Source organism: Nothobranchius furzeri, chromosome 2 (genome assembly GCF_043380555.1).
Source record: "Nothobranchius furzeri strain GRZ-AD chromosome 2, NfurGRZ-RIMD1, whole genome shotgun sequence".
Classification (NCBI taxonomy): domain Eukaryota; kingdom Metazoa; phylum Chordata; class Actinopteri; order Cyprinodontiformes; family Nothobranchiidae; genus Nothobranchius; species Nothobranchius furzeri.
Window position 1 is genome coordinate 90,458,776 of NC_091742.1, and position 62,459 is coordinate 90,521,234.

At 44.3% G+C, this 62,459-nt stretch overlaps 3 protein-coding genes and 1 long non-coding RNA gene across 5 annotated transcripts; 3 read left to right on the top strand and 1 right to left on the bottom strand.

The window, feature by feature from the left end:
- Positions 1-16,485: 16,485 nt before the first annotated feature.
- LOC139066206 (uncharacterized) lies at positions 16,486-17,781 on the bottom strand. The gene is made up of 5 exons (XR_011519153.1): positions 17,513-17,781; positions 17,191-17,421; positions 16,995-17,113; positions 16,850-16,919; positions 16,486-16,762 (listed from the first exon to the last, which is right to left on the bottom strand). It is a non-coding gene; the product is annotated as an uncharacterized lncRNA (long non-coding RNA).
- A 1,572-nt stretch (positions 17,782-19,353) lies between these two features.
- On the top strand, positions 19,354-31,606 carry LOC107373619 (zinc finger protein 260). 2 transcript variants are annotated; one of them, XM_054735035.2, is made up of 4 exons: positions 19,354-19,613; positions 19,710-19,872; positions 20,004-20,106; positions 29,561-31,606. In XM_054735035.2, the coding sequence occupies exons 3-4, from the start codon at positions 20,097-20,099 to the stop codon at positions 31,375-31,377; spliced, it is 1,827 nt and encodes a 608-aa protein (XP_054591010.2). In that variant the 5' UTR covers positions 19,354-19,613; positions 19,710-19,872; positions 20,004-20,096; the 3' UTR covers positions 31,378-31,606. The 2 variants fall into 2 exon arrangements, with proteins under 2 accessions (XP_054591010.2, XP_070404331.1); XM_070548230.1 differs by having other exon boundaries at positions 19,354-19,872.
- A 2,079-nt stretch (positions 31,607-33,685) lies between these two features.
- LOC107373622 (zinc finger protein OZF) lies at positions 33,686-38,698 on the top strand. Its single transcript, XM_070548288.1, has 3 exons — positions 33,686-34,388; positions 34,520-34,622; positions 36,977-38,698. The coding sequence occupies exons 2-3, from the start codon at positions 34,613-34,615 to the stop codon at positions 38,344-38,346; spliced, it is 1,380 nt and encodes a 459-aa protein (XP_070404389.1). The 5' UTR covers positions 33,686-34,388; positions 34,520-34,612; the 3' UTR covers positions 38,347-38,698.
- Positions 38,699-40,996: 2,298 nt separating this feature from the next.
- Positions 40,997-55,927, top strand: LOC129154817 (gastrula zinc finger protein XlCGF57.1). The gene is made up of 3 exons (XM_054735037.2): positions 40,997-41,272; positions 41,414-41,516; positions 53,324-55,927. The coding sequence occupies exons 2-3, from the start codon at positions 41,507-41,509 to the stop codon at positions 54,844-54,846; spliced, it is 1,533 nt and encodes a 510-aa protein (XP_054591012.2). The 5' UTR covers positions 40,997-41,272; positions 41,414-41,506; the 3' UTR covers positions 54,847-55,927.
- Positions 55,928-62,459: the final 6,532 nt, after the last annotated feature.

The following is a 62,459-nucleotide window of genomic DNA, read 5'->3' on the forward strand; positions in this document are numbered from 1 at the left end:
AGGATCATGCAACAACACAAAAGATTAATCACGAGTTAATATCCTTAGTTTATCAGCCTGGCCATGGCCGAACATTTAAAGATACCAAACAATGATTAATAAGCAGTTTATTCTTTCAAAATGACCCGAAGGACGAATTTGGAACGAAAGAGGAAAACACGAAGCTACTTTTTTTAAGCAATAGCGCGGTTTTATTGCTTATTCTGGACTATAGAGGAAACGGGAGAAGAAAAGAATGAGAGAAAAATGAGTTTTCTGATCACCAAAAGAGCGAGGCGTCCCTCCCCCTTTTGATTTGACGGTTCTCCGTGTTTCTCCGCAGTTTTCAGCGTCATCCGCCGGTTTGATGCTTTCTCCGTTGTTTGGCTCCACGAGTGTTTCTCCACGGCTGGACACAAAGAAAACGAAGTTCCTTTTGGGCTGAGTTTGACAACTTACAGCGTTTCTGAGAGCTGGATGGAGTTGTTGTTTCCCTCCGCGGGTTCTGTGTCCTCAAACATCAGCTGGAGGGGAGCAGAAACGAGCAGATCAGCGGTCCCGTGGGCTCAACTTGGCTCTTAGAGCTTCCGCGTGCTCAAAGAAGTCGGAGCGTTCGACAAGCGTGTCCTCACCGCCAGGTATCCTGGGCAAAAGAACGAGGTTTCTTTGTCTCATTCATGATTTATAGTCTTTGAAGTCGCGGGAAAGCTCCAAGCTCCCGCCTCCCGCACATGCGCAGAACGTGTTTCTGGTATTAGGCGGTGACATCATCCCAATGCTTCCGTGTGCAAAGCATCATGGGAAATGAAGTTTCTTGGCGCTGATGTGATTATTTGCTTTTCAGAGCAATTTAAGCACAGTCATTTTGGAGAAAATCACTGCATAGTAATTTCCTCATGAGGTCAGACCCTCAACATTCCCCCTTTTGGTTTCGGGGATCGCGCCCAAAGCTCGATCGTCGGAAGCACAGATGGGTTTGTTCCTCATGAACGTAGGTCGACTTGATTGTCGGAAGCACAGGTGGGTTTGTCCCTTAGGACGTTGGTCTCATTTGACGCCTTTGTCTTTGGTCTTTGTCTTGGATCCTGGCGCCTTTGGTCTTTGTCTTGGATCCTGGTCAGGCACAAAACAAAAGAGGATAGGAAACGGGATAGTCCCCAACGCGCATAACGAGAAGAAGCCACTCACGCAGGTGGTACGCAATGATGATGTCGTCCATGCGAGAGGTAGTAGTGTAGAAGGAGGAAGGTCGGTGGGCGGTTAACTCCACGAGGGGACACAAAGGCATCTCACCGCCGGCCATACAGTTCAGTTTATGGAGCACGCGGTGATGTACGAGGTCCATAGTTCGCAAACGCGCATTGACCTATGTGGTCCCAAGATTCCCCCCTTTTTGGTCCAAAGGGTGGATCAGGACAGTCTTTGGGCTAAAACAAGGACCATAAAACTAAGAGGTACTACAATGTGCTGGTGTGTCAGACAGAGTCATTGACAGACTGAGCTGGGCCGGCACATAACCACTAGTCAATATGTGACCAAGTAAGAAACAAAAATACAGAAAACCCCAAAAAAAACATGTAACATATAACATCCAAGAAAATTCATAGCAACCTTGAGGTCTCATAAAATACATTCTTAGGTCATACATTCAGTGTGTAGCTTATAAAGAATGTGACATAATGCAACACTCAGATAAAAATGTGAGGTAGACTAAATTGAGAACTACTCTTAGGTTTACAGAATAACAAAGAAAATGTTGCTCACCCCCTTTAGACAGGTGTGGTACATTCACGCTTGGAGTCTCCCAGAACGCGGTCACGAGGCACACCGTAGGTGAGCAAGTGCATCTTATCTTGGAGTTTCTTAACACGCCTGTAGGCGGAATAAGCTATCACGGCCGTGATGAGCCATTCCCTCCCCAGGGCGACCAATGTGCAGATTAAAGTCGTATAATTTGTCAATGTAGCGTCTTGGGCGTCAAAGTAAGTTCACGCGGGTTTTGTGTGAACTTAACAAATTTGGTTCCTTCAATCAGTAATTGTTGGTCAATTTCTAAATCGAAGGCAAAGTTATAACCCAGGAAAGCGTCCATGATCTCAAACTCTGAGTCATGCTGTTCGAGGTTGAGGTGATGGAGTGTCAGGTTTCTAGTTCAAAGTGGAAATGCCTACCGTCCTTTCAAATACCAATGTTCAGCATCGACCTAAACCTATAGATGTGAGGTGTCACAATTATGGGAACGTTTAACAGGAAACCGAGTTCTAATTTTTTTTTTTCCAACGTGAATGGGCATTGCACTACTTAGGCTGTACGCTAGGTGGATTTGTGAAAGGTGCACAGTAGAGGGGTAGCAGCTGTCAAGCTAACTTTGAGCAGGTCCAGTGGTACCAAGTACGGGGAAATACGACTTTCAACCAAGCTGTCCAGCGTGGAACTTACTTCCCTGAGCAGGTCCTACATCAAATCTCTCACCACTCGTGTGTACACAATATCCTGAGGTATGGTTTCAGACAAAGTCTTGATTGCACGTAGAGATTCATTAATCAGAGCCTAGAATAGGTACCAGAGCACCCTGTAAGGTTTTAGTAGGTACATCCTGTTAGCGGTCTAGGAAGGAGTTTCTCTTGGTTAGTGAAAGTGACGGCGGGGGGGGGGCCTGGTTCTTTGTCGGTTAGTACATGTTAGTGGGTTAAACGTGCACTTCCCCCCCTTTTTCATTTCCATGCATAGAACTATGTAGCGACTACGTCTACCTCCTGCGGGGAGTCTGGTCTCTGTACCCGCGGGGATGGTTTGACGTAGGGTTTGATTTGGTTTGCATGCACCCATTTGTAGACAGGCTCCTGTCTCGCTTTGGTGATGCGTAACCTGTATGCAACTGGAGAGAGTTTTGCCACGATCTCAAATGGTCCTGACCAGCAGGGCAGGAACTTCTTAGCTTTGCGTGCCGGTTGGGCGAACCGAAAGTAGAATACTTTGTCACCCACCTCGTATTCGCGGCTGGTTGTCTTTTGGTCGTAGTAGGCCTTAGCGCCTTCTACGTTGGTCTCCAGTTTCTTCTGAGCGTGCGCGAACGTAGCTCTGAGGTGTGTTTTCAAGTCTGCCACATACTGATGAGCGGTATAAGCAGTGGCAACACTGACATCCTCTGGGTGATACAGGAGGTGCAGTGGTAGAGTCATCAGTCTGCCGGTCATCATCTCAAAGGGCGTAACCCCCGTGGATCGCTGTGGAGTGGACCGTATGGCCATCAGGACCAGAGGGAGCTTGACGTCCCAGTCCTTCCCAGTGGAGCAGACGTACTTTTTGAGCATAGAGACGACCGTGCGGTTCATCCGTTCGACCTGTCCGGATGACTGTGGGTGATAGGGGAGGTGGAATCTCACTTCCACTCCCAGAAGTTCAAACAGGGACGTCATTACACTGGATGTGAAATGAGTTCCCCGGTCAGAGTCAATGCAGAGTGGAAGTCCCCATCGACTGAAAACGTGGTTAATCAGCAGTACAGCGGTTGTGACGGCTGTATCGTTTGGCGCTGGAAGGCATTCCACCCACTTTGTGAAACTGCAAGTTACAGTTAGCATATATTTGTTTCCTCTTGCCGATTTGGGAACCGGTCCAACCCAGTCGATCTGCAGGTGGGACCAAGGGAAGGTTATTCCCCTGCGTTGCAGTGGTGCTCTAGCAAGCGGCTGGGAGGGTTGAAACTGGGCACAGATGAGGCAGCCTTGGACATAGCTCTGTACATCCTTGGACATCGATGGCCAATATGCTACTTCTGTCAGTGACGCGAGGGTAGCTTTTGTTCCGCGGTGACCTCCAACCGGAGTGTCGTGGGCGTAGGCAAGCATCACTCCTCTGTGGTCGAGTGGAACAACCCAGCGCGGCGGGCTGTGATCGTCACGTATGTAAACTAACAAATCGTTTTGTAGTTTCAGATGCGCGAGTTGACGATGCAGGGTTACCAAATCTCGGCTTGCGCCAGTAGGTGGTGACGGTTGTTTAGACATCGGGCCCTTTTGGAGAAGCTCGCGGATGAGCTTCAGGTCAGGATCTTGTTCCTGCATGGTGACTAGGTCCGCGTCATGTGGTTGTCTGCCTAGAAACACGGGTACCTCAACGGTCCGAGGTTCGTCTGCCTGTTTAGCATGGCGACGAGTAATCGCGCAGACCTCGTGAACGGCCTTGGGTGGAAGCCACTCGTCTTTGAATTCCCAGCAGGTTCCCTGGTCAGCACCGAGCTTAGCAAGGCGGTCAGCTTCGTCATTACCATCTTTCTCTGGACCTAGGGTCCTGGAGTGACCTTTGACCTTTTTCCAGTAGACCATTATGCCTTTCTCAGTGGTGAGCAGATCACACGCTAGGAATAACTCCGAGTGTTTCACGTCTCTGTTCCTGGCGTTTTTCATGTGGTTCTCCTTCCACATGGGGAAGTGAGAGATGAAGCTGTGTCTAGCGTAGTTTGAATCAGAGCAAAGGACGATTTGAGTGATGTCCAAGGCTGCAGCCTGCTGGAGGGTTATCAACACTGCAGCAATTTCGGCGTACTGACTAGACTTTTGGCCCAACCGGTAGTGATTTGGTTGCTTAGTGTCACAGTCCACCCAAACGACTCCAACCCCAGCACGGAGCTGGCCTTCGTGAAGGTAGGAGCATCCATCAGTGTAAACTTTCGGAAGCCCTTGGCAAACATTCTCATCAAAGTAGCGATGATTGGATGCGGTTGGGTAGACTGCGGCAGGTGTGTCCAGGGGGCCCATGACGGAGTCAGAGTCACAGTGCTGGCAGCCTGCTAGCCCTTGTCCTAGCGCTAGCTTGGTGTTCTGACCATACTTGACCTCAATGTTGTATCCTTGGAGCACCATCATCCACGTCGCAATGCGGCTGTTTGACACTCTTCCTTCGCGCAGTCGCTGGCTGTTTAGGAAGGTGACAGGCTGATGACACGTTTCAATGATCACTTTCTGTCCACCGATGTAACTACGAAAGTGTTCGACGGCCCAGACTGTAGAGAGGAGAGCTCTCTCGCAGTCTGAGAATTGGAGTTCCACCTTGCTCAGAGGCTTGCTGGCGTATGCCACAACTCTCATGTCCTGATCGTGTTTCTGCTTCAAAGCAGCGCTCAGGCAGTGAGAGGAGAAAGTAGCCTCTATGTAGAACTCTTTATCCTTGTCTGGGTAAGCCAGACAGGGTGCGGACGCCAACTTCTGTTTTAGGAACTGGAAGGAGAGTTCTTGGGGTCTGTCCCACATGAAAGGTGTGTCGTTCCGAAGCAGCTCAGTGAGGGGCCTCGCTGTTTCAGCGTACTCCTCAATGAACTGTCTGGAGTAGTTGCAGACTCCGAGGAAGCTCCTGAGTTCAGTCAGATTAGCTGGGGCTTTGATGTCCTGAATGGCTCTAATGCGTCCCGCTTGGGGCTCGACTCCATTAGGGCCAACCAGCAGTCCAACATACTCCACTTTGGTTCGACACCACTGTCCCTTGAGAATCGCCAATTTAGCTCCGGCGTCAGCGAGCTGTCGCAGCACGTGACGGAGTTCGGCCAGGTGCTCCTCGAAGGTTCGACTCCTCATCAAGATGTCATCGACATATATGAGGTTCCCTCTGGAAGCAGCATCTGACATGGCTTTGTGGAGGAAGATGTTGAACTCGGCAGGTGAGTTAGAGTAGCCAAAGGGGCAGCGGTTCCAAGTATATTGGCGATTTCCAAAGGAGAAAGCCAGTTTATACTGGTCCGCCGGCTCAACCTTCATGGTCCAGAAGCCGTTGGCTACGTCAACCGTAGAGAAGAAACGAGCATCTCTGACTCTGGCTAGCTCCTGATCTAAATGGATCATAGGCCACCTGGAGAGAGGTACTTGTTTGTTCAGTGCGCGATAGTCTATGGTGAGACGCCATTTCCCAGTCGGTTTCAGAACCGGCCAGATGGGAGAGTTGTAAGTGGAGTTACACTCTCTGATGATGTTTTTCTCCTTCAGCTGATCGAGGATCTCCTGGATCGACTCATAAGCAGCGAGGGGAATCTTGTACTGACGTACAAAAGTAGGAGGGGCATTCGGGTTCGTTGGAATGCGAACCGTATGCAGGTTTGTGAGTCCACAGTCCAGGGAGTCCCTGGATAAGACGGACTGAAACTCATAGAACAGGCTTCTAAGCTCTGCTCTCTGCTCCTCTGACTCCAGCGCATCCGCTTTGTCAAGCTGCTGGCTGACTTCGGCCTCGAAGCCGTCATAAGGTTCAGAGGAGGAGGGTCTCTGATGTTCCGGGCTTTCAACCGGTGACTCAGAGGGTTGAGTATTTATTGCAAAAACCGTTAGACACTGACCGCAGTCAGTATCTAAGGTTGCACTGCAAATAGGTTCCTCAGGAAGGGCTTCATGCCGCTTGATGGTAATCATTTGTGAAGGGAAAGTACTGAATGTGTCTACACCAACCTGTCTGTCGTTCAAGAACAACGGAAGTTGTCCGATCACGGGGACTGAAAGTTCAAAGTCATGGAATGAGCTATCTATCAGCATGCCCAAGGGCTTTCCTGCCGGCATGTGGATAGGACTCCGGGTCGGATTTTCGACCAACAAGTAGGCAGAACGATTGTTCAGCTCCAAGAGTGGCGTGCCACAGACGGCTAAGTTGAGCTCCAAGAAGTGTGGTGATGGCTGGAAGAAGGCCTGTGTGCCTGGCAGCTTCTGATGCTTCATCAGAGTCAGACGAACAGGCACTCCTTTGACCAGTGGGGGCAGAACCGTGCTGGCCTCAACCACTGCACGGCAGGCCTGTGGAATGGTCTGACCGGACAGCAAGTGTTCAGGGCCTTCTGAGCGAGGCTCAGAGGATGGTGTGGCTCGGGCCCAAAGGACTTGATTGCAAGTGTCCAGCTGGGCACCGAGTCGAACCAGCAGATCTGCTCCAATGAGTGCAGGTGGATCAAGCTGTGGTATGATGCTGAATGTATGTGTGAGCTGTCTTGCTCCAAGTTGGATAGTCAGAGAGCAGACCTCTGGCGCTTTCAGGAGCCTCTGCGGCCAAGTAGGTGACAAGAGCCGATGGCTACGTGTCACACTGACCAGAAGGGGGTCCTTCTGACGCAGGTGTTCAAACGTCTGCTGGCTGATGGCTGACTTTTCAGACCAAAGAGCAAGGCGAGCATCTGAGATGTGGGTGCAGTTGATGGTAAGACCACCAACTATGTGTGGTGCATATGGCTGCAGGCTGACGTTCTTCAGCGAGCAGAGAAAAGATGAATGTGTGCGGAACGGAGTTCCAGGAGCGGTTTCATGCCTTTGCAGGCGGTCATCGTCTGTGGGAGCCGTAGGGAGGGGCATGACCTTGGAACAAGGGTTTTGCTGCTCACTTATGCTGACTTCAAGAATGGAGGATGGTCGGCTGCTATCCGGGTTCCAGGGCTTAGGTGTTTCCACCTGGGCCCACAGTTGACCCTTCTGGCAGTCGATGAGGGGAGCTAGACGTTCAAGCAGGTCCTGACCAATGAGAAGTGGTTCAGTGTCTAGCTGGCAGACATAAAACGGGTGAACCAGAGTCATGTCTTGGAAGGTGATATCCAGCCACGCCCGGTGAGTGATACACTCCCGGGTCTGGGTGTAGCTGGTGATTTTCAGGTCACAGGGTTCTACCTGGACTGGTTTCCCGAGCGACCGCATGGTGTCAGACACGCGATGGAACAGTGTGGAGCACATCAGGGTGATTTCTGAGCCGGTATCCAGCAGAGCATCAACCTGTATGCATCCACCTACGTTGGTGCTACAGTACAAACGGCGAGCATGATCATGGTTTGTTAAGTCACCAAGGAACTTCAGAAATTTAGTATCAGGTTTCTCTGGGGGGTAGATTTCAGGAGACTCCTGTGATCTATCAGTAGTGTTCCCCCAGCTGACCAGGTAGGTCCTGGCCACGCTGGGAGGTTGAGCCACGCCTAGTCATGCGGACGTTGGCTCTGGGTCTGGCTTCTTAGAAGCAGACTTTGGTGCAGGGGTCTCATCTGCAGATCTCAGCTGTTCCTTCTGTTTAGCTAGGAACTGCTGAAACATCTCCTGGAGGTCGGCTTTGGTCAAGTACTCACCTGCGGACTTGTGTTCGGGACCTACCTGTGAGCGGCGCTCCTTAAACCTTCCATTGTTCCGACCTGCTTGCCGTTGGTTTTGGTTGGGCCACTTTCTGTCTGATTGTCCAGACCTAGGCGGCCAATCAGCACCCCCCTTCCCCTGTTGAGGAGATTGGGACTGCTCTCGCGGTTTAACAGGTCTAGGTTTAGCAGATTTTGGCTTAGTGGGTGGAGCTTCTGTGCCTTCAAGCTCCAAACGCGGCTCGGCGTCGGGAGCTAGGTGCATGACGCGGTGATGTGCGTCAGGCTTTTGGGGCTTTCCGCCGGCTTCCCAAGCCTGTTGAGCGTATCTCCTAATCTCCTGAGTTGTCAGTTTTTTCATCCGACAATACATTGAGACTTCGGAGCGAACACACTCGTGCAGGTTGTGAATGAACAGGGATCTGAAGGCAGGGTCTTCCTCGAGCCCAGGGCCGTTTCGACCTTGGAAATAAGCACTTTTGAGTCGGCGATAATACTCTCTGGGGGGTTCGTTCCTCCCGTGTTTGATGGAGAAGGCCCCCATTGTAGCTGACGCAGAGTCTGCATACGTGGCGTATTCATCTCTCAACGCTCGGCAGAGCGAGGAGTACCGATCACGAATGTCAGGTGGTAGAGTTTCCATGAAACCGTGCACCATTCTAGATGTGGTTTTCCAAATTAGCTTGAGCTTTTCCCTTGAAGAGGGTGCTGGAAGATCAAGCAGACAACGTTCTATCTCCCTGAGATAATCGTCGACATTGGATTCATTGGTGTTAGGATCAAAGCGTTCTATGTCTTTAGCTAGCGATTCAAGTTGACGTACACGGAGCCCTGACTCACGGTACGGCGCGTCATCCTCTGACTCTGACCCACGGTCTGTCTCAGAGGGCGCTGGATATCGCTGGTGTGCTCTGGGCTCCCAATGTTGACTCCTGGGGCCCAAATCGGGGTCCGGCATGTTGTGGCGGGCTGCTGGCACGTCACGTGGGTGTCTTGGGAGGTCCTCCTCCCGGAGCACGTCTGCGAAGTGCAGCCTGCGTCTTTCAACTGGGGCTTCTGCGTAATACGCTCTGTCCGGGTACGGACTGGCGTATGATGCTTTGTCCTGCAGCTGGTTATCGGCATGCCGAATACCGGAGTAGCTAGGATGGGTAGATGGTTGAGGTGCAGCTTGGGCTTGTGCATAACCCCAGCCGGCACCTTGCACCCTTCGTGGACTGGGGGAGCGGTCTAAATAGAGGTGCCGCTCAGCTGGTCGACTTCTCACAGATTGAGAAGGCCGTGAAGATGAGGGTGGTGGTCCAACCTGGGGTTCGAGGGCGAACTGCCCTCGGCCCCTAGATGGTCCTGAATGCCCTATAGTGTGTGTAGGGAACGGGGCCGAAGGTTGGGACAGATAAGCTTCATCTCTCCCCTGCGGCGTGCGTCCGTCCAGATAGTCCCACACCACATACTGTTGATTATCGTATGGAGCCGTATCAGGAGGTAGCCTACCTTTACGGCGGGACGGCGGTCCCTCGCTACCTTGGGTGGAGGAAACCAATTGGTCTTTGGCGATCGTCCTGGGCGGACCCTGGTTGGCTTTGCCGGCTTGCTTTCGTACCGGTGTGGGAGAGCACTCTGGCTCAGCCTCAGAGTCACGGTGTTCCCCCCCTTCCCACTGTCTGTTGTCATCAGCAGAAGGGGGCGGGGTCTTCTCCCCATCTTCCCCAGAATCGGTGTTGTCTTCCTCCTCGTCATCCTTCTGCCTTCCATTTTGCTGCCTTTCAGCTAGCATGCTCTGGAGCTTCATGATCTTCTGACCACGTTGGAGTCCTCTCTGATAGAGGATCAGGGCTAACTTAGCTAAGTGAACCTGGATTGGTTTTGTACCATCCGGGTTTTCTATTTGATCAATTACAGCTTCTAGCTCGACGCTACGCTGTTCTTCAGTGAAATCCCTAGAAGGGTAGTCGGGTTCTCGAGCAACCGCGACCAGTTTGGACAATATTTGTCCAGAAAGTAGGCCAGGTTCATAGTCGTGGGCCGCAGCGCCACCTGGTTGCTGGGAGTTGGTCAGTTCACTACTCTGTCCCTCCATTTTAACAACCGAACCAAAAATAGCCTAGTAGAGCTTCTGCAGATAGCTCAAGGCTGCACCTTTGGCAGCAACTGCTAGCTTTGTAGCAGAAAAACACTAAATTAACCTTTGTGCGCACAGGTTTTAGCGTTTTAAGATTGCACGGAATGCCGTGACTGACGCTTAAAATACTATTCCTTTCAGTATTTTAGCAAAAGCTGGTGCGTTGCCGTAGCAACGTCTTACAACACTTGCAGTGTTAAATATGCTAGTTATTCCTTCAGAATATTAGCAAACAGGGTGTTATCAGTCTTTGAGTGAAGGTTTCAGTTAGTTATAATAGCCACAGTGAGTTAAAGTCGCTAAATTAGCAGTTAATTTTAGCCTAAAAGGGTTAGTCAGAATTACTTACACGCTGCACCTTTAATGAGGAACTGAATTTTAACCTAAAGGGTTAGCCAGAATTAATTACACGTTGCACCTTTAAGGAAAAGCTGAATTTTAACCTAAAAGGTTAGCCAGAATTAATTACACGTTGCACCTTTAAGGAAAAACTGAATTTTAACGTAAAAGGTCAACCAGAATTAATTTACACGTTGCACCTTTAAAGAAGCACTGAGTTACTGGTGAGAGTTTGATGCAGCTTCCTGCTCAGCGAAATCAGCACCACTCTGTTGCTGGTTCAAGGCTGAACAACGGATTATTTTTAATTCAAGCTCTTTGGATTTATTTGTTTGTTTGTGCCGGATAGAAATCTCTGTGTATCCAAGCCTCACGCGGGCTGCACCAATAAAATGTTGGGGTTATTAGGAGCAAACAATTAGTAAGCTTCAACTTACTTTTGGATTCTTCAATAAATTCTGTAAATATGGGAATATTTACTGATTTATTAATTAATTAAGATATTCTTAGATATACGGGGCACCATTCCCCTTCAACCGGGGAAAAATTGAATCCAAAACTCTTATCAGTCTTTCTTGAAGTTCGTAGAATCCTTGGAGCAGAGACTTCTCTTCGACACAACAAAGCTACTGGAGACGAAAATCTGAATTTTATAACGTTTAATTAACAATTTGTCAAATGAATAAACAGTGTCATAAATGAATAATAACCATGTGATATAATAAAAGGATGTATATTCAAAATAATGTTCAAGGTGTTTTGTGTGTATGTAGGATGTATGAATGGGGTCCTTTGTTCTCACAAAGGAGTAGTGTGTGTGCGTGTGTATGGATTCAAAATGGAGTCTTGAATACAAGATGGCTGACTCCTTTGTCTGGCTAAAGTGTGGGTGGCAACTTGCACTTTAACTTCCAAAGCACTTAGAATCAGTAGTAACTTAACCTTAAATCACTCAAAACATTTCAAAGGATCATGCAACAACACAAAAGATTAATCACGAGTTAATATCCTTAGTTTATCAGCCTGGCCATGGCCGAACATTTAAAGATACCAAACAATGATTAATAAGCAGTTTATTCTTTCAAAATGACCCGAAGGACGAATTTGGAACGAAAGAGGAAAACACGAAGCTACTTTTTTTAAGCAATAGCGCGGTTTTATTGCTTATTCTGGACTATAGAGGAAACGGGAGAAGAAAAGAATGAGAGAAAAATGAGTTTTCTGATCACCAAAAGAGCGAGGCGTCCCTCCCCCTTTTGATTTGACGGTTCTCCGTGTTTCTCCGCAGTTTTCAGCGTCATCCGCCGGTTTGATGCTTTCTCCGTTGTTTGGCTCCACGAGTGTTTCTCCACGGCTGGACACAAAGAAAACGAAGTTCCTTTTGGGCTGAGTTTGACAACTTACAGCGTTTCTGAGAGCTGGATGGAGTTGTTGTTTCCCTCCGCGGGTTCTGTGTCCTCAAACATCAGCTGGAGGGGAGCAGAAACGAGCAGATCAGCGGTCCCGTGGGCTCAACTTGGCTCTTAGAGCTTCCGCGTGCTCAAAGAAGTCGGAGCGTTCGACAAGCGTGTCCTCACCGCCAGGTATCCTGGGCAAAAGAACGAGGTTTCTTTGTCTCATTCATGATTTATAGTCTTTGAAGTCGCGGGAAAGCTCCAAGCTCCCGCCTCCCGCACATGCGCAGAACGTGTTTCTGGTATTAGGCGGTGACATCATCCCAATGCTTCCGTGTGCAAAGCATCATGGGAAATGAAGTTTCTTGGCGCTGATGTGATTATTTGCTTTTCAGAGCAATTTAAGCACAGTCATTTTGGAGAAAATCACTGCATAGTAATTTCCTCATGAGGTCAGACCCTCAACATATGTAAAGATTGTCTGCGTAAACCTGAACAGGCCCAACCCGGTCTTACTGTGAGACCGGGTTGACGGGTCACGCTTGTGCGTAATCATAGGCGCTTTCTGAGCTGAAGAGATTCTGGGATTCTCCTCAGACAGGCTCCTGGATGTGTCGCCACATTGGATACAGGAACAAGCACTATTCAGCCAAAGTTTCATAATCAGGAAACATTTTCTAAGTGACAAGTCTCTCTGAGAGACAGGGTTTGGAAAACACTCGCTTCAGTGGGAGGAATCTTCCCGCATGCGCTCTGGTTCTGCAACGCGCTCCAAGCCAATCTCCACAACTTCAGCTCGCTGTGCACATATGCGCTGACAGCGAGCTGCGCTGAGCAGCTCAGATGTTCAGATGGGAATCTTTTCTTGGGTGATTTAGCTACATCTGCGATGTGTGTAACGAATAAAATGTCAGTTCGTCTGCATGCGTCGGGGTAATTCTTTCTATTCTTTCTCCGTCAAAATAAACCGTCAAATACGGGAACTATCCGGTCAACACAAGCCCTGCTTTTGACTGTTTTGTTTTCTTGTGAAAATTGTTGGAAAGAGATTTAATTTAACTTGATTACCACCAGAGCCAGTGCGCCGTCATCTCCGTGACGGTAAACGAGGGAAAAACAAATTGATCGGATCCTGCACGTTTTTTAACACATTGGTCAGGATTGACGCACTTTGTTTTCATTTAGTTGGTTAAAAAAAGTCGGGCTCTGGCTTGGGGCGGGCCAGAGAATCATGAAAACCTTTTCGGACCGGGTCGGGCTGGGGCTCCACCCCCCTCAGGCCAGGCCGGACACGGGCTCATATTTTAGGCCCGTGCAGGGCTCTAGAAGAGGTGCTAACACATGAAGCATTATTGGACACCGCTTCAGATACTACTATCATGTCCTTCTCGCTTTTCAAAACCTTTCGTGGGGAAGCCCACCGAGCAGGGAGGGACTTAAAGCTCCAGCCGTGTTCCCTGGGAGTGAGACCGTACTCTTCCCAGGACACCGTTTTGTCATCGGTGTCTCTGATCCAATTGTCGCTGGGTCCCATGACAATGGTTCATCCCATTTATATCTCTAACTTGGAGTCCATCCCTTTTCTGGTAGGAAAGGAGCTATTGAACCGATTTGAGCCTTTAATGGACTTTAAGCACCTGACGTTATGGGCACAGGTACACCAACCTCTGCCACTCCCTTCACACCAGAAACCTGAGGGTCATAAGGGGGTGATAAATACCTTAGGGCAGGGGCGGGGAACCCTGGTCCATCGAGGGCTGCTGTCCAGCATATTTTAGTTTCAATCCTGTTTCAATACACCTGATTTCAATCAACGGGTGATTAACAGGCTTCTGCAGAGCTTGATGAGCTGCTGAACAGGTGAATCAACCACTGAATCAGAACTGTTGGAGCAAAGATGTGCAGGATACCAGCCCTCGAGGACCAGGGTTCCCCGTGCCTGCCTTAGGGGTTGAAACCACCAACCCATCAGATGCACCAATACAGACTGGCGACCCCACCCTTGAACTTGCTGAGGCCATTGAGCCCCCCTCAACCCTGCTCACTCAACGTGAAAGCTACCTTTGCAGCTTGGAACCTTCAACGCCTGAACAATGTTATCGACCCCATATAAAGAATGGGGTAATCATTCAGGAAACTCAGATGAGTAATGTAGTGATGTCACTTTGGACGGACAGATCTGCCATCAGCAAAAAGCTGTATGATACCCTGATCCTGATCGAGAACCAACATTCTGGTCATACAAAAGACTTTTCGATTCCGGGTTGATCCCGTCACACCCCAGATTCTACCTGCCAGTGGTGCTTGTGCTCTTGAACTCCAATGGAACCATCGGACCCTGAAGCACTAATTTCTCATTGTCCCAGGACTTCCACATCCGGTCTATATTGGGGGGGACATTCTGCTCCGCCTAGGCGTTCAGGTAGACATGATTAACAAAGTTTTATGGTCCTTGACCTCACCAGCTACACAATCTCCCTTCCCTAACGCTGACCAACTTAGGTCAGGACAGATTATCCCGGATGCTGCACAAATTGCAGTTAGTCAGCATACTACTGTGCAAGCTTATGTCAATCAATCAATCAAAGCTTTATTTATAAAGCGCCTTCCGCAACCCTATCGGGAAGCCCAAGGCGCTGAACATGGTACAAGAGAAAGTTATGTGAATAACTTTCTGGTGGTCACCTACATTATGGCTGGATAGTGTACACCACATTCACATGTCTTTTTCCAGCCATCTCCCGTGCTCTTTGACCTGGGGTTCACTGTAGAAGCCACTTCGCTTTTGAGCCTGGACTCAAGGTCCGTGGTCGTCCCAGTCTGCAATCACACTGCTGAGGACATCCTGTTACCAAGATCCACACCAATTGGATGGCTTATTAGCACAGAGTTTCACGACTTTGAACTAACCATTCTGGTACTCGGCTGCATTTCAGCGGCTCTTGTGTCACCCACAGGCAACTCCTCGGTTGCATACACAAAACCAACAGGGGCCATCATGTTGACAACAACCCCTGCTCTTAGTCGGAATAATATAGGTCGTGGTGACCTCACCCAGAAGGATCAAATGATTGTGCAGGCCTTGGATGTTGTGTCAGAAGACTTCACGACAGAGACCTCACAGAGGAAACTCGACCTATCTTCCGAAGCGTGCCCCTCGGTAGCGGCTCAGATCGAAGAAACCCTTAAACTAGCCAATGCTCTTACCTCCGGCGAAGAAAGAGACCGACTTTGCCAGATCCTTGTGAAGTACCAAGAATACGTTGCTACTGATTCCCTTGATTGTGGGCTAATCACGATGTACACAGTGCGTATCCCCATGCCAGAGAATGCACCCCCTACCTTTGTATGGCAGTACAAGATCCCTTTGGCCTCTTACGAACCAGTACAGCAAATCGTAGACAATCTCCTAGAAAAGGGAATCATCAGAACTTGCAACAGCACCTATTCAGCGCCGCTGTGGCCGGTATTGAAACCCAATGGTATGTGGAGGCTCACCATTGATTATCGTCAACTGAACAAACAGGTGCCTTTATCTCGCTTGCCAATGGCTCAGCTTGAACAGGAGCTGGCTAAGGTGAAAGGGCAAGTCAAGCGTGTCTCAGAATCCTTCTCCACCCACGTATCGATTTTAAAAACTGCAACATTAGTAGGCGGCCTGGCAGACCGAGAGGGCGGAGCCGCGGCAGTGACAAAGATGGATGGGTAACGAGACGATGCTGGCTTTTTTTCACTCTGAGCAGTCATTAGAAGTGGAGGACGTTTCTCCTCCTCCTTACCCAGACACTCGAGAAGAAAGGGACCAAGACTATTTGGATGAGACAAGCGGACCTGAGCCTTATTGTTTTGAGCTTGTGAGCTGCCTGAAACTACCGGAACCGACCCAACAGAACCAGCCCTGAATGGTACGTAGCCTTTAGCCATAGCATTACATTAGCTGCAGGGTTTGGCTCCACAGCCCTAGAGAGCATGTTTAACCAACATTCAGCATGTTTAAGAGATTTATCTGCTTCAACACACCTGGTTTTAATCAGCAACAAATAGCTGAGCTGCTTAACAGCTAATCTAACCTATTAAAGCAGGAAAACCACTGAAACGTGCTGGATAGCAGCTCTCCAGGAGCCCTGGGCTCAAGTTACAGTCTGCTGCAGAGAAAGTTATAAAAATACCCCATGAGAAAATTATTCTGTAATGTGTTCATTTATGTTACACAATCCCAAACAGCCCACTAAAACTGCCCTGATTTCATTATTTATTTACTGATACAGCTGCTCTCTTGGTCGTAGGTGATCCTCTGGTGTCTGCAGCTGGTCTCCTCTGGTGGTGTGGTCAGGATCAGGAGCTTCCAGAAGAATGTGCCTTTCAATGACTCTTTCCCCCTTATTTGTTATATTAATTAAATAAATCTCAATTTATATATTTCCTGTTTTTGTTCATGTCCATAAATACTAAAACATGCTTGAAATTAAAACGAGCTTTTAACAGTGAGGTGCTAGTTTAATTCATCACAATAGAGCTAGTTAAACATGTAACAATGTGATAATTCAATTAATGTAATTTACAAATATCCATTAAAATATAAAAACTGGAATCAAAATGAGACATTTGGCAGCACAAAAAACTTGTCAAACACAATATTTATTGTAATAATTGTAGGCAGACAGGAGACAGAGCTGATGGAGGTTCTCAGTCATCGAAGGATGGCTGAAGGCTTTTCAGGAACAGGAGATGTGGTGTTGTCTCTTCTCTCTCTCTATTCTGCCAGATGAGCTGATAGGTTACAGGTGTGTGAGGACATCCTCATGCTGTCATACCCAGATGACAGGAGTTATCAGGTGATCCGCCAGGCTAATGATGAGATGCAGAAAGAAAACAAATCCAGGACAGTGTACTATAATAACAACAATAACAATAATAATATGTGGTGTTGCTCACCTTATGTGCTCTTATAGAGTATTAACGTGTGCCTGCCTCATGATGTAGTGTCCATATTTTGCCGAGTGTCCTACAATAATGCAGGTTATTAGTTAATTTACTTTTAATAGCAAAAACCAAAATATTTAATTTACATGTTGTTTACCAGGTGAATCAGCTCACACGTCACCAAGTGTCACAGGGCCAGAATAAGTAGTCTCCTTCATGATCTCATGATGTAACCTAGCTCCAAGCTCGCAGCAGCAAAACACGTGTAGCAATAAGCTATGAAAAGAAAACATAGTTCATGTTAAAACTCAAAGGCTGTAATAAAGATTGCATGATGATGAAAAACAGCTCACCTTTACTACACAGTCTGACAGCAGATTACTTGGGTTCACTTAGCCTGAAAAAAAATTATATATAACATCACAGTGTTGTGGGAGGTAGCTTCCAGAGATGATGACAAACATGTGGAGAACGGAGCGAGGATGGAGCTACAGGTCTTTCTGTTAGATCAGGAGGCCCCGAGGTAAAATGGGATGTTGGTGTGAGTCTGGGAAGATTCTCCTCTGCAGTGATGACCTGCCAGGCTGAGATTATTTAGAATGTTTTTACCTGGATCAGTTCATAGCGCTTGTCCTGTCATTCAGATGGAAGCTGCTCAGAAGCTCCCCGCCACACCTGGGTCTGTTCAGGAGTGTAGAAGCTGCTCTGGGTGGAATTCCCATCATGGTCCCAGTGTCAGACACACAGCTGCTGGGAGGCTGTGAAATATAAAGAAACAGCAAATATATTTATTGTTGTTTTTAAGAGCAGCAACACACGTGTAACAATAAGCTAAAATAATGACATAATGTTAAAACTAGAAGGTAAAGAAAGACAGAAGGTTAAAATCAGATCAGAGATGTTCTAATGAGAACCGGACTCAGCACCATTTCAGAACCGGGTCAGCTTTTTAGCTGCAGGAGGAGCTGATGGCTATCCGTCAGTGTCCCTCCTGCGTTTCTCTGCATCAGCGCTGATATTACTAACCGGCACAAAACTCAACCCGAACCGTCTGTGACATCAACACACACACACACACACACAACACTCGCTTCGAGCCTGCGGCAGTGTGGACTGATATTAGCTATTACCTGAACCACGTCCACGTCTCGCTTACTTTGCATTTATAAATATAGCAAATATAGCTGCTACATTACAGTTGGAGAACGATCTTTAGAAGCTGTTAAAAGTAATTATTTAGTTTACTCACCTCAGATTGGGCCCAAAATCTCCATTTTGGGGAAGCGGCTGTCGGCGGGATCCTGCTAATTACTGGAACGGCTTGGACTAATTTGTGAAACGCTCTTCAAACCAGCATAACCCGTATCGACTATTGCAATTCACTTCTTTATGGTCTCCCCAACAAACTCCTTCATAAATTGCAACTGGTCCAGAATTCAGCAGCCCGTATTATCACCAGAACCCCGTCCTTTCACCACATCCCCCCGGTTCTCCAGCAGCTTCACTGGCACCCAGTTAAATTCAGGTCCATCTTCAAAATTTTCCTCCATACCTTCAAAGCAATCCACAACCTCTTTCCTCCATATATCTCAGACCTTATAAGTATTCACACCCCATCCCGTTCTCTCAGATCTTCTTCTTCCATCCATCTTGCGGTTCTTTCTGCCCGTCTCGCTACCATGGGGAGCAGAGCTTTCAGCCGCTCTGCTCCTCGTCTCTGGAACTCACTTCCCCCAGACATCAGGAACATCGACATTTTTACCCTTTTCGAAACAAAACTCAAAACACATATGTTTAAATCTGCCTACAACCTCTGATTTTATTGAACTGTTTCTCTCTTTGATTTTTTTTTCTTGCTTGGGTTTTATTATTGTTTTATTGTATTTTGTTAAGTGTTTTCTGTCAAGTGACCTTGGGTGTTCTGAAAGGCCCTTTTAAATAAAATGTATTATTATTTTTGTTATCATTCTTTTATTTACTCTTGCCTATCAGGGCACACAGTGAGTGGCCTCATCAATCATTGCATTGTGACAGGGTGAGTGTCACTGTATCCCGATTGATCATGTGCCCTGGCTACTTGGCCATGGGGATGTTTGGCTGACTGGTTTGTGTGCATGACTCTCACTCTGGAGTCCGGAGATCAAATCCCGCCCTCGCCTCTCCACCCTGCCACAACATGAAACAATTCTCAAATTAGCAAAAGAAATGTTTACTTCTCAGGGCTGGTTACATGAAAAACAAAACAAACACACAAACAAAACTTCATCAAGTTAAGAGACATGGTCAGATTTGGAAAATGACGATTAGGAAGAAAACGTCTTGACCTGCTTTTCAGCGCTGTTAAAGAAACTGGTTGAAAATTAAAATATAGAAAAATCTTTAAGTTGTTGTTTGGGGAAGTTATCACAAGTTCTGTGTGGTTTATACTGAACACACAGGTGTGTTTTATTCTGCTCCAGCAGGTGGCGGTAGTGTATCATTACGCTGGTCACCGACTACCGGAAGAAGCAGAAACCGGAAGCTGCTAGCAGAGCTAGCTTGTTGTTGTTCTGGTGTGTGAGGAGAATATTTGAGGCTCTGCAGTAAAAATGTCTTCACTTCAGTCTCTGGGAGAGTTGATCAGCTAAAGCGACTAACTGCTGCTGCTGCAGAAATCTTCTCACCAGGCTGTGGAAACTTTCTTCTCCTCCTCAACAACTTGGTGGAGTTCTTTCCAGAAGCGGAGAAGATATTCTGCGGTCTTCGTGACAATCGGAGCTCCAGAATCAGGTTGTGGGTGAGAAAAGCTTTTCTCTAGACTTCCTGCCCTCTGGATCTGCTGCTGTTCCTTTGGCCTCTCTGAGAAACGCGCTCGTTTTGCTGCTTTCATCAGATTGAAGAGGTTCCCTCTATCAGACTCGCTCATCTGAGTTGGTCATGATGCAGGATCGCTGCTCGCTCTCTCATCCATCCTGCTCACACTCTCCGACGGAAAAGCCCCGAATCTGAATGTGACTCTGGAGGAAAAAGCGGTTAGCTCTACTCCGTGAACTCTGGTGAGCAAAGGTCCTCTTTTCCAGACTGGATCTGTCCTCAGCTGATCAGAACCAAAGCGTTGGATCTTTAATCTCCTGCGTTGTTCTGAAGCAGCATCTTCATCAGCTCTCCTGCTTTGTTTCTATTGCAGCTGTTAGCTAAACACGGCTAAAGAAAACCTGCTACCACTTCAGGATCTGGGACTGATTCATCGTGTGTTCTTCACCACCTGGACCTGGACAGCATGGACACAGGTGTGTGTGTGTGTGTGTGTGTGTGTGTGTGTGTGTGTGTGTGTGTGTGTGTGTGTGTGTGTGTGTGTGTGTGTGTGTGTGTGTGTGTGTGTGTGTGTGTGTGTGTGTGTGTGTGTGTGTGTGTGTGTTTTCACTCACCTGACAAGAATTTCTTGTTTTCTGAGTCAGTTCCGATCTCAACATCCTAAAACAATAATTAGGGATGCACCGAAAACTTTCGGCTGCAAATGACCCAAAAGTACATTTTCAGCTTTCAGCTGAAACACAAAAAAAATCCCCACAAAAAATAAATGTCCGAAACAGAACGTCGGGTGAACCCCGTTTTCAATTCAATTCAAGTTTATTTATAAAGCGCCAAATGACGACAAGAGTCATCTCAAGGCACTTCACATAATAAACATTCTAATCCAGATCAGTTCATTAAGCCAATCAGAAAAAAGTTTCCTATTTAAGGAACCCAACAAATGGCATCAAGCCACTGATTAGTGTCAGTGACTATACAGCAGTCCTCATACTAAGCAAGCATTTAGCGACAGTGGAGAGGAAAATTCTCTTAACAGGAAGAAACCTCCAGAAGATCCTGGCTCAGTATAAGCAGCCATCCACTATGTTTCATCCCTCAGGCAACACCTTTCTCTTTAATTTAAAAATTGTACTGATTAAAAAAGTAATTCCTCTTTTATTAATGCTGTTTTCATACAGACGCTGGAACATTCATATCAATTATGTGACGCACGTTTACTTTCGGTTCCCAGGGTTTTTCCTGCGTTCAAATTTGCGTGCCGCCCCAGCCTGATTTCACTCTGCCCCCAGCTATACGGATGTTATTTTAACTGCAGTTGCAGCGTTGCGCCACTATAGTGACGTTGTATCAGCAGCGGTGCACCGAAAAGCGCTGCAGAAAATGAAGATCAAAAATAGCATTTCTTGCTAGTTGGTGCATAGCTATAGTTGGTGCTGTTGTAGGTGGGTTTCCTACATTGATCCAAATGTCCGGTTTTTCATCCAGGAGCAGGGATCGAGTTATGGGGGGCTAGATATCTTTCAGGGAAAGATCCGGTTTCTGCCCATATTACAATATTTATGGACTCTCAGCCTAGCGGGATTCTGTTGAGCGGAGAGGACGCAGAGCGCTGATCGTTGGTGCGTCCAGCGCATGATACATTCTCAAGGTGGCCCAATAAAACATGATTATTAACACATGATCGATCATATCCATTTATATCCTCTGGTACTCTGTCTTTTAATCGTTCCTGATGCGCTCCGCTATTCGTGTACTGCAGGGATTTCACCTCACTGACGCAGCATCGAAACGCGCTCTCCGCTTTGCGGTCAGGAGATCCCTTTGATCTGCTCAGAAGTAACTGATGAGGTGAAAAAGTAAGAATCCAGGCAGCAGATTTTCTAGAGAGTTTAGAGGAGACGCAGGAAGATGAGAGACAGACAGGACAGGAAAATAGTTCAATAAAAACAAGAAAACTAAAGTTTGAAATTTAAATGTAGGAAGATTTATCTCCACTACACGTTTTTACCTGTATAAAACAAGAAGTTATACACATGTCATATTTTTACATGTGATCCCATTCAGATCACCTTCAAAATCGTTTTCTCTTCTGGCTCTTGGTGGGTGCAGACGCTTTTTTCCCTCCTCTCCACCATATCTTATCCTCAAGGCCCTTTGTTTGTCTGTGTGTGCTGGGTGCATGGCTGCTTCTGCATTTTTCTGGAAACTGGAAACTGAAATACATTTAAATGGATCTCGTTAGCTGGTCTCTCAGCGCGTTTGATAAAATTTTTTCAACAATGAGAACGGGAGAAGGGGCTCCCGGATGTCCTGCAGGGACAGACCCAGTTGGACTCCTGGAAACAGTGGAACTTGATCCGTTTATCTCAGCTGTCGGTGGAGGACTCTGAAGATGTGTGGATATTCGTGGTGTTGGTGTCAGGTTTCCTCCTCATTGGCCTTGGAGGCTACCTGGCTTACCGGAAAATTAACGAGCTGTCGAGGAATATTGGCCTGATCCCGGAGCTCAGAGATGGTTTGCACCGCGCTGTGAATTCACAGACTCGCATAATTGTCGAGATGATTCGTAAGCTTGGGACTTTGGCGGAGATTCATTATTTGGCACAAAAGATGGATGCCATCAAGGAGAGAGTGGACGAATCAGCACGGATTGGGATAAATTAACGTCCATTACTATTGGGATTCTGAGAGGTGAGGACCAACAAACTGTAAGACAGAGAGGAAATTTTCTCTGTCTGGCCCCAAAACAATTTCTAATCGGAATCTGGCGTCCTTGAGCCAGCAAGGCTCCAACGAAAACTCCCCCCTCAGAAGATATGTGGAATGTGCTGTCACTATGGCAACTCAACTCTGTCTCCTATCCCATCCTGGGCGGGACTGCGGGAAGGCCGCTGAAACGTTCCAGGGTCACTGCAACCCTCCAACCCTCAATGCTCCTCCCCCATCCACACTGAGGTGACATGCGCTGCTTATCGTGGCTGCAGGAACTGAAGTGGGGATAGTCCCAACCCACCACCCCACCTAGTGGACACTTATGTTGTGTTGTCTGAAGTTTGTTGCATATATGTCTGAGGGGTTTTTTGCAGAGCAAAGCTGTACTTCTGAAGTGCCTTTTTTCCCTCCACCTGAACCAATCCTCATGTAACCCTCTTATCTCTATTAAGGTAGCACGACTCAGGGTTGCGAATGACCACAGTCACCAATTCTTGTCATGAGTCTTTGCCCATGTATGTCTTATCTCTGAATTGTGTGTACTGAAACTCTAATTTCCCTCTGGGATTAATAAAGAATCTTTGATTGATTGATTGATTGATTGATTGAAAACTCGGTCACACACCCAGGGCTGTTTCAAGGCATTTTGGGGGCCAAGGCAAAACGGACCACCCCCCTAACCCTAACCCAGTGGTTCCCAAACTTATTTAGCCGCGCACCCCCTTCTATGTCCTGACCATGTCGACGCCCCCCCCCCCAGCCCCCACATCGGGGCATGTCTCTCTCTCTCTCTCTCTCTCTCTCTCTCTCTCTCTCTCTCTCTCTCTCTCTCTCTCTCTCTCTCTCTCTATATATATATATATATATATATATATATATATATATGCCCAGGTAGCACATCAACAATGCAATTTAACGGTTTTCTTAAAGTAGGAACGTTTAACCTGTGCGGCCAGAGCGCTCTCCTTCCTTCTGCTCTGCGTAAACCTGAGCTGATCACCTACTTGTGCGTAATCAAATGTCTATAGGGGACAAAATATAGCCATGATGTTCACTTTTACCTCAGACCGACTTATTGCTGTTTTATGGTGTGGCTGAATCTGCGATCCGCTGCCACGCTGACTGGAATAACAAATGCTGCAGTAACAGGAGATGTGGTCAGGTTCATGAGGAGTCACTGGCTGGAGCGGACCCGACTCATCCCAGAAGCTAATATCTTAATTTGACCTTGAATGAAAAATAACCTCTTAAAAGTTTTTATCACGGTGGAGGCAGCGTTCATTTCTGCCTTCAGTCTGACGGCGCGCCGGAGTTAAAGCAGCGTGTGCGCTTATTGAATCTGTGTGTGTGTGTGTGTGCGCGCGGCACTGCCGCTCAAGTCACCGCGTCTCGCGCTATTTAAACCAATGTTGTAAAATTACTTCTGCCCAGCCCAGATGTGCTCACTTGTGCACCCGTGAGCCGTGGTTCAGCCGAAACGTATCTGACCTCTGACAGACGCACTCTGAACTTCAGATCTTCAGCGCGCTGTTAAAAGCCTGAATGGGAATCATTTCTTGTTATTTTGTTACATCCACAATGTTCTGTGTGTGAGGTTTACAACGTCAGAACACCTGCATGAGACAGGTGTTAATTACAATCTGCCAGAATGACTCGCCACCTTCAGATTTCTCCAACACCGTTAAAAATGATCAAATACGGAACATATCGGCGTGCGCAGGCCAGAGTGCTGAAGCTCGGCGCATTGTTATTATGAAGCTAGGGCACATGCGGAGGACACGCGCGCGCAAAAATATACTTGTTTTCAATTACATTTATTGGGCCCACTTACTTTTTCTTTGGCCCACCCACAAATGAGTTTCTACAATAATGGTGACACATGACAGACTTCTCTGAGCTCCGCAGCCATTACACTTTTCACCTCGTGCACCCCCTAGCGGCAGCTCACGCACCCCCAGGGGTGCGCGCACCACACTTTGGGAATCCCTGCCCTAACCCGTACATAATAGACATGCCACCATTACATTGTTAGCAGCAGAAATTAAATGTTATTACCATTTCCAATACAAATGCATGTTAATTAATTGCATTATATGTTACTGGATATATTTATGTGTTAGTCTGACTAAGATGAGTGTTATTAATGCAAACCTAAAATGTTACCGAAATGTAGGTCAAATATTTAAAATATTTTTAACTATAAGTATCAGATGGGAAAAAGGGAACTAAACACCAATCTAATGCATATTATTGAGCCTTTTATAATATTTTGCCTTTAAAAAAGTGAGGCAGTTGAATGCACAGAGTATGCCTGTGCTGGCGCATGGCCAGGATGGTACCACCTCTGCCTCAGTTTGAGCCAGGAAAACCCCTGGTTCCATATGTACTGCGTCTGCATTGCATTTTTTTCCCTCTTCTTTTACGTTACCGCTATTAGTGTTTTTTTTTAAACTATCCTTTCTACACCCACCATGTCCTGAATACAGTGAAATAAGCTTTGGATCATGTGTGAAGCGTGTTTACTCTCATGAAGCACACAGACTCTGTTGCTGTGTGCAGTAGCGCCACCGTGTTCCTCTCTTAACAAGTGAATATCTTCATGAGAGGATGAATATTACTCTTCAGAGTCAGAGTCAGATATTACCAGACAATGAGCTTTGTCACCAGTGAACAGACCTCCAAGTTTCTAATCTAATATATAATAATATTCGTCCTCTGCGAACATTTCAATAGAAACACCCAAAAGTGTTGTTCAGATTGAAGTTACACATCTCTACTACCTCCTGGTGTAAAGTATTATTAACTTAATGAGGGATTATGCTTGCAGCTGTGGCTCGTTAAACGAAATAATGCGACTTTGATGCTTAAAGGGTTAATTTTACAGTCGTTCTAATGCTATGGTTCTTTTTTTTCCCCCGTGTCCTGTTTGGCTGTGAAGCAAACAGAATTGATGTCTGGATGCTGGTGACAAGCCTTACAGATTTACTCTCAGGTGTAGCATCAATGCTATCTTGTCCTCTTTCCTTTGCCTGGTGCACACACAATGATCAGCAGGGTTTCGTACAAAGTCATTTTCACACAAATATTCATGTAAAACAGTGTTCCAGTTTCTACCTGCCTGTTTAAGTCCATATATAGCTTTGTTTAGTTTACACACTAGTTTCTCATTCTTTTGTGCCAGTATTTCATAACCCTCAGGTTGTTCCAGGTGTATTTCATGATCTATCGGGGCATGAAGGTAGGCGGCTTTAACGTCCATTTGATGTAGCAACAGATTTTCATGCACTGCTTTCTGCATTAGGATTCTAACACTATTTAAATGTGCCGTAGGTGAGAAGGTTTCCTCATAATCTTCTCCCTTTTTCTGACTGAACCCTTTAGCCACGTATCTAGCTTTATGCTTATCTGTTCCATCTACATTCCTTTTAATGGTAAACACCCATCTTCCCCCCACTGTCTTTCTGCCTTCTGGCAAAGTTGTCAGAGTGAAAGTGTCAATCAGTGCGTTTACATGCAGCCAGTAACCCTTTTAAAACCCGAATATTCACAATAGCCCGGTTCCGCAGGTCCATGTAAACACCGCCAGAAACCCGGATATGCTCATAACCGGGTTTTTAAAAACCCGGTTACTACACCTGGGGTAACCCTTTTCTAACCCGAATGTTTGGTCGTGTAAACGCATACCGGGATATCCCCATCAAAGCGTGTGTTCTGCACATGCTCTGTTCGCAAGGAATCTTGGTCTTTAGAGTAGCGAGACGTCTTGTATGCGCCAGAACACCGGAAGTAAACAACAAGTTGGGAGTAACATGGTGAGTCGCGGCACAGCACCACACTTTGAGTGACGAGAAAACTAAAGCGCAAACAAACGCGGTCGCTATCTCTTCCGAACTGGGAAAAATGTTGTTGTTTTCACGGATACCGGAACGAGAAGAACCGGAAATGACGCATATTGCGTCTGGACGTAGTCCACACGTCCTGACGCTACCCCAACGTCCGCATTTACATCGCGTTATGCAAGTTAGAGGTAACTCTTTCTATTTGTGCTTGTAAACGGGTTATTCTGATCAACTCAGAAACCCGAATACCGACCTTAACCCGATCATAACCCGGATATTGGCTGCATGTAAACGTACTCATTGTCTTTCAGTGAGGCTAGTTCTTCCTCCATGGCTCCTTTCCATGCTTCTGAGTCAGCTGATTTTATTGCTTCTTCATAAGTTAACGGTACATCAGTAAAAAGTCTGTAGCAATATTCCAAGTTAGTTAAAACTTGATCATCACCATTCTCCGTTACATAACCCTTTGTTACATAATCTTTCAAGTAACTTGGTCTCTTTCTCTCTCTGGTGGGATAACGCGATGATGTTTGTTCTGGTTCATCTAGAGGTTTTGTATGACTTGTTCCTTCTCCTGGGTCTTCCTCTTTCTGCCCGGGTGTTTTGTCTTCAACCTCCCTTCTTGTCCTAACTAGGAACTTTGGTTCATCGTCTGACACTATTTCTGTTTGTGTCTCTTCTTCAGGTTCTCTTGTTAAAAACTTAACTAATCTGTGTTTCAGAGTCTTACCACTCTCTGGGAAATAAACCAGATATGCTGGACTAGTTTTGTCATGACCCACAAAAATCCCTTTTTCACTTCTGGAGTCAAGTTTCCCTTTGTTCTGTTTGTACGCGTAACAGGGTACACCAAATTTGTGCATTTTTGACAAGTTAGGTCTTCTACCGCTTAACATTTCATATGGTGTTGCTCTCAAACGTCTGTTGTAACATCTGTTCCTCGTAATGGCGGCCGTTTGAACAGCATAAACCCATAAGGACTTCGGTATGTTACTCTCTAGCATACATCTTGCCATGTCAAAAAGCGTTCGCCAGCTTCGTTCAGCTGTGCCGTTCTGGTGTGGGGAGTAAGGGGCTGAAGTTTCATGTCTTATCCTATTCTCCCTGAGTAGTTTCTGGTACTCTCCACATGTAAACTCTGTTCCATTATCTGAACGTATGCACTTTATGGTACCAAATGGTGCGGTGTCGGCAATGAATGTCTCTGTTGCTTGCACTGTATCATTTTTGTGTTTGAGAAAATACACAAATATTGCACCGGAAAAGTCGTCAGTGAATGAAACTGCGTACTTAAATCCTTCTTTTGTTTCTGGACTTAGTGGTCCTGCCAGATCTGTATGCACGAGTTCCAAAACAGTCTTAGCTTTAACATCCGGCTCTCTATTTCTTGTCTGACAAAATGTACCTTTTATACAGACTTCACAGTCCCTTTCTGTTCTAACAGTTTTATCGTTGATGTCCATCCCATCTACTACTCCCTGCAGTTTCTTAATGTCATCAAAATTGCAGTGTCCCATTATCTCATGCCATGTTTTCAGGTCATAAGAAGCATTACATTGGTCTGTTTGTTTTCTACTCACAGTTCGTAGATAGAATAGTCTGTTGTACTCCTTGATGGGGAATCTCGTTCCATCAGAATGTCTCAGTACGTTGTTACCTCGCTTGAAGATGACCATTGCTCCATTGGTTGCTGCCTTCACAGAGAAAATGTCTTGGGGCTATGAAGGGATGTATAGTGCTCTCTTTAGCACCACCTTGTGTTGGACCCTTCTGCTGTCGATCAAAGTTACCACAGCCTCTCCTCTTCGTTCAGCTACTCCTCTGCTCCGGGTTCCGTCTGCCAGCTCGATGTAATGCGACCTCGGCTCGAAGTCCTTGTCGAAACTCCTGAACCTCTCTGGCTCCGTGATGATGTGCGACGTTGCTCCTGTGTCCACCATCAGATTCCTGGTTCTGGTTTCTTCCATCTCGCCGTCAGCGTCTTGTAGTCGGAATGCCTATTCCTTTCCCTCGTAGTCATCAGCAGCTTTCCGTGCTTCATCCTCTCGATGTTTCTTTCTGCACACTTCAGTCTGGTGCGTAGTGGTTTTGCAATGACTACACCACTTTTTGCGGTCACATATATTAGCTTTGTGTCCCTTCTTACCGCATTTGAAACAAATAAAGTCTTTACTCTCAGCGCTCCCCTCGTTCACGCTTGGTTGAACATATTTCGGCTTCAGGTGCTTGACCCTCTGATTCATCCGTGCTGCCATCACATTGTCCTCTGTGGCAGTGGCCACACACGGTTTTTCAGTTTCTTCGTAACTTCTCAGTTTACTTTTAAATTCTGAGAAAGTGATGTCATCATCACTTTGCGTCACATGGATTCTAAAAGGCATAAATGATTCTGGTAGACCTTTTAAAACCATTGCTATTAGCAGTCCATCGCTCAAAGTTTCACCTGCAGTGTTCAGCGCTGTAATGGCGGCCTCGGCTCTCAAAACATAGTCCGTTACACTCTCGCCGCTTTTCTGGTGTAATACAGTCAGTTCGGTGTATGAGCTTATTATGCGGGGTTTTCCCTTCCCGGCATAGTGTTCTTTCAAAATAATTAGAGCTTTCCGCCCGTCGTCAGCTGGGTCTCTCATTACCAGTGAAAGGCTCTTATCATCCAAAAATTGTATAAGTTCGGCATATGCCTCTGCGTTCTTTGAATCATATTCCTCATCATCATCGTCATCTTTCGGCTTTAATATAATGTCTTTCAAACCTTGTAGCCGGAGGTGTCCGAGAAACTTTGTTTCCCATAGTTCATATTTATCCTCGTCTCCGTCAAATTCCAGTCTTGACCAGCGGGTACTGGCTTCCGCTGTCTTCCGACTCATGGTGTCCGACACACGTCGTAGCTCTTGCTCGACTCACCGGACTTGCTGTTGGTCGGTTCTGTGCTCCTCACACGCTAGCAGGATGCTTTCCCAGCTGTCCTGATTAGCTTGGTGCTCAGCGTTCCTGGTTCACAACTCATTCTGGTCTGGTTCTTGGTCTCTGCTCTGGGCTCATAACCTGTTAGCAGAGTTTGATTTATCCAGCTGTTGGTCCAAGACTCCCAAACGAATCTCCAGGATTAAAAGGAGGAAATAAATCAATAAACAGAGCGTCTGTTTCAACGGGCCTTCACTGGTGGTAGCACACACTGACACTACAAACACCAATGCTCCCTTTTTATTGGTGCAGTTCTATGATGTCAAAGTTCAACTTTCTCTATTGTACTTTTCACAATAAAAGCATATACATATACACATATTTACATAGATGCAATACACAACAGAGCATATTATTCTGATGCTTAACAACACCAGTCAGTAAATCACATCATGTGTTTCTGTGTTTCCTACAGATTTTTATCAGCTGGTGCTGGTTAAAGAAGAAGCTCCTGAAGAACAGAGTGGTGGTGTGGACCAGCAGGACCCAGAAAGTCTAACCATAAAGGAGGAACTCTGGACGAGTCTAGAGGAACATCAGCTTAATTTGAAGGAGGAGACTGATGGTGCCAAGTTTCCATTCACTGCAGTTTCTATAAAGATTGAGGATGATGAAGAGAAACCTCTGTTCTCACAGCTTCATCAGCCAAAAATAGAATACAGAGATGTCCCAACCAGCAGCTCAACTGACATGAAGACAGCAGAGACTGGTGGAGGAGCAGAAACTAACAGAAACCCAGATCTGAACCCACATGAACAGACTTTCGATTCTTCAGAGACGGAAGTGAGTGGAGATGATGATGTGAATCCAGACTCTGAGCTGTCAGAGCCTAAAACTGGGGATTACAACGATGACTGGAATGAGTCAGGTGTTAAGTCTGTCAACAAATCCTTTAGCTGCCCTGAGTGTGGTAAAGTGTTTCTCCACAAGTCGTCTCTCCAGAGACATGTGAGAGTGAAAGGTCATTCAGCAATAAGGCCTTCAGGCTGTTTGGTTAATAGGAAAAGTGTTAAAGTGAAGCAACATGTAGACTCGTGCTGTAAAGTCCAAAAAGAACTAACAGCATTTAGTTGTAATGACTGTGGAAAAATATTTAGCAAAATAAAATATCTAAACACACACGTTAGACTCCACACAGGACAGAAACCTTTTACCTGTCAACTGTGTGGACAAAGATTTAACAGAAAAGCATATTTAAATAGCCACATGAACATACACACAGGACAGAAACCTTTTACCTGTGAACTGTGTGGACAAAGATTTAGCAGAAAATATTATTTAAAGGACCACATGAGCATACACACAGGACAGAAACCTTTTGCCTGTCAACTGTGTGGAAAAAGATTTCGCAGAAAAGCATATTTAAATAGCCACATGAGCATACACACAGGACACAAACCTTTCACCTGTGAACTGTGTGGACAAAGATTTAGCAGAAAGGATTATTTAAAGGGCCACATGACAGTCCACACAGGACAGAAACCTTTTTCTTGTGAGCTTTGTGGACAAACATTTACTCAAGAGGCAAGTTTAAACTATCACATAAGAGTCCACAAAGGACAGAAACCATTTGCCTGTGAACTCTGTGGACAAAGATTTACTCAAAAGACAAGATTAAACAATCACATGAGCATCCACACAGGTCAGAAACCATTTGCCTGTGAACTTTGTGGAAAAAGATTTATTAAAAAGACAAGTTTAAACATTCATATGATTGTCCACACAGGTCAGAAACCATTTGCCTGTGAACTTTGTGGAAAAAGATTTACTGATCAGCAATATATGAAAAGACACATGAGCATCCACACAGGACAGAAACTATTTGCCTGTGAACTCTGTGAACAAAGGTTTACTCAAAAGACTAGTTTAAACATTCACATGAGAGTCCACACAGGGCATAAACCTTTTGTTTGTGGGTTCTGTGGACAAAGATTCACTTATAAGCATACTTTAAACAGCCACTTGAAAGTCCACACAGGACAGAAACCTTTTGCCTGTGAACTCTGTGGACAAAGGTTTACTCGAAAGACTAGTTTAAACATTCACCTGAGAGTCCACACAGGACAGAAACCGTTTTCCTGTGAACTCTGTGGACAGAGATTTGCTCATAAGCAAAGTTTAAACAGACATTTGCGCATCCACACTACGGAAAAGGCCACCCTCGTCTCCAAAGGCGTTTCAGTGAATTTGGGAGCACATCCAAGTGACCTCAGAACCGCAGACCGCGTGTGACCACACCAGCCCAGGACCTTCACATGCAGCAGGATCACCTGAGACCAGCCACCCGTACAGCCGTAGTAACAATCAGTTTGCATAACCAAAAAATGTCTGCCTCCTGGATTTCTGCCCCCCACCCCTCCAAAAAAAAAAGCAAAACTGTGAATGTGTTAGGGTGTCCTTTTATTGTGGGCAGTCAAGGCACACTTGTACATTATTCATGCTGTCTAGTGTTTACCTGTGAGGTGGGATGGATTATCTTGGTAAAAGAAAGGTGCTCACTAACACACATGTAGACAGATTTCAAAACAATATTTGAGAGTCATGGGTGTTGTGTGTAGAAAAAGTTTCAGATGTTTGAATTCCGCTCATGAAAAATGGGAGCAAAAACAAGTGTCGCATTTATATTTTTGTTGAGTGTAGAAAAAATAATTTTGGAACAATATTACCTGTCGTATGTGCTGCTTATCTTAATTTTCAAAAATAAACTAAAGTTTGTAAAAACCACAAGTCTGTGACACAGTTTTGGTTTCTGCAGAAGCGAATTCTTCCTGTGATTATTGATCTACACACCTGAAGGTTTGTGTGAGATAATTTAATATAATTCCATGTCCCTGTAACATTACCTAAACTAGAACTAAAAACATCAGATAGAATGACATTTTCCGCTAACGGTGGTTCAGAGACATCCAATAAACAGCTGAGATAAACTCACCTCCCTGCATCTCCTGCATTAATTTTTCAGCTTTTGATACTGTCTGCCCCATATGGATCATTAGAATATTCAGAAATGTTTTCAGATGTGTAGTGCTTAATAATTCATAATAATTATAACTTTCATATTCTGTTGATTTAGTTTTCTTAGCAGAGTGAGTGTCTAAACATCATTTCAACCATTTCATTTGAACAGAGTATTGTAGCAGTAAAAATATGTAACTATATGTAACTATCACTGAACTGTATTTTCTTTTAACGTTGAATTTAAACCACCAGATAGTTCCTTAGTGCAGTCAAATCTGCAGCTCACCACTCCCTACGGGGATGGGTCAAATGCAGAGATGTAATTGCACCAGTGTGTGATGATGACTATGGGACTTTAACGATTAATCAATAACAACAGAGGATCAAATACATCCTCCAGAGAGGACGAAAGAGAAAATGTATATGATGTTTATAAACCAGATGTGGGGTGGTGGGATTCGGTCCCCAGTCTTCCGGGTGAAAGACACACACACTAACCAAAGGGACATGCCTTTGGCCAAGTAGCCAGAGTGCATGATCAATCGGGATACAGTGACTCTAACCCTGTCACACATGTAAGGCCCTAAAGACCAGAACCAGGATCTTGAAATGAACCTTGAACTTGAGTGGCAGCCAGTGAAGCTGGAGAGAAACGGGGTGATGTAGCTACATCTGCTTGTTAAAACCCTCGCAGCAGCATTTTGCACCAACTGCAGCCTGTTTGGTGCCATAGCAGGGGAGCCAAGGAGGAGGGAGTTTGCTTAGTCCAACCGGGAGGTGATAAATGCGTGAATAACAGATTCCAAATGGGACCGTCTCAATGTGGGCTTCAGGCTTGTTAAACGATGTGGTTGAACAAAGTACGATTTCACAACTGCATTTATTTGAGAGACCATTGCATGTCCAATATCCAATTTCACTCCAGGCTGGTGACACACTGTTTAAGGTCAAAACTAGGACGAATTGGAACAGACGATGTGAGAGATGCTGTCCAAAATGACTTTTCTCCGCATGGTGGCTGACCTCTTTCTTCTCTCAGCTTGGACATCTGGGAAGGGCATGGAGTAGATCCGCCGTTCAAATCGGGAGGATACCTAAAGGGAGGACATGTTGGAAGGACTATGTCTCTTGCCTGGCCAGGGAACACCTTGGGATTTCCCCAGAAGAGCTGGCCTAAGTGGCTGGGGAGACGGAAGTGTGGGTCTCTTGACTTAGGCTGCTGCCCTCACAACCCAACTCCAGATAAGCGGAACAGTTTGGATAAATTTTTATATTGAGTATGTTATTGGTGTATGCTACATTATAGTACTATATTTAATGTGTTATATGTGTAACATGTATTATATTGAGCATTATTCTTTAATTTACTCTTGCCTATCAGGACTCACAGTGAGTGGCCTCATCAATCATTGCATGAAACAATTCTCAAATTAGCAAAAGAAATGTTTGCTTCCCAGGGCTGGTTACATGAAAAACAAAACAAACAACAAAACTTGTTCACTTTGGTGTTAGGTCATCAAGTGAAGAGACATGGTCAGATTTGAATAATGACGATTATGAAGGAACAGTCTTGACCTGCTTTTCAGCTCTGTTAAAGAAACAGGTTAAAAAGGAAAATATATATAAAAAATAAGTTATTGTTTGGGGAAGTTATCACAAGTCCTGTGTGGTTTATGCTGAACACACAGGTGTGTTTTATTCCGCTCCAGCAGGTGGCGCTAGTGCACCTTTATGCTGGTCACCGACCACCGAACAAAGCAGAAACCGAAAGTTGCTAGCAGAGCTAGCTTGTTGTTGTTCTGGTGTGTGAGGAGAATATTTGAGGCTCTGCAGTAAAAATGTCTTCACTTCAGTCTCTGGGAGAGTTGATCAGCTAAAGCGACTAACTGCTGCTGCTGCAGAAATCTTCTCACCAGGCTGTGGAAACTTTCTTCTCCTCCTCAACAACTTGGTGGAGTTCTTTCCAGAACCGGAGAAGATATTCTGCGGTCTTCGTGACAATCGGAGCTCCAGAATCAGGTTGTGGGTGAGAAAAGCTTTTCTCTAGACTTCCTGCCCTCTGGATCTGCTGCTGTTCCTTTGGCCTCTCTGAGAAACGCGCTCGTTTTGCTGCTTTCATCAGATTGAAGAGGTTCCCTCTATCAGACTCGCTCATCTGAGTTGGTCATGATGCAGGATCGCTGCTCGCTCTCTCATCCATCCTGCTCACACTCTCCGACGGAAAAGCCCCGAATCTGAATGTGACTCTGGAGGAAAAAGCGGTTAGCTCTACTCCGTGAACTCTGGTGAGCAAAGGTCCTCTTTTCCAGACTGGATCTGTCCTCAGCTGATCAGAACCAAAGCGTTGGATCTTTAATCTCCTGCGTTGTTCTGAAGCAGCATCTTAATCAGCTCTCCTGCTTTGTTTCTATTGCAGCTGTTAGCTAAACACGGCTAAAGAAACCCTGCTACCACTTCAGGATCTGGGACTGATTCATCGTGTGTTCTTCACCACCTGGACCTGGACAGCATGGACACAGGTACTTTGTGTGCGTGTGCGTGTGTGTGTGTGTGTGTGTGTGTGTGTGTGTGTGTGTGTGTGTGTTGTAAAGCACCTTGGGGGGCTCTAGGACTCTAGTAAGCTCTACTTTAAATACCATGTACCATTTTTACTACTATACACAGAGCATAAGAGCCCACCACATAACAAAAACTAGAATAAAAACATTTTTGAAAAAGGTCAAAGGTTATCTATAAAGCACTGTTGCTTCCACAACCCAAAGTGCTGTACACACTCCCATGATGAACATGCCAACAAGAAATAGACTAAAACATCAACCATTAAGACAACAAGCTAATAACATTAACAAACTCAGACTAATAAAAAATAAGTAAAACAATACAATTGAAGATTTAATCAACATTAAAAGCCAGGTCAATGAAATACGTTTTTAGCAATGCCTTAAATGTCTCCAAACTCTGAGAAGTTGTGAGCTGCCTAGGAAAGTTGCTCCAGAGCTTCGGGTCGGCCGCAGGAAGAGCTCTGTCTCCTCGTGTCTTTAAATGAGCTTTTGTTATCAATAGTAATGATTGAGAACCTGACCTCAAATTCCTGGCAGGAGTGTATGCTGACAGTAAATCGTCTACATAAGGTGGGGCCAAACCATGGATAGATTTATAAACAAAGAGCAGTTATTTAAAATGAATCCTAAAATGGACTGGTTGCCAGTGAAGGGAAGCAAGCACTGGAGTGATATGTTCATGCTTCCTTGTTCCGGTTAGAAAACGGGCTGCAGCATTTCGCACCAATTGTAAATGGGTTACAGATGACATGTCTAGGCCGTAGTAGAGGGAACTGCAGTAGTCCAGCCGGCAAGAGACAAACTAACGAATAACCTGTTCAAAGACAGCCACTGCACTTGTGTCACTGAAAACATATATATATATACTTAAAATACGATTTTTAAAAATTACAGAAACTAATAAGCGTTCACAAAAATAACTCAAACTGAATTTGTTTAGTTTTTTTTCTGTATTCTTCGCAATTTCCTTTTTTTTCTCTCACTGATAGCTAATTTACAGTGATGGTAATAAAAGTGTTTAAAACATCAGCATACTAACAAAAGTTATTTCTGTCAGTAACATGTCATCTAATTAATTACTGTCCTGTTTTCATCACAGCGCTGTTTCTGTTGGAGAAGAAAAAGCATGTGTTGATCAGGCGCTAGAGGCACTTATATACATATACAGTGATCCCTCGTTTATCGCGGTAGATGCGTTCCAGACCTGGCCGCGATAGGTGAAAATCCGCGAAGTAGGGACTCCCAGCATGCCCCTCGCGGGGATTCCCTCCACGTCGCACCTACGTCACAAACCGCGGCTATAAACGGAAGTCGCCTTTCCAGCTCACCACTCAGTCATCGTTTCTTCAGATTCATGATCAGAGTTTCCAACCTACCGATCAATCCAACGAACTATCAGCTCATAGTAAGTTATCTTACTTACTTCTGGAAAGCCCGGCATTTCCGTGTCACTTCGTTGACGCTCGAACGCTCGGGGGTTTCCTAGATCAGCCGGCGTTTCACCGACGCTATCACTTCCGCGTCTGTGAAACCACGCTCCCTACAAGCTCAACTCCCGAATCCAGCCGACCTGTCTGACATACAGTACTATATTGAATTATCGTATGATCACATTCTGTTTTTGTGGGTAAAACTCAAGAAAAAAATTTTTTTTACTTGTTTTTTTTTTAGTTTTATTACAAAAAGTGCATTTTATGATGAAATTGATGAAAAAAAAAACAAGAATTTCTTGATATTTCGCATAGAAAAATACCGCGAATCAGTGAAAAATACCGCTTATCTGCGAATTCCCCCTGAAAAATGCTCCAAAGAAAAAATCCGCGATGAACGAACCGCGAAGTAGCGAGGGATTACTGTATATCAGGTCAGGGAACTTCTTAAGATTCTCCCAGAGAAGCTGGCCCAAGTAGCTAGGGAAGGAAGTCTGGGATCTGGGACTATATGCTTAGGCTGCTGCCCCAGCGACCCGATTCTAGATAAGCGGAAGACAATGGATGGATGGGCATAACCAGATACCAGCAAGACTCCGAAAGAATGGTTTTTCACTTTCCAGATCTGGAAGCACTCGACATTGCACTCTTGTGCACTGGTCTGTCACACTGGTCCTCTTCAGCACACTGTCTGCTGGCGTGCACTGTCAACAGCGAGATATAGAGAATGTATAAGTGTTCTCTTTGTGTACCATTTAAAATATATGTGGACCTGCATGAATCAATGACAACAGACATACTACTGGGCAAGTATAGAAACAAATGAGTATAAAGTTACAGCAGTCAGCTATTCACATCAACGTATTTCTGTGTTTCCTACAGAGATTCAACAGGTAGTTCTGGTTAAAGAAGAAGCTCCTGAAGAACAGAGTGTTGGTGTGGACCAGCAGCACCCAGAACGTTTTCAAGTGAAGGAGGAACAGGAGGAACTCTGGACCAGTCTGGAGGGAGAACAGCTTCATTTGAAGGAGGAGACTGATGCTGCCAGGTTTCCATTCACTGCAATTTCTATAAAGAGTGAGGATGATGAAGAGAAACCTCTGTTCTCACAGCTTCATCAGCAACAAATAGAAGACATAGATGGGCCAACCAGCAGCTCAGCTGACCAGCTGACAGCAGAAACTGGTGGAGGAGCAGAAACTAGCAGGAACCCAGACCTGAACCCTCATGAACAGACATCTGATTCTTCAGAGACTGAAGTTAGTGGAGATGATGATATGGAGGAGGAGGATGTGACTTCAGAGGAGGGTGTGACTTCAGACTCTGGGTCTGAAACTGAAGACAAAGAGGATGACTGGAATGAGTCAGGTGTTAAGTCTGTCAACAGATCCTTTAGCTGCCCTGAGTGTGGTAAACAGTTTCTCCAGAGGAGGTCTCTCCAGAAACATGTGAAAGGTCATTCAGCAATAACATCTTCAGGCTGTTTGGTTACTAAGAAAAGTGTTAAAGTGAAGCAACATGCAGACCCAAGCCTTAAAGTCCACAGAGAAATGACAGCATTGAGTTGTAATGAATGTGGAAAAATATTTAGTCATAAACATAATCTAAAGAGACACGTTAGACTCCACACAGGACAGAAACCTTTTGTCTGTGAACTCTGTGATCAAAGTTTTTCTCAAAAGACAAATTTAAACATACACCTTAGAGTCCACACAGGACAGAAGCCCTTTGCCTGTGATGTCTGTGGACACAGATTTTCTCATAAGAAAATTTTAAATGAACACATGAGAGTCCACACAGGACAGAAGCCTTTTGTCTGTGACCTCTGTGGCCAAAGATTTTCTCAAAAGACAAGTTTAAACAGACACATGAGTGTCCACACAGGACAGAAGCCCTTTGCCTGTGATGTCTGTGGACACAGATTTTCTCAAAAGAAAAATGCAAATGAACACATGAGAGTCCACACAGGACAGAAGCCTTTTGTCTGTAAACTCTGTGGACAAAGATTTTCTCGAAATACAAATTTAAACTGTCACGTGAGAGTCCACACAGGACACAAACCATTTTTCTGTGAACTCTGTGGACAAAGATTTACTCGAAATGAAAATTTAAACTATCACATGAGCATCCACACAGGACAGAAACCTTTTGTCTGTGAACTTTGTGGAAAAGGATTTGCTAATCAGAGATATTTAAACAGACACATGATAGTCCATTCAAGACAGGAACCGTTTGTCGTAGAAATCTGTTGACAAAGATTTGCTGTTCAGCTGTATTTAAACAGACACATGAGATTCCACTCAGGACAGGAACCGTTTGTCTGTGGACAAAGATTTACTCAAATGACGTGTTTTAACTCTCCACACATGACATAAACTTGTTGCTGAGGATAGAATTTTATATCATTGCAGTATTAGTCTTATTAGCTTACTTTTTGTCATGAAATATTTAGGTTCCAACATTACCTTTTGTGTGGCTTATTAGGGTCACAGGCAAACACAGCAGCACCGTAAGAGTGCATGCGTAATATTTCCTGTCACAGAAGCAAGTGCTTTCCTTGTTAAAAAGAACTTAGTTGCAGTGTTTAGTTTCCAGCCACTAGAGGGCACTACATACAGGGTGGTTTTACATCACATCTTCCTGACTGTCTCTAGTTTAATAAAACTTTACAGTGAATGTTACCTGTGGAGCAGAAAGAATGCAGCTTTGGCGTGACTCCTCAGACTCTGATGGTTCTTCAGGTAATTCCATAAGAGAATGCAGTGCCAATTGTAGTTTTCAGGCACTGTACCTTCCAGATCTGCTTGGGGGCTTGCGCCTGTTGATGACTTCATGCTACAGCAATACTGCTCTGCCAAAATATATTGCGTCTCTTTTGAAAATCTGTACTTTTATGTATGTTTTAGAAAAAGTTTAGCAGTTTTATTATCACATTTGTGTTTCTGACTGCCTAAATGTTCTTGAATGAGGTAACATTACTCGTTTCCCACAGTAAAGAAAACACTGGGAGCCACAGCAGCCGCGGCGTTGTGGGTTGGCCCATTTACCTGCACTTGGGCCCAACCTAGACAGCTGAGAGCTGCTTTAACCGATCACAACAGATGACCGCAACCAATACCGTTTGCTCATGTTATCTTTCAACAGAAGATAATTAATAAAACTATTTGTATAAACTTGATCCAGAAGTTGTAGCCAGGGGTGGACTGAGCTATCTGGCATTCTGGCACTGTCCCGGTGGGCCACTTGCCCAGCTTGAGCCGACGCAACATTCGCCCTCACAGTTGGCGGCATAGAGACGAGTCCGCAAGCAGCAGCACACACATCCCTGCTCTGTGGAACGACGGTTCAGAAATTTGCCAGGGCTGAATTGTAGTCCCAGTCCACCCCTGGTGGCAGGCCATCTGTGTGTACAATATTTAGATATGTTTCACCCTGTTGGTGGTTTTACATTTGAGCTGGAGCCGCTTTTTGATGCATCGCAGGTCTCCTTTTAAAACATGTTTTAACTGTTCAGAATACAAATCCAGGCTCTGTCTCGTTGGATTGTTATAAACTTTGTACAGAACGAAAGCATACATTAAACAATGTTTAAAAGGTAAGAAAAGGATCCGATCAATTTGTTTTTCCCTCTCATTTACAGTCACTGAGAGCTCACGGTGCACGGCTCTGGTGTAAATCAAGTCTAGTTGTTTCCCTTTGCAACAATCTTCGGAAGAGAGCAAAACAGTTAAAGGGCAGCGTTCGCATTGACTTGATATTTCTCCTATTTGATTGTTTATTTTGATGGAGAAAGAATAGAAAGAATTACCCCAACGCATGCAGATGAGCCGACATTTTAATTGTTACATTGCGGAGGGAGCTAAATCAATCAAGAAAAGATTCCCATCAGAACATCTGAGCTGGACACTGCTCAGCACAGCTCGCTAACAGCGTGTACGTAAGGTGGACAACAAGATGTGGAGAGGGGCTTGGATCACTTCGGTCACAGGCAGCAGAAGAACCAGAGAAGATTCCTCTCACTGAAGCGAGTGTTTTCCAAACCCTGTCTCTCAGAGAGACTTGTCACTTAGAAAATGTTCCCTGGTATCCTGTTCAGCTCAGAAAGCGCCTATAGAGACATCTGATTACACACAAGCAGGTGACCCGTCAACAGGTCTCACGTGGGCCTGTTGAAGTTTACGCAGACAATCTTTATATTTAGAATTGGCATACACATAAAGAAGTGAATGCAGTAAAAAAAATGCGTTTTAATTAAATATTAATTATTTTACAAGCACAGAGATGATGCTGATGAAAGAGCCGCCTGCGGCTCCAGGGCCGGGAGTTGCTGGCCCCTGGACTAAAGAGAGCAAACCCAGATATTTGATTACGCACAAGTCGGCGACCTGTTCAGGTTTACACGGAGAAGGAAGGAGTGTGTTTGGGTCACGGCAGGTGAAATGTTCCTACCTTAAGTGAAATTCATTAATTGTAACATTAATATGTTACTTGACAATCAGGTTAGCTTGTTTAGAATAAATATTCATGAAAAATGTATGAAATTTTTATTGAGAATGTAATTAAGGCTCACCCAAGTATGAAAACCTGGCTTCATGCCTGCCACAACCATGGACACGAGCTGAAATTAATGGATTGAAATACATGAAAATTTTTTATTTTTATCGTTACTTTTTTTAATCAAACATTTGTGTGCGAGCCTGCGGTGCAGCCATCAAAAGACCACATCTGGCTTGCGACCCATAGGTTCCCAACCCCTGGAGTATTGGGTGAGTATAGAGGCCGAAACGTCACCAAATGGGTCTTCATATTTGTGACCATTGTCAACGTAACGTATCATATCAGTTTGTTCCAGACTCCAGACCAGCAGGTGGCGCAAGTGCACCCTTACGCTGGTCACCGACCACCAGAAGCAGAAACCGGAAGCTGCTAGCAGAGCTAGCTTGTTGTTGTTCTGGTGTGTGAGGAGAATATTTGAGGCTCTGCAGTAAAAATGTCTTCACTTCAGTCTCTGGGAGAGTTGATCATCTAAAGCGACTAACTGCTGCTGCTGCAGAAATCTTCTCACCAGGCTGTGGAAACTTTCTTCTCCTCCTCAACAACTTGGTGGAGTTCTTTCCAGAACCGGAGGAGATATTCTGCGGTCTTCGTGACAATCGGAGCTCCAGAATCAGGTTGTGGGTGAGAAGCTTTTCTCTAGACTTCCTGCCCTCTGGATCTGCTGCTGTTCTTTTGGCCAGAACCAAAGCGTTGGATCTTTAATCTCCTGCGTTGTTCTGAAGCAGCATCTTAATCAGCTCTCCTGCTTTGTTTCTATTGCAGCTGTTAGCTAAACACGGCTAAAGAAAACCTGCTACCACTTCAGGATCTGGGACTGATTCATCGTGTGTTCTTCACCACCTGGACCTGGACAGCATGGACACAGGTACTGGCAGGGCCAGATTAACACTTTGTTGTGCCCTGGGCAACAATATTCAAGGGCCCCATCATCACGACCCAAGGATCACCATAATGTGGTCACATACAGAATATTTTACAGTAATATGCAGTAAATATACTCAATACTTGAATGCCTGACATCACGTAACCCGCTCAGGTTAACCTTTGACCCACCTCGTGTGGACTGACCAATGAGGAGAGGGTCTTAACTTGAGGCCCTCTCTTCATTGGTCAGTCTGCATGAGACTGACTCTCAACTGACGTTCAGTCATAGGCAGCGAAGCGTCTCTGTGCAGTGCAAAAGCCCGGGTGGACAGTTTGTTTAATAGGGTGACCATATTTCCATTTCCAAACAAGAGGACAGGGGATCTGTGCCTATGACGTCACACTATGGCAACGCCACACAAACCACGTTGGGACCCATTTTTTGTAAGAACTACATTAATATCAGATTCTGCCAATAAAAGGGCTCCAAAACAATTCATATGTAAATATTTTGCATATTTAATGCAAAATCTCATTTTTCTGCTTTAGTGCTGCAACAAGGTTTTATTAATAATAAATTATTATACCTTTTGTTTTACTACAGCATCGGTAAGCTTCCTGTGCACAGATTATTAAGGATGCTTGTTTCAGCTGTGAGATTAGACGATAGGATCAATGAAAAAATAAGTTGTCACACACTCCATGGAAACTTTCAGAGAATCCACAAATAGTGGCTTTCAACTGGTTTTGTTACTTTTTACAAGTTTAGAAAAGAAGCAGATGAGAAACATGTCTGATAATTTAGTTTTTCATCTGATAATATTAGAACATGTCAGTAATGTCTGAGGGGCTTTTATAATCACTGTATAACTAACACTACTGGAGAGGGTATGAATTACACAGAGGCTTCTGGGGAGCCCAGTTATGGGGGTGGGGGGGGGGTCATTTTGCCTTGGCCCCCAAAATGCCTTGAAACGGCCCTGGGTGTGTGACTGAGTTTTGAAGGTGATCTGAACTGTATCAGATGTATAAATATTACATGTGTATAACTTATTGTTTTTTACTGGTAAAAAAAACGTGTAGTGGAGATAAATCTACCTACATTTTACTTTTCAACACTTTGTTTTGTTTTCTTGTTTTTATTTAACTATTTTCCTGTCTGTCTCTCATCTTCCTGCATCTCCTCTAAACTCTCCAGAAAATCTGCTGCCTGGATTCTTACTTTTTCACCTCATCAGTTACTTTTGAGCAGATCAAAGGATCTCCTGACCGTAGCGGAGAGCGCGTTTCGATGCTGCGTCAGTGAGGTGACATCACCACAGCACAGGTGATGAGCTCCGCAGCGGCAGAGCACTTCAGGCACAAATAAGACAGAAAGTAGAGAACATGTGCGGACATGAACGATCGTGTGCTAATTATAGTTTTTTGGTTGCGCCACTTTGAGAATGGACCGTGAGCTGGAAGCAGCAGCCTGGATCGCTGCGCAACAACGCAGCGCTGTGCCGCTCTCTGTGCTCTCTGCTCAAAAGAGTCCATAAATGATGTAATATAGCTAGAAAACTTTTTTCCGGCTCCCCTGGATGTGTAGGATATCCATCTCCCCCATAATTTGATCCCTGCTCCTGGATGAAAAACCGGACATTTTCATCAATCCAAGAACCCCCAGTCCGGATGCCCGGACAGAGAGTGGACATGTCCGGGGAAAACCAGACGTATGGTCACCCTAGTTTAATATAAAGCGGGAGATTACAGATAGGCCAACAGTATTTTGCTTGTGCCCTTGCTGCCCTAGGCCCTTTAGAGTTTGTGGGCCCTGGGCAATTGCCCAGTTGCCCATATGGTTAATCCGGCTTTGGGTACTGGTGTGCGTGCGTGTGTGTGTGCATGCGTGTCTGGTTTCCTACAATATCGCTCATCTTATTTATTAAACAAACCATCAGCACTCCCACATCCAGAGCCTTGGTAGGCCAGGTGTCTTGCTTAGAGGACACTGTCCTTCCTTGGTCAAAGATAACGGTTAAATGGAACAGACCAACCTCACGTCATGTGAGGTAAAGTTATATTCTATACGTATAAGTTTCAGCATAGATGTATAACGAGCCTCATACCATACCATACCATTTTATTTATAAAGCACATTCAACAAGGCATTACAACCAAACAAGGCGCTGTACATTAAAAATGTTAGTTAATTAAACCGCCATCAGACAGTCATGTAGAACAGAGATAAAAGGAAAAACAAAAAATACCTAGAACTAACAGTTAAAAATCAATAAAACACAGGGAGAATATAAAAAATAAGAAAAACATTTTAAAAAGAACCTCAATAGTACGGAAGTTGATATCGTGCATTCCATTTTTAAACAATGTAGTTGTAAGTGAGGTTCATAATTATGTGGTATACACTAGGTTGAAGTAGTGAGTTTTCATGCGTGATTTAAAAATGCTAGCTGTTGGTGCTTGCCTCACTAGTAGTGGTAATGCGTTCCACAGCTTGGGGGCACATACAGAGAAAGCCCTCTCTCCACGGCTTTTTAAACGTGCATTCGGAACAGCTAGGAGGAGCTTATCTTCGGACCGCGGCGGGTTGTAGTAATGGACCAGTTCACACAGATATGGAGGAGCTTGACGGTTCAAGGATTTGTAAGTCAGAAGCAAAATTTTGAAATTTATCCTGAACTGCACGGGCAACCAGTGGAGAGATTTCAGAATTGGTGAAATGTGTTGTCTTCTGTCAGCTCCAGTCAGCAACCTAGCCGCTGAATTCTGGACCAGCTGAAGTCTAGAAAGAGCTGCTTTACTGATGCCGTATAAGCAGGAGTTAGAGTAATCCAGCCTTGAAGTGATGAAAGTGTGGACCACAGATTTCAGAAGACGGACACTCAGGATGTGCTTTAGTTTCGAGATGCGTCTTAGGTGGTAAAAACATGATTTAACTGTGTTATTGACCTGGGCATCCATCTTCAGAGCCTGGTCCATTTTTACTCCAAGGTTGGAAATTACAGAGGATACATTAGGTGAGAGACAGTTGAGGTCAGGTTGACGAGTAGCCGTGATACTGTTAGGACTGAAAACGATTAACTCAGTTTTGGAGTCATTAAGATGGAGGAAGTTATCAGCAAGCCATAGCTTGACCTCAAGGATACAATCAGACAGAACTTTCGTTGATTGAGTTGGCTTAAATGAAAAGTAAATTTGACAGTCATCAGCGTAAAGGTGGTATGAGACAGCGTGCTTTCTCAAAATGGCTCCTAAGGGCAGTATATAGAGGTTGAACAGTAACGGGCCGAGTATTGAACCTTGTGGGACACCCCAACGTAGTGGCTGTGACTCGGATGAACAGCCATCCAACATGACTCTAGCAGACCTGTTACAAAAGTATGACCTAAACCAATCTAGGGCTGAGCCTGAAATGCCAGCCCAAGTGTGAAGTCTTGTGATCAAAATGTCATGATCGATCGTGTTGAATGCTGCTGATAGATCCAAAAGTACCAGAACCACATGGAAACCTGAATCTAAAGCCAGAAAAAATCATTAAACACCCGAACGTGAGCAGTTTCAGTGCTGTGCTGTTTTCTAAAACCAGACTGACAGGTGTCCATTACCTGAAATTCATTTAAATGTTTCAGCAACTGTTCATACACTATTTTCTCAAGGACCTTAGATAAAAACGGTAATTTGGAAATTGGTCGGAGATTAGAGTAATCGGTGGGATCAAGGCCAGGTTTTTTCAAGATTGGATGTAGAATAGCGTGTTTAAAGGCACGAGGAACTTCAGCCAATGTCAAGCTACTATTTATAATGCCTTGCATGCTATGGCTAATTAAAGGAAACACCTCTTTCAGGAGACGAGGTGGGATAGCATCATCTGGGGAGCCAGAGGGTTTCATGGCTGCAACAGTTTTTTCTAGACAGGCCAAAGAGATGGGCTGAAAGCTTTGAAGTTGCCCGTGAGAGGGGATAAATGAATCTGGAACATGGTTGGTTTGGTGAATCTGAGCTCTGATTACAGTAATCTTATTTAAGAAAAACTGCAGGATTTGGCTACACAAGTCAGCGGACGCAGAGGAAAATAGTTTTTCAACTGGGGAAAGCACTGCATTTATGGTTTTATATAACACACCTTGATTGTTTGAATTAGCCGTGACAATGCTAGCAAAAAATCGATTTCTCGCGCCTCTGACTGCTCTTTGCTACTGAGACCAAGCCTCTCTCATGGCCTCGAAGGATACAGTAAGCCTGTCTTTTATCCATTTACGTTCCAGTCTTCTGCAATTTTGTCTCATGGAACGAGTTTGTTCGTTCAGCCATGGGTCGGGCTTGGATGTCTTTCAACGTGATTTTAATGGAGCGACAATATCCATAGCAGCCAGGCAGGATGAATCAAGCGCACGAAGTGATCCCTCAACTACAGTAAATGCATCAGTAGAATCATATGGAGCTGAATTCAGAGTAAGAACAGCGGCAAAATCTGCAGCAGTATTAGGTCTGATTATACGAGAGAAGCTGGGACGGAAATATTCAATACGAGAGGCATAGTCTAATTTGAAATTAAACAAAACTGGTGAGTGATCTGAAAAAGTCGCAGGTAGAATGCCAAGATCACTAATTTCCAGCCCATGACAGAAAACCAGGTCAAGTGTGTGTGTATGCCCATGTGTGGGCCCACTCACACGTTGGGACAAGCTAAAGGAGTCAATAAGATCCAGGAAATCCCTTACCAAAGGTTTGTCAGGACAGCAGACATGAATATTAAAATCACCAAGCAAGAGTATTTTTCCGTATCTACAGGAGACTTCAGCCAGAAAAGCTGCAAATTCGTTTAGAAAATCCTTACTATATTGTGGTGGACGGTAAATGAGAGCACATAACAGTGTAGGCGAACGTCCCAATTCAAACACGCTTAATTCAAAGGACAATGGTGTTGATTGAGGGGTAATCGGTGTGCAGATAAGATCTGATTTAAATAGAGTCAATAGACCTCCGCCCCGGCGCTGTGATCTTGGAATGTTAATGAAGGAGCATCCAGGAGGTAACATTTCGACTATTGCGGCCGAATCCCCATGGGTGATCCACGATTCAGTGGCGCATAAAACATCCAGGCTATTGTTCTGGAAGAATTCCTTCAGAATAAAAGTTTTATTCCCAACAGATCTGGCGTTGATCAGCGCAAAACGAGTCGACTGAGTACCCGATTGTAGAGAAAGTCCGGTTCCTTCAAATCTTGCAACATACCGCAGGTGGCCGGATTTCTTCCCCGCTGAATGAGCCGGCCAAAACAGGAGCAGACGAAATGTGCGTGGGCACCCGGCTGGCGAATCATCCTCATATCCCACGCACTCATGCAGCTCTCCGCTCCGAGAGCTCCCAGCCGGCAGGACATCCTCATTTCAGACGCATCCATGGAACATTCAGCTCCGTGTGCTCCCGGTAGCAGCGAGATCGGCCCAACACGGTTGAGATGACGCTGGATCCGCCACATCACAGTCGCGGAGCCGCACTCTGATATGGCTTCGCCACACCGGATCCTTCGGAGAGGAACGAAGAAGCCGCCTCGTTTCCCCCGTTTCTTTTTCCACCGTCTTCGGGGCAGCGGTAAACCAACAGGCAACACAAGCCCTAAGGCTTGGTTAACATCAGTCTCCAGCGGCGGTGGGAAAGCATGGGGCAAAAAACGCCCTAAAGCTAGGTTAGCGTCAGTCTCCAGTGGCGGCGGAAAAGGGTGTCCTGCATTAGAGTACTAGTGTCGGGCTGGGGCCGGCCGGGGCGGCCCGGGCTGGGCCACCCCGGCCGGTCCCAGCCCGGGCCGACCAGGTACAGATGGGAATGGCCCATATTTAAACTACTTACATGTAAATCTATGTTATTTGTCCATCCATCCATCCATTTTCATCCGCTTATCTGGAGTCGGGTTGCGGGGGCAGTAGCCTAAGTCCAGAGGCCCAGACTTCCCTCTCCCCAGCCACTTGGGCCAGCTCCTCCGGGGGAATCCCAAGGCGTTCCCCGGCCAGGTCCGGTAAGAAGTCCGCTCCGACAGCTTCTAGCGTTTTTAAAAAGTATCCCAGGGGCATGTTAAGGGTCGGAGATGTTTAGTCTATTTAATTTCTGACTATATAAAACGATTTCTTCGGTTTAAAAGTGTGAAGTAAACTCCGACGAAGTAAAATCCAAGCCGATCCCATTCATTTTGTTTACCTTTGTTGCCTGCCACGTGACGTCCGGAGCTCTATAGGATTGATTCTGACTTTATTTTATTGCTTTTAACACAATACAACAGAGAACAGTATTGTTTACGCCAAATCTCAGCTATTTTTTCTGAATTGCTTACCCTTTCAATGTCGGATGGTAATGAATTTTTGTTGTTGTTCAACTTCATTCCGGAATTCAGTTAAAGCTGCTTTCCGGAGTTTTCCCCTTTCAGAAATGATGTATGATTTTTCAGAAATCCATAAAAGTGATTATCTTATCATGTGCTGTGATAAAATGTAAAAAATATATATATTTTTTAAATTTATTGCCAAGCACGCCCCCTGCCCCGCAGGGCTCCCTGCAATTGGAAACTGAGTGCCGACCAGAACTAACAAATAGTGTTAGACTACCGCTTACGTGCTTCAAATTTAAGGAATACCTCGGCTGACGCAGAGTTGATGAACTTGTCACAGACAAGCAAGTCTCTAAAATATAAATATATGAGAACACAACATGACATGAGAATAATGCTCGTAAAACAACGTGTTTTAGCTGTTTGTCGGCTACAAAAGCACACAAACGGAAACTTGAAGTCGTGATCTTAAACAAACAAAGCAACAGATTTTTTGTGTGATATGCTTGTCAGCCACTAGATGGTGCCATCGGATAAGAGAAATACTCTGGAAAGAAGCTTTAAGTTGTTATTTTGCAGCTTTCTGGCCAATGATTGTGCCCTCAATGTATTTTCATTCTTCTTTATATAACGAAGAGCACATTTAACCCTTACCTCACATTAGAGCAATTTTTTTGTGCTGGCACGTGTATTTTTGTGAATAACTTTGGCTATGTTAATGCAATTTATCTAATTTTTGTAGAGGATGTGTATTTTGGAAGGAATTACAAAAAAAAGTTTGAAAAAATATTCAACCTACTTTATTAAAACGTGGAACTCATTTTGTACAGTTAAGCACTTTGAAGCATTTTTTGTGCCATTGACTTTCATGTAAATCATATATTTTTAATTAGCATAAATATAGGCATAATTTTAAAAAATTATGATTGTGCCTGTGTTTACAGTCTCATCACAAATGTAAGAAGCAGTTTTTACCGTTTTTCACTACATGGCATACTTTCTCCATATATAGCAGGGCAATGGCTGACCCAGCATTTAAACTGAATGATTTAGCTGCATTTCTTTACCTCTGACTATCCATTATAATACATATTTTGCAAAAAAAATGGTTTGTGTGTTAGTTAGAGATGCCATACAATAGTTTGCATGTGTGTGTTCTGAATTTTTGGTAATTATGCTTTTTCAGTGTTCTTTCAAAAAATAAGCCTGACTGAATGTACAAAATTAACTTATTCTGCAAAATAGCATTTTGACATGTGTTCCTTTGTGTGTGATTGTGCAGGCATGCGTGTATGTAGGTACCAAAGCACTTTACAGATCTTCAAAAGACAGATCTGTGATCATTATCTGGAGTGGTTGAGCAGGTGTGGGCAATGGGAGTGTGTGTGTGTGTGTGTGGGGGGGGGGCACAGGTTCTCACACTCTGTTGACTTCATGAATATTCATCAAAGGCATGCTATATATCAAAAATCAAAGGATTTTCTGCCAAATTTCAGATACTCATTCACAATTTTACTTTTGCAAAATGTTATTTCAATAAGTATAAAGCATTTGCATGGATGAAAGCTAAGATGAAGGCTGAAAAACTTCAAAGGCGTACATTTGTTTTGCAAAACAAATTCCTGCAGAATCGAATTTTGTTTACATTCAGTAGGGGCAGCTTACACAGGTGCACCAATTGACTAAAAGTACATATATGAGACTCAGATCAGGATTCATTTCTTTAAACCGCAACCATGAGAAGAAGTTTCAACATGAATGAAGCCCTGGAGGTGTTTCAGCAGCTTGAAGATGAGGGGGAGTCAGTCAGGAGGGACCGCAGCAGAAGCCGACCGTAATCATCGATTACAACCGCTGCAAAGGGGCAGTTGACAGCTTGGACAAGGTAATTTATTTATTTTATTTTATTATAATTCGCCAACCTAATTGCATATGTAATTTATTTATTCATTTATTTTTATTCCAGCTCAGCTGCCGCCGCAAGACCAGACGTTGGCCCATGTCGCTCTTCTGCAACATGTTAGATGTGAGCGCCTACAATGCCCTGGTCCTGTGGCTGTCTGGAACCGGCCTGGAACCAGCAGAAGAGGAGCATCTGGAGCTCCATGGTGAGACCAGCCCAGGCGAGGCGCACTCGCTTGCCGCGGTCCAGCAGCGCTGCAGCTTTGTTGCAGGTGCAGCACTAGCCCAGGAGCAGACAAAGAAAAAATGCCACCTTTGCAGGGGGAAGAGGAGCGTGCATGCACACTTTTGCCAAGCATGTGGACAGGCTGTGTGCAAGGAGCACTCAACAGTTGTGTGCTCAGCCTGCAGCTGTTAGCTCACTCCCCTCTGTGTTTCTCTCTCTTTCACACACACACACACACACACACACACACACACACACACACACACACACACACACACACACACACACACACCTTTTCTTTGGTTGTCTTCGTCTTCGTCTTCCTCCGCTTATCCGGGTCCGGGTCGCGGGGGCAGCATCCCAATTAGGGAGCTCCAGGCCGTCCTCTCCCCGGCCTTGTCCACCAGCTCCTCCGGCAGGACCCCAAGGCGTTCCCGGACCAGATTGGAGATGTAACCTCTCCAACGTGTCCTGGGTCGACCCGGGGGCCTTCTGCCGGCAGGACATGCCCGAAACACCTCCCCGGGGAGGTGTCCAGGAGGCATCCTGACCAGATGCCCAAACCACCTCAACTGGCTCCCTTTCGATCTGGAGGAGCAGCGGTTCTACTCCGAGTCCCTCCCAAATGTCCGAGCTCCTCACTCTATCTCTAAGGCTGATCCCGGCCACCCTACGGAGGAAACTCATTTCGGCCGCTTGTATCCGCGATCTCGTTCTTTCGGTCATTACCCAAAGCTCATGACCATAGGTGAGGATTGGGACGTAGATCGACCGGTAAATCGAGAGCCTGGCTTTCTGGCTCAGTTCCCTCTTCCCCACGACAGATCGGCTCAGCGTCCGCATCACTGCAGACGCCGAACCAATCCGCCTGTCGATCTCCCGATCCCTCCTACCCTCACTCGTGAACAAGACCCCGAGATACTTAAACTCCTCCACTTGAGGTAGGACCTCTCCCCCGACCCGGAGGTGGCAAGCCACCCTTTTCCGGTCGAGAACCATGGTCTCAGATTTGGAGGTGCTGATCCTCATCCCAGCCGCTTCACATTCGGCCGTGAACCAACCCAGCAAGAGCTGAAGGTCAGAGCTGGATGAAGCTAGGAGGACCACATCATCCGCAAAAAGCAGAGACGAGATTCTCCTGCCACCAAACTCGACACACTCCACACCACGGCTGCGTCTAGAAATTCTGTCCATAAAAGTGATGAACAGAACCGGTGACAAAGGGCATTGGTTGTGTGCTTTAATAAAGTGTTCAACTGGCTATCTAAGTGCATTTTTTTGTGCTCTAATGACTTTAACGTGAGTATTTTAGAAAATATGACATCACACAAAAACTACAAAGTGAGCAAAAAATATTTTTATGCCTATTTGTGACACTCCAAGGCTGTGACAACTTACCCACAAAAAAGGTCATCTGGACATAACACACAAAAAATGATTTGATTTTTTCATTTTTTGTACAGTTTTCAAACTTCTGGTTTTGATAATAAACCTGGCAATGAAGGGGTTAAATCTGAGAAACACACACATATTTTATTATATTTTGTTAGGGCTGAAGCCAAGGATGAAATTCATGTAAAAAAATTGGGACTTATGAAATATTATATAATATTTCTATGGGAAGCTTTCTAAGTGCATTTTTTTGTGCTCTAATGACTTTAACGTTAGAAAATTTAAACGTTGGGTAAGGGTTAAACCTAGTATTTGCTTTTTCTTGTCTATCAAGATCCCCTGTCTAGGCCTACCAGCCTCTGACCAGAGTCTAAAAGCCTGTCTTGCCTCAGTGTGCTTCTCAGCAACATATTAGTTCCAACCAGGTCTGACGGTGATGACTTTAAAGTTATTCTCATAAAAAGCTGCATTCTTTGAGATGTTTCACAATGGTCTCATTTATGTCACACGTTTTTATAATGTGCTGATCATCCTTACAATTTATATCTGAGCACATTAGGGCTTCCATAGGCACTGAAATGCTACCAAAAGATCTATCAGTTTGCAATGAATAACTATTTAATTCCCCCGATTTACCGTAATTTCCGGACTAATGAGCCCACCTCAATATAAGCCGCACCGGGCTAAAAGCCGCAGATATCTTCTGAATTGAAAACGTAGTTTAACTGAACGTAAGTGAACTGATCAGTATCAAACAAAACAGAAAAGTTATTGATTAGTTTATTCATCATCCTCCTGTGCACTGAAACCACTGAAGTCATCTTCAGTGTCAGAGTTGAACAGCCTCAGAAGAGCTTCGTCACATACCTTTTCTGTGGCGATGTCAGTGTAGCTCTTTTACGGTGTGTATAGGGTTTAAGACAATAAACTTTTGCCTATTGGCCCAATCAGCATTTAGCCTCAGCACCTTCACCAGTGAGTCTTATTTACTGTTCCACAGTATACAACACCCCCAGATATCCTGCCTCTAACCAGCCTACTGGAGAGATCCATGGTGGACTCTCAGACTCCATGGAAATTCAAATGTAAAGAGTTTAGTTTGTCCAATTCTTGTTTGGCCAGCCATGTTTCTTGCAAACACAAAATGTCTCATCTGTCCAGTAGTGCATCCACCACTATACGTCTTGATTTATCAGTTACAGTTTGACCAACAGGCAGACCATGAGTATTGTATGAGACTAGACGCATCTATCGTCTTCTCTCTGCTGGAAAGCTGACCTCCATTCAAGGCTCAGCATCAGATGAGCTAGCTCCAGCATCTTTACCATTATGAATCTCTTTTTTTTCTGTAAATGAAGTACATCTTTTGGTTTCCCTAAGTCTCCATCCATCCCTCTAGGGCGGTGAGGTTCATAATACTGTAGTGTTGGACAAAACAACCTGCATGCCAGAGCTGTGAATCATACAACTCCGTCACATTATTGCATTCAGCTGAGACACAGAGAGTTAAATCTACTCTGTGGCGTTTCTATCTTTGTCCATGACACTTTCTTACCCAGCTTTGACATTAAATAGTCACACAGCGAATTGGCAGCCACACTTAGGTCAAACTTTGTAGCAAAAACCTTCACCAACTTGGTTTAACAGTGATAATATCGGTGGCCGTTCCAGCCCCTATTATTCCAGTCTTTTTCCTGACATGCTTCACCGCTCAATATTGCGACTTTGATGCTTAAAGGTTACTTTTACAGTCTTTCTAATGCTATGGTTCAATGGTAAATGGTAATTAAATATGGTATAATTGACATGATTTCTTTCAGTTTTTGGCCTTGGTTTCCTCATTTTTGGCTTTCGGCCAAGAATTTTAATTTTGGTGCATCCCTAGCAATAATACAACTGTTATATGTGTGAATATAAAGTTACACCAGTCAGCAATTCACATCATGCATTTCTGTGTTTCCTACAGATTTTTATCAGGTAGTTTTGGTTAAAGAAGAAGCTCCTGAAGAACAGAGTGCTGATGTAGACCAGCAGAATCCAGAAAGTCTTCACATAAAGGAGGAACTCTGGGCGAGTCTAGAGGAACAGCAGCTTCATTTGAAGGAGGAGACTGATGGTATCAGGTTTCCATTCACTGCAGTTTCTATAAAGAGTGAAGATGATGAAGAGAAACCTCTGTTCTCACAGCTTCATCAGAGACAAATAGAAGACAGAGATGTCCCAACCAGCAGCTCAGCTGACCAGATAACAGCAGAGACTGGTGGAGGAGCAGAAACTAGCAGGAACCAAGACCTGGACCCTCACGAACAGACTTTTGATTCTTCAGAGACAGAAGTTAGTGGAGATGATGAGAAAGACGATGATGATGATGTGAATCCAGACTGTGAGCTATCTGACTCTGAGTCTGAAACTGGGGACAACGACAATGACTGGAATGAGTCAGGTGTTAAGTCTGTCAACAAATCCTTTAGCTGCCCTGAGTGTGGTAAAGTGTTTCTCCACAAGTGGTCTCTCCAGAAACATGTGAGAGTGAAAGGTCATTCAGCAATAAGGTCTTCAGGCTGTTTGGTTAATAGGAAAAGCGTTAAAGTGAAGCAACATGTAGACTCATGCCGTAAAGTCCAAAAAGAACTAACAGCATATAGTTGTAATGACTGTGGGAAAATATTTAATAATAAATCAAATTTAAACAGACATGTTAGGCTCCACACAGGACAGAAACCTTTTACCTGTGGACTGTGTGGACAAAGATTTAGCCAAAAAGCACATTTAAAGGGCCACATGAGCATACATACAGGACAGAAACCTTTTACATGTGAACTGTGTGGACAAAGATTTAGCCAAAAAGCACATTTAAAGAGCCACATGAGCATACACACAGGACAGAAACCTTTTACCTGTGAACTCTGTGGACAAAAATTTAGCCAAAAAGCACATTTAAAGGGCCACATGATCAAACACACAGGACAGAAACCTTTTACCTGTGAACTATGTGAAAAAAGATTTACTCAAAAGGCTTATTTAAACAGTCACATGAGAGTCCACACAGGACAGACACCTTTCGTCTGTGAGCTCTGTGGACATAGATTTACTCAAGAGGCAAGTTTAAACTATCACATCAGAGTCCACACAGGACAGAAACCTTTTGCCTGTGAACTCTGCGGACAAAGATTTACTCAAAAAACAAGTTTAAACATTCACATGAGCGTCCACACAGGACAGAAACCTTTTACCTGTGATATATGTGGACAAAGATTTATCCGAAAAGCACATTTAAACAGACATGTGAGAGTCCACACAGGACAGAAACCTTTTACCTGCGAGCTATGTGGACAAAATTTTACTCAAAAGGCTAATTTAAACAGTCACACATTAGTCCACACAGGGCAGAAACCTTTTGTTTGTGGACTCTGTGGAAAAATGTTTACTCATAAGCGAAGTTTAAACAAACACTTGAGCGTCCACTGTAGAGATGGAAAGATTCACTGACCTCAATCGGTCAACTGACCAGCCAACCACACAAGACAGCAGGCGCTTACACATTAGCATCAGCACGGTCTGGGTTTGGTCGGGCTGGATGGCGTGAGTTTGGGCTGGTACGGGCGGTGTAGTGTGCACATATAATCTGAGGGACTTCTCAGGATTGCGGAAATCCCTGAGCCTGTGGGTGGTGCTTAATACGCACAGGAAAGTCCGCTCCATAAGGTAAACAAAAGGCGGACATGAGCTGTGTTACTTTTGGAGACTCTTAACCACATTTTTTTTAGTAATTTGCCATGTGTCCTCATAATCTTGTGCCACACACACACACCTATTTCTCCCCTGAGCAGCTTTCTGCTCGTCACGGCAAGAGAGCCGATGCGGAGAATAGGAGTACGCACACATTCACACACACAAAGCTATTCTTTTCTCCCGTTCCCACACTTAACGACAGCTCCGGATTGGCAGTTCCACGCTACAGACAGAAGGTTACTCAAAGCATCCAGCATGAAAATGAATCACGCATGCGGGAATTAGAATTAAATTAGAATTAGAATTAGAATTAAACTTTATTGTCATAGCACATGTACAGGTACAGGGCAACGAAATGCAGTTTGCATCCATCCAGAAAGTGCTTTAGCCGTGATATAGATGTATTAAAATATATTTTAGCAATAATATAGATGTGTAAGTATATTACAGAAATGCATCTATGACGTATGTTATAATGTACACGGTGTGAAGTATGTTATGAATATTCTATGACTATAAGTATGTACAGGCTGTAGTTAATACAAGCAGAATTCCCCCGCTGGCTCATTCTTCTCGCAGATCGGAGGCAGTAGGCATAATTTCAGCCGGCCAATCAGTCCGTAGTGTCGCCTCGGTCCCAGTCTGACCGCTTGGGAGAAGATCTGAGAAAAAGAGTCACCTCGGCACCGAAAACGCAAATCTGACCTGTGTGAAACCAAATCCCAGTGCCGTTCGATACATTTTGGTGCAGTGCCGACGCTAATGTGTAAGCGCTACTAGTTTGAGCGTGGGTGTCGTACAAATGACGGCTATATCGCAATGTATCCCCCCCCCCCCCCCCCCCGAGTCCCGGTCTGATACTTCCGATACATAAGAAAAATAAGGAAGAAGCAGTTCCAGAATGTTCCCTATGTTTTAGTTAATTACCTTTTTATTTTAATTTTTAACAACAGATCACTTCTGTGAGGTAGCTTGAACTATCAAGTAATAAATAACGTAAATTCTTCACTTTTGGACTTTATTGCAAATATAAAAAGTCTAATATAAAAACAGATAGCACTTCAACTTAAAATACCTGGCAGGGGTCTATTTTGCCTCGGCCCCCAAAATGCTTAGATACATCCCTGGGCATGGGACAGAGTTTTGAAGATGATCTGAATTGTATCAACTATATAAATACTACAGGCTGGTAAATTATTGCTTTATACAGGTACAAACGTGTAGTGGGATAAATCTACCTGCATTTTTTTTTCAAACTTTTGTTTTCTTGGTTTTTATTTTCCTATCTTCCTGTTGTAGGGTATTACTACATTCTAGAATCACACTGTTTGCTATCAGTTGTAGATTCTGGGAAAAGATCCAAACGAGTTAACAATGAAGCTTCTATTATATATAAATATCTAGGATATTATATATATAGATAGAAGTTCACACACCAACCTGTTTGGTCTATTTTTAATCCAAAGATTAATGTTTAAGATAATTAAATTTAATAGCAAAAGTTTATTTTTGAATCAAAAGGAATCTTTGCTTTTTCAATAACCAGAAATATTTATACCTTTCTGTGTTTCATTTCAAAGAATGAGGCAAAGTATAAAAAAGAAGAATTTATTACTAACAATTTTAAACTTGACGATTTGAAATGACAATTCATGAATGACAATTTAACAGCTTTGATATTAAACTTGTTTAAAAGGCAAACCTGTGACTGACTGAAAGCTAAATTGAAAATACGAGTTTGGATGCGTGGATGAATTCTCAGAAGGTTTCTTTCAGAGAGAGAAGCGCGTTCTGGGTTGAAATGATGGTTTTGCAGCTAACTGTTGTTACTTAGAGAAAACAGCATCAGACACAATCTGTGTGCTACCTCACCCAGCAAGACGACCCTTCGTGAGGTCAAGGGAGGATGGTGTCAGCCTCCAGGTACTCGGTCCGGTAGAGGAGACTCGAGGAACCGACTCTCTGGTCCGAAGATGTCGCCGGGTACACAGTGTCTAGCGTCTGGCTTAACTCTGAAGGAGTTTCTCTATTTATCTTTTTCCAGCCAGGGCCCCGAGTTCTGCAAAAGCTCACAGCTCATGCTAAATAACCATGTGGGGAATCAAACCAGATTTTTAGTGGAATAATTTTAGCAGCATATCAATTATTATTTTCTCAATTCAACACCCACTCATCAGACGTGAAACCCTCCACCCTCAGCCACATGGGTGGCTGAGGGTGCCCAGAAGCCCGCTCACTTCCTCTGCAGGACGGCTTCACCTGCAGACCGGATCTCCAAGAGCTTCCATGATCTAGGTTGCGTAGACTGAACAACGACGTCAGAGTGGTTGATATAAATTTGATAACTTGTTAAATTTCATCCAACAAACAGCCAAATTGATATTATAAACCCAGACATCACACCTTTCTGAGTCACTTTGAAAAAGTCTTAAATATAAAAGGTCGTGTTTCACCAGAGTTCATTCTTTGTTTCATTTGATATCACTGTTAATCACCATTCATAATCATTTGCCTTTCATCATCATTAATATAATAATAAATAGATTTTTATAAACTGTATTTTTGTCTCCGTGTCAAATTATTATAAAGTGTTGTTTTCCTGGATTAACCAAATTACCTAGTTTCATCGGCAATCAAATATTAAAGGCTCAATAATATTGATAATCCATATTTTTATGGAATATTACATTTTATTGAATACCTTTTTATTTTATTGACAATTTGTTACAAGTAACCACTTACAAAACATTACAACATGTTACTGAAAGAAATAACTTTCGTTATTACGCCGGTGTCGGTACAGGATGGGGTCGGGGTCCTTCGACTGCCGATGACGTCACATTACTGCAAATCTACTCGGCTTTCACTCACACGTTTTGGAAAGACATCAGCAGTTTTGTTAATAAATTCTTGTTTGTTAACACCTAAATGTTTTCTTTATAATTGTAATTTGTTAATAAAACACCAGATTATCTTTGTTTTGTAAAGAATGTGAAACTGCATAAAACCAACATCGGACTGACAAAAAACAGAACAGTTCTTATATGTGAAGCCACATCTGTTTGTATTAATGTGGAGTTCATCTGTATATTTCCTTAGTTGTTATCTAAATACGCGACGGTGGCACAGGAGTTAAGTGCTCGCCCCGTAATCGGAAGGTTGCAGGTTCGAGCCCCGCTCAGTCTGTCGCTGTCGTTGTGTTCTTGGGCAAGACACTTAACCCATGTTGCCTGCTGGTGGTGGTCGGAGGGACCGGTGGCGCCAGTGTTCGGCAGCTTTGCCTCTGTCAGTGTGCCCCAGGGCTGCTGTGGCTACATTGTAGCTCATCCCCACCAGTGTGTGAATGTGTGTGTGAATAGGTGAATGACTGATTGTGTTGTAAAGCGCATTGGGGGGTCCCAGGACTCTAGAAGGCGCTATATCAAATACAGACCATTTACCATTCTTTGATTCAAAATATTGCTTGGTGTCTTTCAATAAAGTTCTTATATTTTATTTTGCCCCATTTCATCAACATCAAGAGCTTTTGAGGGTCACTGTTTATCATTTGCTTATAATTTACATTTTCTTTAGAAATTCAAACAAATTTTCTCCAAAAACTGTTGATTTTTGGACTACAGGACTACAACCGCTAAGACTACGACCGCAAATTTGTTCTGACCAATCCAAATCATAACGTGACAACGTAACTTCCGTTAGCTTCATGTTCAGCCAATCAACTACTTTGACGTCATCGGCGGGCGAAGGACCCCGAGCCGATCCTGTACCGACACCGGTGCTTTAAACAGCATTATTACCATCAATGTAAATTAGCCATTAGCAAAAAAAAAAAAAAAAAAAAAAAAAAAAAAACGAGATTGAGTTATTTTTGTGAACCAATAGTTTGAGATAGTTTAATTAATTTTTAATTTTATTTATTTAATTTTCAAGAATGTTTTTTTATTCTAGCTTTTGTTACTTGGTGGGCTCTTATGCCCTGTGTAGAGCAGTCAAAATGGTAAATGATCTGTATTTGAAGTAGTGCCTTCTGTAGTCCTAGAACCCCCCAAGGTCTCACTCACACACACGCACACACACACACACACACACACACACACACACACACACACACACACACACACACACACACACACACACACAACGCACCAAATAAAATAATGGTGATAGCGTGGACTAGAAGCCAGGTGATGGTTTATTTAAATGATGATCAGGCTGCTGTAAAATGTAATCTCCATCGACATCCGGGCAGAATTATCCTCTATTCTGTCTCCATTTTCTCTGCTCTTGTCTGGGCTGACGTAGCTGATGGTGCGGTATCCTTATGAAGGAGTCCTATGTTGAGAGGTACCGCTTCGTTCGCACACAGAACCAGCACCCCCGATGTTACACATCATTTAATTTTACTTTTAATAACGTCACCTACTTCAGCAGGGTGCTGTGTTACTGATGATGTCAAGTAGCTCCCCTTTGCCCGAGTGATCTGAGCTCCACCAGTGTGGATCTAGAGGCAGGTGAACATCAAGAGCTTTTGAGGGTCACTGTTTAACATTTGCTTATAATTTACATTTTCTTTAGAAATTCAAACAAATTTTCTCCAAAAACTGTTGATTTTTGGACTACAGGACTACAACCGCTAAGACTACGACCGCAAATTTGTTCTGACCAATCCAAATCATAACGTGACAATGTAACTTCCGTTAGCTTCATGTTCAGCCAATCAACTACTTTGACGTCATCGGCGGGCGAAGGACCCCGAGCCGATCCTGTACCGACACCGGTGTTTTAAACAGCATTATTACCATCAATGTAAATTAGCCATTAGCAAAAAAAAAAAAAAAAAAAAAAAAAACGAGATTGAGTTATTTTTGTGAACCAATAGTTTGAGATAGTTTAATTAATTTTTAATTTTATTTATTTAATTTTCAAGAATGTTTTTTTATTCTAGCTTTTGTTACTTGGTGGGCTCTTATGCCCTGTGTAGAGCAGTCAAAATGGTAAATGATCTGTATTTGAAGTAGTGCCTTCTATAGTCCTAGAACCCCCCAAGGTCTCACTCACACACGCGCACACGCACACACACACACACACACACACACACACACACACACACACACACACACACACAACGCACCAAATAAAATAATGGTTATAGCGTGGACTAGAAGCCAGGTGATGGTTTATTTAAATGATGATCAGGCTGCTGTAAAATGTAATCTCCATCCACATCCGGACAGAATTATCCTCTATTCTGTCTCCATTTTCTCTGCTCTTGTCTGGGCTGACGTAGCTGATGGTGCGGTATCCTTATGAAGGAGTCCTATGTTGAGAGGTACCGCTTCGTGCGCACACAGAACCAGCACCCCCGAGTTTACACATCATTTAATTTTACTTTTAATAACGTCACCTACTTCAGCAGGGTGCTGTGTTACTGATGATGTCAAGTAGCTCCCCTTTGCCCGAGTGATCTGAGCTCCACCAGTGTGGATCTAGAGGCAGGTGAACATCAGAGCTGGATGACCGATGCAGGCATCCTTTAGTGATACAGGCATCCTGACAGACAGCTGATTAAATCTAGATCACCTGTTGAACTGCTGCATCACTGGACTCTGTACTTTATAGCAAATCGTTTTAGATCATGTTTAATTTGTTGTTAATGACGTCATTGGGCTCAAAGGCATTCACAGCAGATTTGTACAAAGTTGCCAACTTTGTCCGTTTCAATCAGAGGCTTCATAATTTATAATTCACTTGTTCGCAGTATTTATTTATTTTTATTTTTTTATTTTGTAATCAGGCATCGATGCAGCCACCTACTCACGCATCGGTCCAGAGCGCTACGCTGCAAACTTCTGGGGTTGCCTTGGAAACCTTTGTTTCGTCAGCGTCAGCGCGGGAAGCGTCTCCTTTGTGACGTCAGTACGTCACGTGATCTCAATCGCCTTTGATCGGGAGAACACCAGCGGTAGCTCATTTACTCTTTGCACACAGAACGGACCAGTCACTTCACGGACAATCTTGTAGCAAGATGCCTTTTTTCTTCGCAGGCTTCCTTTTGGGAAACTTTGTTACTAAAACTGTTAGAAAAACATTTGATTATTTCTTTGAAAAGCAAGAAAACGAAGAATTTGATGAAGATTCAGAAAATTTATTCCAGTCAGTTTCTGGTGATAATTTTACCGTCAGACCTGAACCCAGAGCCAACTCTGACAGAGAAACTAATCCGTTTATTTCTCACGATGAGGGGAGGCTTTCTAAATCTCCAGAGACACCTTACAGCCATGGAAACAGAGATTTACAAGAAACCTCAGTCGCTTATGAGGAAATCCAGCAAAATGAGGCTGATGTTTCAGAAAACAGATATTTCTTTGATTCAGAGCCCGATGAGATATTTTCATTTGATGGGAATGCCAGTATAACTTTCCAGGAGGAATCAGGAACAGATGAAGAGAAATTCTTGTTAGTTTCAGAGAATGGCGTTGATTGTGTGCCTGAAACATCTGAAACATGCGAAGCAATTTTGTTTGAAGCAGCAGATGTTCGTGAGTTGTTGCCGTTTGACGAAAGCAGAATTCAAGTTTTCTGCTGTTCAAACTCAAATTTAGGACAAACTGACGACGAGATAGCAGCTTCACAAAAAAGTGATGGGAAAATGAATTTATTCGATCAAGAAGATTATTCTATTCAGTTTTTGTCTTCTGAAAGAATTGCCTCTGAAACAAGAAGCACGTTTCTGGCTTCACAGGAGATGTTTGATGACGAATCTGTCTCTCATGAAGACGTCAACGTGGATTTGTTTGGTCAGAATCCCGACAATCTTGAGCTGTCTTTAGATAAAAGCGACCCTCAAGTTTTATTAAAGGAAATTTTTACACTAACAGAAGCAGAACTCATAATTCTGAATGGATTAGGTCAGGATGAAGCATCCTTCGCTCCACACAGTATAGAAGATGACAGCTCCAGCACTTCTGAAGACACTCGGGATCTGCTGGAACATTTAGGGACAGCAAAAACTGAATATTTAGTTTCAGAGGATGGATTTATTGAGGAGGAAACATCAGCTTCAGAGGATGATGATGTTAAAGCAAATATGTTTGAAGATTTTTTAGCTTCAGAGGGAATTGAGGCTAAATATTTAGTTTCAAAGGATGGATTTAGTGAGGAGGAAACATCAGCTTCAGAGGATGATGATGTTAAAGCAAATATGTTTGAAGATTTATTAGCTTCAGGGGTAATTGAGGCTAAATATTTAGTTTCAGAGGATGGATTTATTGAGGAGGAAACATCAGCTTCAGAGGATGATGATGTTAAAGCAAATATGTTTGAAGATTTATTAGCTTCAGGGGTAATTGAGGCTAAATATTTAGTTTCAA